This window comes from Engystomops pustulosus, unplaced genomic scaffold (genome assembly GCF_040894005.1).
Source record: "Engystomops pustulosus unplaced genomic scaffold, aEngPut4.maternal MAT_SCAFFOLD_442, whole genome shotgun sequence".
In the NCBI taxonomy this organism is placed as follows: Eukaryota; Metazoa; Chordata; class Amphibia; order Anura; family Leptodactylidae; genus Engystomops; species Engystomops pustulosus.
Window position 1 is genome coordinate 1 of NW_027285321.1, and position 65,770 is coordinate 65,770.

Here is a 65,770-nt window from a genome sequence, read left to right on the forward strand (position 1 = left end):
TATGCGAAACGCCCCTCGCTACGAGCCACGGCTACTGGGGGTGAATGCCGGGTCTGCTCTTCTTTATTCATAGATCATTTATCAGGACTTGTATGTCAGTCTTCTTGTGTGAAGAGGGCACGGGCGGCAGAAGAATGGGGGCCGGTGCGGGATGTGCAGAGCTGGGAGTGCAGAGGAAGCTCAGAGGGAGGAGGGGGATGATCTCCACGAAATCTCTGGCAGGGATCTGAGGAGAGGAACCTGAGCAGACAGGAGATGACCGGGAGAGGAACCTGAACAGACAGGAGATGACCGGGAGAGGAACCTGAGCAGACAGGAAATGACCGGGAGAGGAACCTGAGCAGACAGGAGATGACCTGGAGAGGAACCTGAGCAGACAGGAGATGACCGGGAGAGGAACCTGAGCAGACAGGAGATGACCGGGAGAGGAACCTGAGCAGACAGGAGATGACCGGGAGAGGAACCTGAGCAGACAGGAGATGAGCAGGAGAGGAACCTGAGCAGACAGGAGAGTAACCTGAGTAGACAGGAGATGAGCGGGAGAGGAACCTGAGCAGACAGGAGATGACCTGGAGAGGAACCTGAGCAGACAGGAGATGACCGGGAGAGGAACCTGAGCAGACAGGAGATGAGCGGGAGAGGAACCTGAGCAGACAGGAGATGAGCGGGAGAGGAACCTGAGCAGACAGGAGATGAGCGGGAGAGGAACCTGAGCAGACAGGAGATGAGCAGGAGAGGAACCTGAGCAGACAGGAGATGAGCAGGAGTGGAACCTGAGCAGACAGGAGATGACCGGGAGAGGAACCTGAGCAGACAGGAGATGACCTGGAGAGGAACCTGAGCAGACAGGAGATGACCAGGAGAGGAACCTGAGCAGACAGGAGATGAGCGGGAGAGGAACCTGAGCAGACAGGAGATGACCAGGAGAGGAACCTGAACAGACAGGAGATGACCGGGAGAGGAACCTGAGCAGACAGGAGATGATCAGGAGAGGAACCTGAGCAGACAGGAGATTACCGGGAGAGGAACCTGAACAGACAGGAGATGACCGGGAGAGGAACCTGAGCAGACAGGAGATGATCAGGAGAGGAACCTGAGCAGACAGGAGATGACCTGGAGAGGAACCTGAGCAGTCAGGAGATGACCGGGAGAGGAACCTGAGCAGACAGGAGATGACCGGGAGAGGAACCTGAGCAGACAGGAGATGACCGGGAGAAGAACCTGAGCAGACAGGAGATGACCGGGAGAGGAACCTGAGCAGACAGGAGATGGCCGGGAGAGAAACCTGAGCAGACAGGAGATGGCCGGGAGAGGAACCTGAGCAGACAGGAGATGACCTGGAGAGGAACCTGAGCAGACAGGAGATGACCGGGAGAGGAACCTGAGCAGACAGGAGATGACCGGGAGAGGAACCTGAGCAGACAGGAGATGACCTGGAGAGGAACCTGAGCAGACAGGAAATGACCGGGAGAGGAACCTGAGCAGACAGGAGATGACCGGGAGAGGAACCTGAGCAGACAGGAGATGACCGGGAGAGGAACCTGAGCAGACAGGAGATGACCGGGAGAGGAACCTGAGCAGACAGGAGATGACCTGGAGAGGAACCTGAGCAGACAGGAGATGACCGGGAGAGGAACCTGAGCAGACAGGAGATGACCAGGAGAGGAACCTGAGCAGACAGGAGATGAGCGGGAGAGGAACCTGAGCAGACAGGAGATGACCGGGAGAGGAACCTGAACAGACAGGAGATGACCGGGAGAGGAACCTGAGCAAACAGGAGATGATCAAGAGAGGAACCTGAGCAGACAGGAGATGACCGGGAGAGGAACCTGAACAGACAGGAGATGACCGGGAGAGGAACCTGAGCAGACAGGAGATGATCAGGAGAGGAACCTGAGCAGACAGGAGATGACCTGGAGAGGAACCTGAGCAGACAGGAGATGACCGGGAGAGGAACCTGAGCAGACAGGAGATGACCGGGAGAGGAACCTGAGCAGACAGGAGATGACCGGGAGAAGAACCTGAGCAGACAGGAGATGACCGGGAGAGGAACCTGAGCAGACAGGAGATGGCCGGGAGAGGAACCTGAGCAGACAGGAGAGTAACCTGAGCAGACAGGAGATGACCGGGAGAGGAACCTGAGCAGACAGGAGATGGCCGGGAGAGGAACCTGAGCAGACAGGAGATGACCTGGAGAGGAACCTGAGCAGACAGGAGATGACCGGGAGAGGAACCTGAGCAGACAGGAGATGACCGGGAGAGGAACCTGAGCAGACAGGAGATGACCTGGAGAGGATCCTGAGCAGACAGGAGATGACCAGGAGAGGAACCTGAGCAGACAGGAGATGACCGGGAGAGGAACCTGAGCAGACAGGAGATGACCGGGAGAGGAACCTGAGCAGACAGGAGATGACCGGGAGAGGAACCTGAGCAGACAGGAGATGACCGGGAGAGGAACCTGAGCAGACAGGAGATGACCGGGAGAGGAACCTAAGCAGACAGGAGATGACCGGGAGAGGAACCTGAGCAGACAGGAGATGACCGGGAGAGGAACCTGAGCAGACAGGAGATGACCGGGAGAGGAACCTGAGCAGACAGGAGATGACCGGGAGAGGAACCTGAGCAGACAGGAGATGACCGGGAGAGGAACCTGAGCAGACAGGAGATGACCGGGAGAGGAACCTGAGCAGACAGGAGATGACCGGGAGAGGAACCTGAGCAGACAGGAGATGACCGGGAGAGGAACCTGAGCAGACAGGAGATGACCGGGAGAGGAACCTGAGCAGACAGGAGATGACCAGGAGAGGAACCTGAGCAGACAGGAGATGACCGGGAGAGGAACCTGAGCAGACAGGAGATGACCGGGAGAGGAACCTGAGCAGACAGGAGATGACCGGGAAAGGAACCTGAGCAGACAGGAGATGACCTGGAGAGGAACCTGAGCAGACAGGAGATGACCGGGAGAGGAACCTGAGCAGACAGGAGATGACCGGGAGAGGAACCTGAGCAGACAGGAGATGACCGGGAGAGGAACCTGAGCAGACAGGAGATGACCGGGAGAGGAACCTGAGCAGACAGGAGATGACCGGGAGAGGAACCTGAGCAGACAGGAGATGACCGGGAGAGGAACCTGAGCAGACAGGAGATGACCGGGAGAGGAACCTGAGCAGACAGGAGATGAGCAGGAGAGGAACCTGAGCAGACAGGAGATGACCGGGAGAGGAACCTGAGCAGACAGGAGATGACCGGGAGAGGAACCTGAGCAGACAGGAGATGAGCAGGAGAGGAACCTGAGCAGACAGGAGATGACCGGGAGAGGAACCTGAGCAGACAGGAGATGACCGGGAGAGGAACCTGAGCAGACAGGAGATGACCTGGAGAGGAACCTGAGCAGACAGGAGATGACCAGGGTATGAACCTGAGCAGACAGGAGATGAGCAGGAGAGGAACCTGAGCAGACAGGAGATGACCGGGAGAGGAACCTGAGCAGACAGGAGATGACCTGGAGAGGAACCTGAGCAGACAGGAGATGACCGGGAGAGGAACCTGAGCAGACAGGAGATGACCAGGAGAGGAACCTGAGCAGACAGGAGATGACCGGGAGAGGATCCTGAGCAGACAGGAGATGACCGGGAGAGGAACCTGAGCAGACAGGAGATGAGCAGGAGAGGAAGCTGAGCAGACAGGAGATGAGCAGGAGAGGAACCTGAGCAGACAGGAGATGACCGGAAGAGTAACCTGAGCAGACAGGAGATGACCGGGAGAGGAACCTGAGCAGACAGGAGATGACCGGGAGAGGAACCTGAGCAGACAGGAGATGACCGGGAGAGGAACCTGAGCAGACAGGACATGACCGGGAGAGGAACCTGAGCAGACAGGAGATGACCGGGAGAGGAACCTGAGCAGACAGGAGATGACCGGGAGAGGAACCTGAGCAGACAGGAGAGTAACCTGAGCAGACAGGAGATGACCGGGAGAGAAACCTGAGCAGACAGGAGATGGCCGGGAGAGGAAACTGAGCAGACAGGAGATGACCGGGAGAGGAACCTGAGCAGACAGGAGATGACCGGGAGAGGAACCTGAGCAGAAAGGAGATGACCGGGAGAGGAACCTGAACAGACAGGAGATGACCGGGAGAGGAACCTGAGCAGACAGGAGATGACCGGGAGAGGAACCTGAGCAGACAGGAGATGATCGGGAGAGGAACCTGAGCAGACAGGAGATGACCGGGAGAGGAACCTGAGCAGACAGGAGATGAGCAGGAGAGGAACCTGAGCAGACAGGAGATGACCTGGAGAGGAACCTGAGCAGACAGGAGATGACCAGGAGAAGAACCTGAGCAGACAGGAGATGAGCAGGAGAGGAACCTGAGCAGACAGGAGATTACCTGGAGAGGAACCTGAGCAGACAGGAAAGTAACCTGAGCAGACAGGAGATGACCGGGAGAGGAACCTGAGCAGACAGGAGATGGCCGGGAGAGGAACCTGAGCAGACAGGAGATGACCGGGAGAGGAACCTGAGCAGACAGGAGATGACCGGGAGAGGTACCTGAGCAGACAGGAGATGACCGAGAGAGGAACCTGAGCAGACAGGAGATGACCTGGAGAGGAACCTGAGCAGACAGGAGATGACCAGGAGAGGAACTTGAGCAGACAGGAGATGACCGGGAGAGGAACCTGAGCAGACAGGAGATGACAGGGAGAGGAACCTGAGCAGACAGGAGATGAGCAGGAGAGGAACCTGAGCAGACAGGAGATGACCAGGAGAGGAACCTGAGCAGACAGGAGATGGCCGGGAGAGGAACCTGAGAAGACAGGAGATGACCAGGAGAGGAACCTGAGCAGACAGGAGAGGACCTGGAGAGGAACCTGAGCAGACAGGAGATGGCCGGGAGAGGAACCTGAGAAGACAGGAGATGACCGGGAGAGGAACCTGAGCAGACAGGAGATGACCGGGAGAGGAACCTGAGCAGACAGGAGATGACCGGGAGAAGAACCTGAGCAGACAGGAGATGACAGGGAGAGGAACGTGAGCAGACAGGAGATGATCGGGAGAGGAACCTGAGCAGACAGGAGATGACCGGGAGAGGAACCTGAGCAGACAGGAGATGACCAGGAGAAGAACCTGAGCAGACAGGAGATGACCGGGAGAGGAACCTGAGCAGACAGGAGATGACCAGGGTATGAACCTGAGCAGACAGGAGATGACCTGGAGAGGAACCTGAGCAGACAGGAGATGACCAGGAGAGGAACCTGAGCAGACAGGAGATGACCGGGAGAGGAACCTGAGCAGACAGGAGATGGCCGGGAGAGGAACCTGAGCAGACAGGAGATGACCGGGAGAGGAAACTGAGCAGACAGGAGATGGCCGGGAGAGGAACCTGAGCAGACAGGAGATGACCTGGAGAGGAACCTGAGCAGACAGGAGATGACCGGGAGAGGAACCTGAGCAGACATGAGATGACCAGGAGAGGAACCTGAGCAGACAGGAGATGACCAGGGTATGAACCTGAGCAGACAGGAGATGACCGGGAGAGGAACCTGAGCAGACAGGAGATGACCGGGAGAGGAACCTGAGCAGACAGGAGATGACCGGGAGAGGAACCCGAGCAGACAGGAGATGACGGGGAGAGGAACCTGAGCAGACAGGAGATGACCGGGAGAGGAACCTGAGCAGAAAGGAGATGACCGGGAGAAGAACCTGAGCAGACAGGAGATGACCAGGAGAGGAACCTGAGCAGACAGGAGATGACCAAGAGAGGAACCTGAGCAGACAGGAGATGACCTGGAGAGGAACCTGAGCAGACAGGAGATGACCACGAGAGGAACCTGAGCAGACAGGAGATGAACAAGAGAGGAACCTGAGCAGACAGGAGATGACCTGGAGAGGAACCTGAGCAGACAGGAGATGATCAGATGAGTAACCTGAGCAGACAGGACATGACCGGGAGAGGAACCTGAGCAGACAGGAGATGACCGGGAGAGGAACCTGAGCAGACAGGAGATGACCGGGAGAGGAACCTGAGCAGACAGGAAATGACCAGGAGAGGAACCTGAGCAGACAGGAGATGACCGGGAGAGGAACCTGAGCAGACAGGAGATGATCGGGAGAGGAACCTGAGCAGACAGGAGATGACCGGGAGAGGAACCTGAGCAGACAGGAGATGAGCAGGAGAGGAACCTGAGCAGACAGGAGATGACCAGGAGAGGAACCTGAGCAGACAGGAGATGGCCGGGAGAGGAACCTGAGAAGACAGGAGATGACCAGGAGAGGAACCTGAGCAGACAGGAGATGACCTGGAGAGGAACCTGAGCAGACAGGAGATGGCCGGGAGAGGAACCTGAGAAGACAGGAGATGACCAGGAGAGGAACCTGAGCAGACAGGAGATGACCGGGAGAGGAACCTGAGCAGACAGGAGATGACCGGGAGAAGAACCTGAGCAGACAGGAGATGACAGGGAGAGGAACCTGAGCAGACAGGAGATGATCGGGAGAGGAACCTGAGCAGACAGGAGATGACCGGGAGAGGAACCTGAGCCGACAGGAGATGACCAGGAGAAGAACCTGAGCAGACAGGAGATGACCGGGAGAGGAACCTGAGCAGACAGGAGATGACCAGGGTATGAACCTGAGCAGACAGGAGATGACCGGGAGAGGAACCTGAGCAGACAGGAGATGACCGGGAGAGGAACCTGAGCAGACAGGAGATGGCCGGGAGAGGAACCTGAGCAGACAGGAGATGACCGGGAGAGGAAACTGAGCAGACAGGAGATGGCCGGGAGAGGAACCTGAGCAGACAGGAGATGACCTGGAGAGGAACCTGAGCAGACAGGAGATGACCGGGAGAGGAACCTGAGCAGACATGAGATGACCAGGAGAGGAACCTGAGCAGACAGGAGATGACCAGGGTATGAACCTGAGCAGACAGGAGATGACCGGGAGAGGAACCTGAGCAGACAGGAGATGACCGGGAGAGGAACCTGAGCAGACAGGAGATGACCGGGAGAGGAACCTGAGCAGACAGGAGATGACCGGGAGAGGAACCTGAGCAGACAGGAGATGACCGGGAGAGGAACCTGAGCAGAAAGGAGATGACCGGGAGAAGAACCTGAGCAGACAGGAGATGACCAGGAGAGGAACCTGAGCAGACAGGAAATGACCAAGAGAGGAACCTGAGCAGACAGGAGATGACCTGGAGAGGAACCTGAGCAGACAGGAGATGACCACGAGAGGAACCTGAGCAGACAGGAGATGACCAAGAGAGGAACCTGAGCAGACAGGAGATGACCTGGAGAGGAACCTGAGCAGACAGGAGATGATCAGGAGAGTAACCTGAGCAGACAGGACATGACCGGGAGAGGAACCTGAGCAGACAGGAGATGACCGGGAGAGGAACCTGAGCAGACAGGAGATGACCGGGAGAGGAACCTGAGCAGACAGGAGATGACCAGGAGAGGAACCTGAGCAGACAGGAGATGACCGGGAGAGGAACCTGAGCAGACAGGAGATGATCGGGAGAGGAACCTGAGCAGACAGGAGATGACCGGGAGAGGAACCTGAGCAGACAGGAGATGAGCAGTAGAGGAACCTGAGCAGACAGGAGATGACCGGGAGAGGAACCTGAGCAGACAGGAGATGACCTGGAGAGGAACCTGAGCAGACAGGAGATGACCAGGAGAAGAACCTGAGCAGACAGGAGATGAGCAGGAGAGGAACCTGAGCAGACAGGAGATTACCTGGAGAGGAACCTGAGCAGACAGGAGATGACCGGGAGAGGAACCTGAGCAGACAGAAGATGACCGGGAGAGGAACCTGAGCAGACAGGAGATGACCGGGAGAGGAACCTGAGCAGACAGGAGATGACCGGGAGAGGAACCTGAGCAGACAGGAGATGACCAGGAGAGGAACCTGAGCAGATAGAAGATGACCGGGAGAGGAACCTGAGCAGACAGGAAAGTAACCTGAGCAGACAGGAGATGACCAGGAGAGGAACCTGAGCAGACAGGAGATGGCCGGGAGAGGAACCTGAGCAGACAGGAGATGACCGGGAGAGGAACCTGAGCAGACAGGAGATGACCGGGAGAGGAACCTGAGCAGACAGGAGATGACCGGGAGAGGAACCTGAGCAGACAGGAGATGACCTGGAGAGGAACCTGAGCAGACAGGAGATGACCAGGAGAGGAACTTGAGCAGACAGGAGATGACCGGGAGAGGAACCTGAGCAGACAGGAGATGACCGGGAGAGGAACCTGAGCAGACAGGAGATGAGCAGGAGAGGAACCTGAGCAGACAGGAGATGAGCAGGAGAGGAACCTGAGTAGACAGGAGATGACCGGGAGAGGAACCTGAGCAGACAGGAGATGACCTGGAGAGGAACCTGAGCAGACAGGAGATGGCCGGGAGAGGAACCTGAGAAGACAGGAGATGACAGGGAGAGGAACCTGAGCAGACAGGAGATGACCGGGAGAGGAACCTGAGCAGACAGGAGATGACCGGGAGAAGAACCTGAGCAGACAGGAGATGACCGGGAGAAGAACCTGAGCAGACAGGAGATGACAGGGAGAGGAACCTGAGCAGACAGGAGATGATCGGGAGAGGAACCTGAGCAGACAGGAGATGACCGGCAGAGGAACCTGAGCAGACAGGAGATGACCAGGAGAAGAACCTGAGCAGACAGGAGATGACCGGGAGAGGAACCTGAGCAGACAGGAGATGACCAGGGTATGAACCTGAGCAGACAGGAGATGACCGGGAGAGGAACCTGAGCAGACAGGAGATGACCTGGAGAGGAACCTGAGCAGACAGGAGATGACCAGGAGAGGAACCTGAGCAGACAGGAGATGACCGGGAGAGGAACCTGAGCAGACAGGAGATGACCGGGAGAGGAACCTGAGCAGACAGGAGATGACCGGGAGAGGAACCTGAGCAGACAGGAGATGGCCGGGAGAGGAACCTGAGCAGACAGGAGATGACCGGGAGAGGAACCTGAGCAGACATGAGATGACCAGGAGAGGAACCTGAGCAGACAGGAGATGACCGGGAGAGGAACCTGAGCAGACAGGAGATGACCGGGAGAGGAACCTGAGCAGACAGGAGATGACCGGGAGAGGAACCTGAGCAGACAGGAGATGACCGGGAGAGGAACCTGAGCAGACAGGAGATGACCGGGAGAGGAACCTGAGCAGACAGGAGATGACCGGGAGAAGAACCTGAGCAGACAGGAGATGACCAGGAGAGGAACCTGAGCAGACAGGAGATGACCAAGAGAGGAACCTGAGCAGACAGGAGATGACCTGGAGAGGAACCTGAGCAGACAGGAGATGACCAGGAGAGGAACCTGAGCAGACAGGAGATGACCAAGAGAGGAACCTGAGCAGACAGGAGATGACCTGGAGAGGAACCTGAGCAGACAGGAGATGACCACGAGAGGAACCTGAGCAGACAGGAGATGACCAAGAGAGGAACCTGAGCAGACAGGAGATGACCTGGAGAGGAACCTGAGCAGACAGGAGATGACCACGAGAGGAACCTGAGCAGACAGGAGATGACCAAGAGAGGAACCTGAGCAGACAGGAGATGACCTGGAGAGGAACCTGAGCAGACAGGAGATGATCAGGAGAGTAACCTGAGCAGACAGGAGATGACCGGGAGAGGAACCTGAGCAGACAGGAGATGACCGGGAGAGGAACCTGAGCAGACAGGAGATGACCTGGAGAGGAACCTGAGCAGACAGGAGATGACCGGGAGAGGAACCTGAGCAGACAGGAGATGACCAGGAGAGGAACCTGAGCAGACAGGAGATGACCGGGAGAGGAACCTGAGCAGACAGGAGATGACCAGGAGAGGAACCTGAGCAGACAGGAGATGACCAGGAGAGGAACCTGAGCAGACAGGAGATGACCAGGAGAGGATCCTGAGCAGACAGGAGATGACCAGGGGATGTTTCTGCCTCTACGAGTTTCAGATACGAGGTGTCTGTGAGCCATAGTCTGTGGACAACTGAGAGAATCTTGATTGCTTTAAGTCCCTTCTAATTGGTTCTACTCCCTACTAATTGGTCTTCCACCCTCTTCTCTACTATCTATTCTTAATCCAGACTTGTCTTTCAGTCCAGATGCTACACGGGTGCCTCCAGTCTGTGTCAGTCGCTGGACTGGTTGCTCATCTCCTTCGGAATACAGTTTAAAGTAATCTTCCTTATCAACAAAGCTCTGCACAGTGCTGCACCACCCTAGCTCTCCTCCCTCGGCTCACAATCTAATATTATCTCATATAATTCGAATTTCAGGACTTCTTTCGAGCTGCACCAATTCTCTAGAATGTCCTACCTCAGACTATTAGTATAATACCCAACCTCCAAAGCTTCAAATGTGCCCTAAAAACCCATCTCTTCAGGCAGAAGTATCACATTCTCTAAATGCATGAAACTTTAACTGTCTCCTCCTCCTGTCTATAAAGGTTACTCTGCAGGCCCATCCCTGCTTCTAGTATTCTCTCCACTTTATGGTTCAATTATATAATATCATCACCTGGCAGTGGTTGGTCACTAATGTGCCCAGTATTCACTATGTGTTATTTAATGGTGAACAGTTGCACAGTCCAGGATCATAACTCACCCTCTACTTTACAGTGACAACCCCTCCATTGTATGCTACGAGCAATCATTGCCATTTCACCTGAACATATAGTTTATGTAGAACATATTTTCGTCCCCCACAGGTTCCATAGATACAGAACTCTCATAAGTAGAGGTGATGATCCTTTCCATCAATGATCCACCAGGGATCCGGGAGAAGGACAGAGAGCAGATGGCGGCCAGGATCCTGGAGCTCACCCTGGAGATGATCTCCTTGATAACCGGAGAGGTGAGAGTCTCCCAGGACACGGCTCTTATCTCTAGGAATAACAGCGGGAAATGACTGGAGAGGTGAAGGATTCTTAGGATCTATGTAGTGATCAGTGTCTCCCCATACACAGGATTACACAGTAGTGAAGAAGTCGTCTGGTGAGTGTGTGACCCCCCGTGTGTCAGGAGGATGGACCCAGAGCCCCATCACCGAGCCTCCACCTCATTCACTGATACATGAGCAGAAGATCCTAGAACTTACCTCCAGGATCACTGAGCTGCTGAGCGGAGAGGTGAGCGCTGCCGGGAATGCTGGGACATTGTACAATAACACAAGGGAGGGGTCTGGGTGATGACTGTGTCATTGTGGGTGTCAGGTTCCTATAAGGTGTCAGGACGTCACTGTCTATTTCTCCATGGAGGAGTGGGAGTATATAGAAGGACACAAGGACCAGTACAAGGACATCATGATGGAGGACCACCAGCCCCTCACATCAGCAGGTAAGAGGAGACCTTCCTGATTATAGAGGACAGAGCAGGTGTGAGGTCACCTCCTCCATCATCTCATCATCACATATAGACAATGTATAAGTCACTGTGTATATTTCCTATAGATGGATCCAGTCAGAGAAATCCACCAGAGAGATGTCCCAGTCCTGGAGATTCCCGGGATATTACACAGGAACCAGAGAGATGTCCCAGTCCTGGAGATTCCCGGGATATTACACAGGAACCAGAGAGATGTCGCAGTCCTGAAGATTCCCGAGATATTAAAGAGGAACCAGAGAGATGTCCCAGTCCTGGAGATTCTCAAGATTTTAAAGAGGAACCAGAGCACATCATCGTGATGGATCTTCAGGTAGATGGAACTGAAATTTGTGTCAATTCTCAATAGATTGATGTAATGAAGCTTCTTTTAACCTAATAGCAGTATTGTGGTGCTGATGTGTGATGATGATGTTGGTCGATGTGGTGGGTCATGGCCACCCACAGATTCTGGTTTCATTGAGGATGGCATTTAACCTATTTGGCAGTCAACGTGACAGTTACTATTCAGGTTGGATCATGTGGAGTTGTGAAGTGTAGATCAAAATCGTAGAGTAAATAACAGCAAAATACCAACGAGCAGCTGCTAAGGTATAATAAAAGTAATATAATAATGTTCTTTTCTCTGTGGACATGATCTTTCGACATCTCTAGCGCAGCCTCTTCCAGAATATACTGGGCTAATATGTTAGGTGGTCTTCTCAGTAAGGTCACATGTCGCTCTCTCATCTTACCCTGAATAATCTAAGATTCTCTTTGTTTTTGTGCTTTATGTTGAATATTTGCAGGAAACATCTGATGGTCAAACAAAGCTGATACTAGAAAATCCAGCGTCGGAGTCGGTGGAAGGTAAGGGTCCCCGTCATTTTTAATATTGTAGCTTAAGGTCACATAAAGGGTGACCAATTTCCCTCCTATGCCCCTAGAGGCCACCAAATGGCCACGGTGGTCACAAAACTACTGTTACTCGGGGCCTATGGAAATATGGAGATGGTAATAGTATATAATTACAGAGGAGGAGGGTCAATGATTTTTTTATGTGGAAAGGTGTATACATATGGTATATTTAGGAAGGAGGGGACTTGCTTGTCTGCGAAGCTCTTTCAGCCATCACCATGTATCTCCATGTTCTGAAGTAGCAGGAAACTTATATACTCGAGTATAAGCCAACCCAAGTATAAGCCGAGGTACCTAATTTTACCACCAAAAACTGGGAAAACATATTGGGGCAAATTTACTTACCCGGCCCATTCGCGATCCAGCGGCGCGTTCTCTGCTCTGGATTCGGGTCCGGCCGGGATTCATGAAGGCAGTTCCTCCGCCGTCCACCAGGTGGCGCTGCTGCGCTGAAAATCATCTCCACGCGCCGGAATGCACCACCTCGGACCAGGTGAAGGTAAGCGGTCACCAAGCGACACTTTTTCGGGTTTTAAATGCGGCGGTTTTTCCGAATACGTCGGGTTTTCGTTCGGCCACGCCCCCCGTTTTCCGTCGCGCGCATGCCGGCGCCGATGCGCCACAATCCGATCGCGTGCGACACAATCCCGGGGCAATTCAGGTACAATCGGCGCAAATCGGAAATATTCGGGTAACACGTCGGGAAAACGCGAATCGGGCCCTTAGTAAATGACCCCCATTGACTCAAGTTTAAGCCGAGGGTGGGAAATGCATTGGTCACAGTGTCCCCAGTATATAACCTGCCAGCCCCCTGTATTGTATAGCCTGCCAGCCCCCTGTAGTATATAACCTGCCAGCCCCCTGTATTGTATAGCCTGCCAGCCCCCTGTAGTGTATAGCCTGCCAGCCCCCTGTAGTGTATAGCCTGCCAGCCCCCTGTAGTGTATAGCCTGCCAGCCCCCTGTAGTGTATAGCCTGCCAGCCTCCTGTAGTGTATAGCCTGCCAGCCTCCTGTAGTGTATAGCCTGCCAGCCCCCTGTAGTGTATAGCCTGCCAGCCCCCTGTATTGTATAGCCTGACAGCCCCCTGTATTGTATAGCCTGCCAGCCCCTGTAGTGTATAGCCTGCCAGACCCTTTAGTGTATAGCCTGCCAGCCCCCTGTAGTGTATAGCCTGCCAGCCCCCTGTAGTGTATAGCCAGCCAGCCCCCTGTAGTGTATAGCCAGCCCCCTGTAGTCTATAGCCTGCCAGCCTCCTGTAGTGTATAGCCTGCCAGCCCCCTGTAGTGTATAGCCTGCCAGCCCCCTGTATTGTATAGCCTGCCAGCCCCCTGTATTGTATAGCCTGCCAGCCCCTGTAGTGTATAGCCTGCCAGCCCCCTGTAGTGTATAGCCGGCCAACCCCCTGTAGTGTATAGCCGACTTATACTTGAGTATATACGGTAGTTGGAATCAAATGTTTGCATGTTCTGAATATGGAAAATTATTTACTTTAAAAAAAAGCATTTTATTGTAAATCAGAGAATTCACACATGAGAGAAGCCCTTCACATGTTACAGATATGGACTTTTTTATGTGTTTTAAAGGTCATCAGAGAAGTCACCCGGAGAAGAAGTCATTTTCATGTCCTGAATGTGGGAAATGTTATACCCAAAGATCACATTTCGCAGGTCACATGAGAAGCCACACAGGGGAGAAGCCGTTCGCTTGTCCTGAATGTGGAAAATGTTTTTCACATAAATGCGACGCGCAGAGACATCTGAGAATTCACACGGGGGAGAAGCCATTTATATGTTCAGAATGCGGCAAATGTTTTATGCTGAAAAGTCATCTTGAAAAACATCTAAGAGGCCACACGGGGGAGAAGCCTTTTCCATGTCCTACGTGTCATAAATGTTTTGCTCGGAAATCCATGCTGAATGAGCACCTGAACACTCACATGGAGCAGAAGCCGTTCCCTTGTCCTGAATGTGGGAAACGTTTCACCCAAAGATCACATCTTGCAAGTCACAAGAGAAGCCACACGGGGGAGAAGCCCTTTCCTTGTTCCGAATGTGGCAAATGTTTTTCACATAAGAGTGATGCGCAAAGACATCAGAGAATTCACACGGGGGAGAAGCCGTTCTCGTGCTCGGAATGTGGCAAATGTTTTATGCTTAAAAGTCACCTGGAGAAACATATCAGAAGCCACACGGGGGAGAAGCCATTTCCGTGTCCTGAATGCAGTAAATCCTTTGCACAGAAGTCCATGCTGAATGAGCACCTGAGAACTCACACAGGGGAGAAGCCCTATTCGTGTCCCGAATGTGGGAAACGTTTCACCTATAAGACAAATCTTACGGAACATCTGCGAATTCACACCGGGCTGAGGCCGTTCTCCTGTTCAGAATGTGGGAAAAGCTTTGTGCTTCATGGTCACCTAAAGAGACACCAGAGGTTTCACGCAGGGGAGCGGCCATTTTCGTGCTCGGAATGTGGGATAAGTTTTGTGCTTAAGGGTCACCTCAAATTACATCAGGAGATTCACACGAGGGAGAAGCCATTTTCGGGTCCCGATTCCTGAATGTTGTATATTTGATGAGTAAATCCCTGGTAAGAAGCGCTGGAGAAGGCGCACAAGAGCAGCGCCATAACGGGAGAGGTGCACACGACGCCAAACTCTACGTGGGAAGATCTGCATGGAGAACCACACACAGGATTTTGCCGAATTGTTGCTAATTTTCAGATCCCGATTAAATCTGCTGTGGTTATAACAATGATTGATCTGCTCCGCTTGTCTATGGTCGGGGGGGTCGTTTTGTGGGAGCAGCATGTCCGGACGTCTTTCGAAATTGGAGCTCTTGAGGCAACGTCGGACACATTAGGACTTCAGAGTCTAGAGGAGACATTGTGGTAGAGGAGATGTTGTGGTAGAGGAGACGTTGTGGTAGAGGAGACATTGTGGTAGAGGAGATGTTGTGGTAGAGGAGACGTTGTGGTAGAGGAGACATTGTGGTAGAGGAGACGTTGTGGTGGAGGAGACGTTGTGGTAGAGGAGACGTTGTGGTAGAGGAGACGTTGTGGTAGAGGAGACGTTGTGGTAGAGGAGACGTTGTGGTAGAGGAGACGTTGTGGTAGGAGCTGGACGTGACTTTATCCCTTCTATGTAATTATTTTTGGAATATTAGGGGGATCGCACAATAACCAGTGATTGAGCTTCTCTCAGCGTCATGGTCTCTTCTTCGTTTATCGATGAGGAAAACAAATTTTTTGACTTGATTTAACTGCAGGTGTAGAAATGTAACAGAACGACATGAAGCGAGTTGTTGCATCCAAAGAATCTGACCAATTTTACAGTTCCGCTAAAATTCCTACTCGTCCACAATAATAATCCTAACCTTAATGTCTATATCACCATCATATTCCATAGCGCTTACTAAATCATAGGGGACATATACAAATATAATAAGACAGACAGACTACAGTCACATGGAACAATAGGAGGGAGGGCCCTGATCACAAGAGCTTACAGTCTGAGGATGAGGGGGTGACACAGGAGCTTACAGTCTATGAGGATGAGGGGGTGACACAAGAGCTTACAGTCTATGAGGATGAGGGGGTGACACAAGAGCTTACAGTCTATGAGGATGAGGGGGAGACACAAGAGCTTTCAGTCTATGAGGATGAGGGGAAGACACAAGAGCTTACAGTCTATGAGGATGAGGGGGTGACACAAGAAGTATAAGAGCTTGAATAATAGTCCAGCCATCCTTTATAAGGGAACATAATCAAATAAAATTGCTGCTCTTTGAACAAGTCATCACCCGCCATGTTACATACGAAGTCCGGTGTGTATAGGTCTTCAGAGGAGCCTGGAGCTTGGTATCTGGTGTTTGCTGGAGGAGGACACGGGATGGGTTAGTAAAGGGAGAGCTGAAGTTTCTTGCAGTTAGTGAGTGTGATCATATTTGGTAACTTTGGAGTTTGGGTATTAGTCTGAAGCCGACAGTCGTCCTCTACCATTGGAAACACTGAAATCTTTAGGCTCATCATCTGAACCAAATCCAGGTACAAGCGATACGCTGTGGACTAGCAGGTGAAGGATTCTTGCCAAGGTTCTTACGTAGCTCTCCAGTAAAACACAATGGGGCTCATTTACGAAGGGCCCCGCGGACCAAATTTTCATCAGACATCCCAACGATTATCATTTTGCGCCGCTGGGACAGGGATTTAAAAGGGGTTTTTGGTGCACGCAATTGGATTTTGGTGCAATTGCGCTGGCTTTCATGCAACACAAATCGCGGGGTGAGCCGACGGACAATCCGATGGATTCGGACAAACCGTGGGATTTAACGTGAAGATTGTCTCACAAGCCAAGCACTTACATGTACCGGGAAGAAGAAGGTGAACTCCTGTGGATCTGAGCAGGGAAGCAACACATGCAGGATATCGGGCGCACGATCTTCATGAATTGCGGCAGAGTTCATCCTCGTCGGACAGTCCAGATTGAAGATCGCGCGGGGACCGGATAAGTAAATGTGCCCCAATTTCTTTATTCAGGTATTCATAAATACATTAAATTAAAAGATTTTCCTATGTGTTTCAAGCAAGGGAAGGGAAGACTTCGTTCCATAGATCAGTAGTGGGACAGCTACAAAACACAGAAATGTCCATTAGCAGGAACTGGACCCATCCAGACTTTATCCAATTTTTCGCAGCAGGATGGTAAACTCTATGCCAAAAAAAAGACAGAATTGGGCGCCCTTTGCAATGCTCTCACAGTGTGAACCAACTTTGGTGCGCCTTTAACATGGGGCACAAGAGCCAACTGAGCACTGGAAAGCCCCCTTCAGTGCAGTGACTGTGGGTCAAGGCTCGGGAAAGAGGGAGACCACATGCACAGAGACAGCAGACCTCCAGAGACAGTCCTAACAGCCCAGCAGAAAAAGAGACAGAGTGCATGAAAAAGAGAGTCCTGCCTTGAAGCGGACACAGCAGAGGTAAAGAGACAGTCCTGACACCAAGCAGACAGAGAGACTCAGCGCTCATGGCGGGGAAGAGAGTCTTTCACTGAGGAGACAGAGCAGAGACAGTCCTATCAGCCCAGCAGAGAGAGACTGATGCTTTGCTATAGCATTAGTGTAGTTAGAGGGTGTGTGGGGTGTCCTCATTTGTGGTTGTGTTCCAACCCAGAGTTGCATTATTATCCCGGCCAGTCCTGTGGGTTTTGTGGCTCACGTTCTCTTGTCTTTATAGGGTCACACACGTAGTTCTCCCATGGAGGTTCATGGGGCTGTGAGGAATACGGACGACACAGGGGGCCGTCTTTATTTGGGTGACATGCGGATCGTTTTTGCGGCCATATAGCTCAGAATCTGGTATAATACCGTCGACACATGGCCCACAATAAATGCCAAGAGACCTGTACTTTGCAGGTATCTGAGGAACGAGTGGGCGTGCAGGAGGCCTTAGTGACGGTACGTAATATTCCAGGCTGGGAAAAATTCCATATGCAGTGAAATTGATAGGAAATGGGGGTCATTAGAATTTTGAAGGCTTTTAAATTTGTTTTGTCATTTGTTTTGTTTTTTCTTTTAAAGTTATTTTAGGCCCCCTGGGGTAGCAGAACCTCGCCAAGATGGCAGCTTTGTCAATGCTGACACCAACCGCAGGAGATGGCAGTAAGTGTGATGTTCGGAGAGGGCTCAGCCTGTGAGTCTTTTATATACATTCTTAACAACACCATGAAATACTATGATGTAATGGGTCGTTATGGGCCCAAATTTACATGGATATTACATTTCAGTGTCTCAATAACGTCATGTGGCCTCGAGCATCAATCGCAGATGATAACGATTTCTCTTGCGGTTTATAAGTCACTAAACGTCAGATGAGGCGGCTCCCATTCTTCATGCCCTCAGGTCATTAAGGTGCTGTGGCGCTGATCCAATATGTTTTCAATGAGATTCAGTTCTGGAGAAAGTGCAGGGCCCTCCACGTGAGGTCTCCAGTCTCCAGCTGCTGTTCCCGAATGATGAGAACTCAATGAGATGGAGCATTGTCCTCCATGAAGATGACATCAGGTGCTCTCTGGTCCATACAAGATGGTGACACCTGTGCCTAGTGTTGAGGTCAGGTACCTAGTGCAGCATCCCCCACCGGAGCCTAGTCTTTTCTTGGGGCCTGGAAGAAGCCGGGGCCCAGAATACCACAGTGGTTGCCGATTGCGGCTTAGGGCGCGCTGATGTCACGGTGCTTGGAGGACTGTCCCACAGCCTGGCAGGTCTCCAGCAGGTGGTGTGTGCAGGAAATATGGAGGGAGAGGCTGATGTACTGGATCTCCTTGGGGCAACCACTGATCGCTGTAAAATATATCCCTGGGTAATGGATGGGGAGCCCGTGGTATTGACAGTCGTATCCATGGATCAGACGGAGACAACGTTGTGCAAATCAACTCACAGATCTTTACTGAACAACAGGCAATGGGCCTAAACAGTCAAACAGCAGATTCTGGTACTGGAGTGGTCGTGGAGAGTGGTCCTCAGGAATAGTGCACCAGCCTGGTAGTAGATGCAGGCTGGGATAGCTGAGATGGGGTTGTGTCCAAACTGTAGAAGCTGCAGCTCTGGATGAGAGTCTCCTGGTCCTGGGATTGGTTTCTCTTTCTTCACTCTGCCAGCAGATCTGACCCTTTGCTCTGTGGAAAGACCCGGGGCCTAAGAGACCTGAGCTCCCCCTGTACAGGGGTTTTATACCTCCCCCCCCCCCCCCCCCCGTCAGGTGGTAGCACCTCTCCAATCACACTCCAGTGTACAATACAGCCACATAATTGGATAACATCTTACACCCATTTAACTATTGCCTGTCCAGGCCGAGGCTACAGCTGCAGATACCTGAGATCTCCCTGCATTATCCCTTGGGTGAGTTGGGCAGGATCACCAGATGGATCCTGACAGGTAGAGGGCGCTATTAGCAACTACCCCCTTACCTACACGAGTGTTGCACCAGTAGAAAGTCTATCAAGCAAAACACAACGAATGCTCTGAGGTGACACTTAGTGCCTCTCACAGACCTCATATGACCCCGGAGGTGGGCGCCACCAAATTTTCTACGTTTTGTGAGAGTGAACCACCAGAATAATCATGTGAATCCGGAGTGACTTTTCATCTAATGGAAAACCACCGCGGTCACCTCCTGGCGCAGGGTACACATAGGAAATAGTGGCACCAAATTTGCTACTTTTTAGTTACAAAGTCCCAAATCCACCTGATGCCTCATGTAACACACGTATTACATGTATCTAAGCCACTGTGATACATCTGATGTGCACAGGACACCTAACAAGCTCATACGCTGCTCCGAATAACTGTAGGAAGATCCTGAATAATGTTCTATCAGCCCCGAACACTTCTCCACCGTCTCGTCTATTGCTGCAAAATGACAATAATCACATGACCCCCGACTGCACTGATCACATGACCCCTTCTCACCCCGCCCCCTCCTGCACTGATCACATGACACGTGGCGTCATCACAGGTCCTGCAAAATGTTTCTCCACCGAGCACTGAGAAGCCTCCTATATGGAGGGATTACAACTCCCAGCATGCTCCAGGAGCACAGACACTATATGGAGGGACTACAACTCCCAGCATGCTCCAGGAGCGAACACACTATATGGAGGGACTACAACTCCCAGCATGCACCAGGAGCGCACACACTATATGGAGGGACTACAACTCCCAGCATGCTCCAGGAGCGAACACACTATATGGAGGGACTACAACTCCCAGCATGCTCCAGGAGTGCACACACTATATGGAGGGACTACAACTCCCAGTGTGTGATATCTTTGTAGTGCAGAGGGCGGGGATGGTTACTGCAGATGATCGCTCCTGGCTCTGGAGATAACTGTCCCTGTGGAATCTTATGGCTCAGTTCACACTAGTAATAAAGGAGACAGTAAGCAGCACAAATTAGTTTTTATAATAATTTTACACTTTCAAAATGTAATTTGTAAAACTGCTCTAAATCTCATGATCATCTAAACCTACCACCTCTCTATCTGACCCCCTCACCACCACATCCTCCGCTCCCTCTGTCTGGAGCACCATGGAGCACACGATCTTGTCCTTTCTTGGATTACCAGAAACATGGCTAAGTTCATCTGACACTGCCTCTCCTGCTGCCTGCGACTATGGTGGTCTCTGCTTTACTCGCACTCCCCAGGGCTGCAATAAACCTGGTGGAGGAGTCCCACCTTTACCGTCACACCATCGATATCAATGCTCCCTGTAATCTATAAGTGGCTGTCATCTACCGACCCACAGGTCCTGCTGCTACTTATAAATTCAATAACAGCTTTATTGAAACAAATGTTAACATTGGCTATAAGTACAATATCACATGAAGACACACACATTGATTGAATGGATATTGTATAAAGACGCAACAGCAATCCAGATTACACATCACTCCGGTACCAATGACGTGTATGAGGGGGACATCATAAGGTAGTACCCACCAAATGTTTATCCCGCACTCCACCGAAGTGTGTACAAACACATAAGGGAAACTAACACGTAACCAAACTCATTTGAAAACCCATGTAAAGACATCATACAACCAAGAAACACATTCATACCGACTCACGGGGGACGGGGGTCAAAAGGAAGGGAGGTGGGGGGACCATTGCGTCACATAACAGATTACGGAACACTTATCCAAAGAGCGAACTGTGGGGATTCCCTGAATGAGACCCATGGTAGCCATCGCAACCGAAACTGGTACACTGCATCAGGCCGACAATCATCCGGCGCCACCATCTCCTCCATCCTCAAGATATTTGCCATTTCCACAGCGCCCTAAGGTGGGGTGTAGTCAACTTCCATAATCTGGGAAAGACACGTCTCATTACCATGACGAAATGCCCCAAAAGCCCCAATCTGACTTTCTTATATGAACCAGGGTACATGGAGAGAAGAGCTACAGCCGGACTACAGGGGGTGGAGGAAGATGTCAAGTCTATCATGAAGCAAATCCGTAACTCCAGGGCACGCCCACCAAATGTGGAGCATCGTCCCCTCCTCCACACCACATCTCCAGCACCTATCAGACACTGAGACGGTGTCCTGTATCTTATACCTTATAACTTGTCTCCTGTAACAGACAAGAAATTTAAGACCATAGATCTAGACCGCGCCTCCTCCGAAAATGCCTGCTGCCACTCTCTTTCCCGAGCTCCTGAAATCTAGTTTTGCATCCCCCATGATATTTCTCCATCAGCAGAAATTGAATGTGTGGCAGGAGCAGACGTGACACCACTCTTCAGGTAGTAAGGTTCCTAGTGAGGTCCCCCCTAGGTGCCAGGGACTTGCAGAAATTATTGATTTGATGCAGATAGAACCATATACGGTCCCTGGGCATGTTTTGTGGCAATATGTCACCCACAGACTGTAGGACAACACATGACGAACTTGGATTACTGGGCTGTTAGGAACAGAGGGTCTGTCAAACCTAATGGGAAGTCCGGATTATAGCGAAAGCGCTCCAGGACGAGAAGAAGCCAGTCCACTACGGATCACCCCATCCCATCCTTGCAAAACGAAATCAAATAGAGGAGATAGACGCTGTCGCCCTGAATGTAGACCAGAAGGAATCCCCATAGCTGCTAGAATCAGGAAGAATTGCTGTCTCAATTTCCACCCACAGCCTATGCCGGTCCACATGCAGGAGGTTAAGAATGCAAGAAAGCACCGTGGCAAAATGGTACAGGGCAAATCTGGAAGACCCACTTCCCTCTTAGACTTAGGCCTAGAAGAGTAGTGAAAGACAGCCATAGTCTCAATGTCCCCCAGACGAACCGCATGGCCAAGGAACGTAGTTTACGCGGAAAAGAGTCGGGACCCGCCCACGGAACTGTTTGAAAAACCTACAAAATTTTAGGGAGAATATCCTTTTTCAAGGCATTCATCCTACCCATCCATGAAAGAGGCAGCTTGGCCCACCCCACCCCACCATATCCTTTTCCATTTCATATACCAATTGACTCATGGAACTCGACAGTGAGGCTACCACCCACATTCACATTGAGCTGTTCTGATTTAGATACATTCACACAAAAGTTCGAGACTCCTGAGTACCTGTCAAATTCCTTTAATATTGCTGGGAGGCTAGATTCAGGGTTTGTGACATACAGCAATAGGTCGTCTGCGAAGACTGATATCTTATGTACAGAACCGCCAACGACGATCCCAGTAATTTAGCTGTTGGGTCTGATGGCATTGGCCACCAATTCCATGATATACAACAGTGAAGACGGGGGCAGCTCTGCCGCGTTCCATTCCAAACATTGAAGCATTCCGATAAGATACCATTGAGCCTGATCTGTGCCCTAGGATTGTAATAAAACGCCATGATCTGGGACAGCATGGCAGGGTCTAAACCTATGTTACACAACATGGCTTCCAAAAAGCCCCATCCCACCCTATCGAACGCCTTCTCAGCGTCCACACCCAGAAGGCACATAGAAATTAGTTTCGATCTGGCTCTATGCATCAAAGAGAAAGTCTTGATGGGGTTGTCCTTGGCCTCTCATCCCGGTACAAAACCAACTTGCTCCCTATGGATGAAATTTGGGACAAGGGGTTTCGGAAGCAGGGCCAGCATTTTTGAGTACATTTTGATATTGATGTTGGTAAGTGAGATGGGCCTAAAGTTAGCACAATGCATAGTATTCCTACCCGGCTTGGGTGGAACCACTATATGGACCAGTATAGACTGAGGGTAGAACTTATCGCCCTTAGAGATGGATGGGCAGACATGGGACCCTAATTTTGACATTAAAAAAAAAAAAAAATGGAAAAACCCATTGACTCGAGTATAAGCCGAGGGTGGGAAATGCATTGATCACAGCCCCCCAAGTATATAGCCTGCCAGCCCCCTGTAGTTGCCTGCCAGCCCCTTGGAGTATATAGCCTGCCTGCCTGCCCCCTTGAGTGTATAGCCTGCCAGCCCCTCCCGGGCCATCGCAGGCACCACGAAGAGTGTGACGGACCAGGACCCGCTGTCGGAGCTGCGATGAATGCTGGGGAGCGTCAGAAGGTGAGTTCACTTTTTTTTTCTTGACTCGAGTATAAATATGTGCTGAAAAACTAGGCTTATACTCGAGTATATATGGTGTTTCATGAACAATTCACATAGTAAGGCTAAAAAAAGATGTAGGTCCATCAAGTCCAGCCTATGATTGAGCTGAGATCATTGACAGTAATACAGTAACCCCATAGGAAGCGCAGCAATGCACCTTCATTAGGGGAGAAATTCTCCTTCCCGACTTCAAATATGGAGATCAGAATAATCCCGGGATCAACTTTACTCCCATAAATCCGACTACGATAGACTGATAGACAGACCTGATGTAACCAACATTCTTGGACCTCCTCTCACCTCATTAGAAATGCCGCCATATTTTCTACCTCTTGGGGAAGGGCCTTCCATTGTGTAACCGCTCTAACTGTTAAGAAGCCTTTCCTACAGAGATGTCTCCTCCTGTAATGTCTCTGGTCCAGTGTGATATCTCTGAACTGACACAACATAGACGTCTGCTCTCCTCCTTTCATTCGTGGGCATGATTCGTTTCGAATGTGGACCTGGTTCGATTGTGGGCTAGAAATGGTCTGGTCACATGGGGCATTACTTAAAGGGAACTTGTCACCAGAAGACTGAATTTCACTGGTTACAGGTCCCAATAGGGTTACATTCCAAAACACTTGCTTTCACAACTGAGTTCCCCACCTTTCGTGTAACATCCATGGCTAAAGCTGACCTGGCACAAAGTCCTGGAGTGATGCTGCCATTCAAATCACAACGGTCTCTGGGTTATTGGCATAACACTCAGTCCGGCCCCCGCTCGTTAATATTCAATTACTTCCCCTCCCATATCCTCCATGTGACTAACCCTCCCTTTCTGTCGTCGGCTCATGGCACAGGAAATGTCGGGCCTGCTCGGTGAGCCGTACACCTTAATTGTGAGCCTTGTTGGAAAGCGCAGATATGGTGCGCATGCGCAGTTCGCTGCGATGGTGTATGGCTCACTGCACTACCCCGAGGTTTCCTGTGCAGTGGGCCGACATTAGAAAGGGAGGGTTAGTCACATGGAGGATGTGGGAGGAGATATCCCTCCAAAACTGATGCATTGGCCTGTGGAGCAGGCTGGGGACCCACATGCCTGTGAGAAAATGGGCAAAGGGAGACAGTGACTTCAGCGTGCACTGGATTGGGGGTGGCATTTTTTTGTGGAAAATCAACGGTGACCGGTTCCCATCAAATGGTTTTTCCCGGATTCAAAAAACATGTCTGCTTTACCATGAGTTGTGTATTATATCGCAGTTAAAGGGTTTGCCCATTTTTCAATAAATTTCTTCCCTGTCTCTGCGTGTACATGTCCCTGTGTCTTTGCCTCCTTTGATAGCTTCAGCCTTTCCTTGTTCTCCCCATGCAGCCCTCTGCATATATACACAGCTTCTTCTCTCTCACTGCTCCATCCCGTCCTCATAGCGTCACCCACTGTGTCCGTCTTTTCCCAGTCCGTCCTCACTGACAGAACACAGGAAGAGGGGGAGGCAGCACGATGAGTCATAACTCTCCTGCTACAGCTCCTCCTATACAGCAGAGCTCAGACATTTAAACAAAGAAGCATAGAGAGTCTGCACACAGAAAAAAACGAAGTAGTAGGACTGCGGAATCACAAATATTCGTGTATTATCCACAGGGCAGTAAAGGCACATGGCAACTTATGTAAAAGAGTGGCCAACCTCTTTAAGCTCCATTCATTTCTATATAGCCAATCTGCAGTAATGGCACCCTAACACTAACTATGGTCCAGGGTGGAACTCTTTGGGAAGAAAGCAGCAATGTTTTTCAATTTCTAAAAAAAATGTCTCTAAAATGTATCAATCCCTTCAATTTATGAATAAATTTGATTTATCATTTTCTCGCCCTAATCACAGCTTCTCTGAGCTTTTGTCATGTTGCAAATGTGGAAAATGTTTTTGGTTTTCTGTTTTAAAGGTCAGCTTGAGATCTGTCATAGAATTCACAGAGAGCAAAAGCCATTTTCATGTCCTGAATGTGAGAAACGTTTTACCCAAAAATCAAGCCTTGCAGGTCACACAAGAATTCACACAGGGGAGAAGCCGTTTCCGTGTTCAGACTGTGGGAAATGTTTTTCACACAAAAGTGATGTTCAGAGACATCAGGGAATTCACACCGGGGAGAAGTCATTTGGATGTTCGGAATGTGGGAAAACTTTTTTGGATAAAGTTCAACTTCAGAGACATCAGAGAACACACACGGGAGAGAAGCCATTTTCCTGTTCCGAATGTGGGAAATGTTTTTCACTAAAAGTTCACCTTCAGAGACATCAGAGAACTCACACGGGGGAGAAGCCATTTTCCTGTTCCGAATGTGGAAAATGTTTTACCTTTAAATCCTCTCTGGTCAAACATTCAAGAATTCACCAAAGAGACAATTCACTTTCTTGCCCTGAAATGCTTTATCCAGAGAGTTTACCTGAAGAGACATAAGAACTCAAACACCGAAGAAACCATATTGATGTGAAAACTTAATAAACGACTTACCATACGGTGAAGATGACATTCCCTCCATGTCAGGAGTTTACCGTTACCCAAATAACTCCATAAGTAAATGTTCCATTGTGTAGAACGGTCTATTATCCGTATTCCCTTGAAGTGGAGTGTTTTACGGGGACCAGATGCACGATTCTATTGTGGATGGAGCTGCCCACCTACAGCGTGGCAGAAAAAAGTTGTAAAAATATAAAACTACGAAGAAAACCGGGTTCCTATTTTGTCTAACGTGTAGCCACTTGACCACTTCCCCTCCTGCCTCAATCATATTGAAGATATAGTGGAGGATCCGGGGGGGGGATGCGGATCCAGAGTTGGGTAGTGGCACTTTTGTTGACCTTCTTTTAATAAGTAGGAGATGTAAATGGAGTGTAAGTCTCTACTCAGGACTGACAAAGGATGAGCACCCATTCAGTTATTGAAGTAGTCCCTTCTCAGTGGTGGTCCATGCCACCTACCAGATGACAGAAAGGCAAAACCAGGATTCAAGACTTTTAGGCTTAAGGTCACGAGACTACTAGTGGTGTCCAACGTTCTCTTCTGTTATGTTATGGAGCAGTGATGGTGAAACTTTTAGAGACCGGTGCCCAAACTACAACCACAACCCACTTATTTCTCGCAAAGTGACCCCACAACAATTTAAGTAACTTATTGTTCCCTGCTCTATCACAGCTTTCAATCATTTTAGTGGTCAAAGGCCACAAAAAAAGTACAATGAAGGAGAAATCTGGGTTATCATTGTCACTTCCCCCTAGGGTCATCTGAACAGGTAGAATTGTGGGCCCGAAACGGGCTCCAATGATCCATGTCTATCCACATCTCCTGACTCCTCCCGCAGTTACAGGAAGCCAAGTCACTTCAAAATAGTGCTGAAAACCGTACATCCTGGGCTGTCTGCGACTGTAGGAGGAGGTCCTGTCTGGCCATCTGTGTACTGGGGTGACTGTGTGGGTGCCCACAGAGAGAGCTCATAGTGCACCCCTGCCATAGGTTCACCAGCACTGTTGTAGAGTAATGGACCCCAAAATATGGATGGTAAGACCTTCCATTTACCATTAGTTCAGAAAGATTAGGAATTAGACCTAACAGTAATTCAGTTTCCATTAGTCCACCATGACAGTCCACCTGGAGGATGCCCCTTGTCCTCTGTAGGGATAGGAAGATGAGAGGTTAAAAGCTCGTCCTCCCACCATTGTATCTTGGTGCAGCTGCGCTGCTTCTATGCGAAACAAATTAGGGGGCATGCCATTGGACAATCCGACTGATTCGGACTGATTGTGAGATTTAACTTTCAAATTGTGCCACAAGACATGCACTTACATGCACCAGGAAGAAGAAGGTGAACTGCGGTGAACCTGAGCGGGGAAGCGACACCTGCACAATATCGGGCGCACAATCTTAGTGAATCACGACAGAGTGCATTACCATTGGACAATGCACTTTCGGTGAACTCTGTGGACCGGGTAAGTAAATGTGCCCCAGTGTGTAGGAAGACAAGCCGCCCACGGTCCTGGCTATAGGAAACGAGGTTGGTGTCGGACTAAGTGACATAAATGAGGACAATACAGTTGGTAGCCATTGCCATTAAGCCAACTGATTTCTTGGCCACATCACCTGGTGGTTATAATCTTAGACATATATAGTACATACAGTAAACATTATACATGGCATACCTACCGTCTGACGGTCTTACTGTATTATATGACGTCTAGGTGTCACTGCTTAGACACCTCTGGTCCCCTAAAGACCCACGGTTTACAGAGGCCACACAAGTACAGAGCTCTGATTTGCGGTCAGGATTTGATATACAGACGGTCCGACTCAGCCTTATCCACATAGCTGCAAAGCCTATCAAAAGGTTAGTGCAAACTTACATGTGGTATTGGTTACTAAATTTGTAAACATCTCATTGGCAGTAGGTAGCACATTGGGTAAATAGCTTACGAACGTTACATAACGTTACATGTAGGGTGGCTACTTTCAGTAGCAAATATAGCAATGGAAAAAAGCTAAGGATCTCCTCTTGCTAGGAGAGACATAGTCCTTTGTAGATAGGTAGTCAACTCCACGTTCAGCAGAGAGTGTGCTTTCAAAACACAAGTGGGGAGGAAAGCCCAGGAAAGTTTCTGGATTGAATAAAAGTGGAGCTTCCCGGAGAGTCCCTGGCTCTTTAGCAAGGGTATGTGGGCTAAGCCCAACTTGGAGAAAAATCAAAACAATCAAACAACCTGTTATGGGCTACAGCCTATCAGGGGAATTTGTCTTCTTTGTCTTGATCTTCTATATCAGAATAAATCCCTGGATCCTTGGCAGGACTGCAGCCGGCTGGGAATACCCAGTGGTGAGTTCTTGAATTGCAGGTTCCTTCAAAACATCGCTGGTCTCAGGAGCAAGAACGTTGTCCTATGGGGTGTCTGCAGTATCAGCCGGTTGATCTGCAATGCCCGCAACTATGGACAGGTCCAGAAACAAGAAGATGGGGGCCTGTGGCAGCGCCATAGCCCCCACCGCATCCTCCAGTTCATATGGGGCTGAGACATCACCCCACTCGTAGGCGGCAGTCAGATGGGAGCGTCTTGCTGGGAACCCGGGGGGATTTTTTGTCCACGGGCACATCCTCAGCCATGGAAGATCCTTCCACACGGAAGACCCAGCCACACTAGCCATTGGAGAAGCGGCCAGGGTGTTTCCTTGGACCAGGCCTGGCCCATGGATGGCGATAGGGCCAGTACTCACATTGACTATGGACTCATGTGGGTCACCGCTTGCTGTACTGTGGACTGGGGAGAAGCTTGTAGATTCGACCACATGTCCTCCTCGTAGGGATTCTCATATTTGATCTCCTTCAGATCCAGAATCAGGACAACATGGGTATCCTTCTTGTCGACCACTTCCCTGCTCTCAGATTGTGGAGACCATCCAGACGGTTGGGTCACTTCACAGAGCGGCGGGGAATGAATATCTCCCGCCTGTAGTCCTCGGTTGCAAACCCGATACCCCTCTGCTTGCTAAAGGAGCGTACTTTGCCCATGGTTTGGTTATGTTGTACCCAGGTGCCCTCTTTGGACCAATCTGCCACAAAGTGCCTCCCTCTCTTGTCAACATTGATGGAAGACCACATCCTAGAGATTCCGACATAGAATCTCAACCATACCCGGAGCTGTGGAGGCGTCGGTGCAAGCAGGCGTTTCTCAGTTGCAGCCGCGGGTTCCCCATGGGAGCTAGCAGGTGCCATTGTCGGTAGAGGGGCAGCCGGAGCTGGAGCAGGGGCTGCAGGACTGATGGGTATGTTCCTTGTTGCAGCAGGACCTGGAACCAGTCCAGGAGCAGGGCTGGGGCCTCTTCTCGGGACACAGCCGTCCGGGCCCTCGGCACAATCATGGTAGCCAGGAGGGGCAGTAGGTACCGCCTGGGTACCTACTGCCCCTCCTGGCTAATGCAGACCTGATGTACGTCTGCATGACGGTGGACTGGGTCATGCCTCGGTGTAGCCGATGTGCAGCTGATGGTCGCCAGATGGGGTACGCAAACATGACAATCACTGCCTCTATAGCTTCGAGGAACTCCAGTCCCTCAGCGAGAAGTAGAGGTCTTGTTCTTGCCATGCTGACCATGAATGTCTTCACTCCATACGGTGCACAGGTGCTCTCTCTCTCTATACTGAGGTAGAGCAAGAAGTCCTTTTCACGCCAGAGGGTGGAGCTTAGGTCCTTCCCGGCAGAAGCTGTGGCAGGCGTGAGTTTCATTCCATTCGCGCACGGGTGGAGCTTGCTCTATGCTGACTGTGGGTTCCCACCAGTGGCAGGCTGGAATTACTTGCCACATAGCACAGAGTTTACAAAGGTTAACACTTTCAGTGCTGTAGTGACAGATGTAGTAGGGCCGGCACAGTTCTCTGCAGGAATTAACCTTGTAGGTGCTGAGGCAGTGCTCTACAGCATATGGCAGTGAAATAACACAGTCTTTCTTGTAAAGCACAATCACACTTGGGGCTTAACTCGTATGGCAGCAGGGTTAGGCAGTACAATGTTTATAAAATGATATTCAAATTGCCAGCATAAAACACAGAAGGAAAATATCCTGTTTGTGACGCCACTTTCAACATACCCCAGGCCTAGCTGGTCCACAGGAAGGTTGTTCACAGCCTGGTAGTAACTTCAGACTAGGCTAATAGAGATGGAGCCGAGTCCGGACAGTGGACCTCTGCTCTGGGGCTTAAGTCTCCTGACTTTCCCTAAGGTATCAGGCAGCGGCATACAGTACCTCTTCTTCCTGGTAATGGGTCTGGATGGCAGGAGCTGCACACTGGACCTGCTTCTCTATCTACTGACTAGAATCCCTGGTCAGGTGGTAACACTCTCCAATCAGCTTCCAGCTTGCTTTACAATATCACAAGACAAATCATTGGACAAGAACATTTCAATGTTAACTCTTGCCTTACCGGCCAGTGGCTCCAGCTGCAATTACTAAGTTTACCTAGCAGTAGCTTCTGGATGAGTTGCTCAGGCTGACCAGATAGATCCTGACATGGAGAGGGCGCTATTCGTAACAACCACCTTGCCTATGCATTGGCAGGGGTGTTGCATATATATACTGACACCAGGGCGGACAATGTGTCCTGTATATAACACCTCATACATCTATGTACATGAGAAAATACTAATGTTTTGGCTTTTAGAAGGAAAGGATCAAAAAATGGAAAAGGAAGGAGCACGGAAACAACACAAATAAATGGCGGCGTTGCATGATTTTTAGTTTTGTCTTCAGGGAAAATAATTTAAAAAAAACTGGAAAAAAAGGAACTTGGAGGCTTTAGAGGAGGAGAAGCACAAGACTTCTCCATCATCCTGCAGGAGAGAGCTCAGCTATGCTCCGCCCTCAACACATCACATGACTAGTGACATCATCACAGGTCCTTCATCCAACAATTCTCCTGGACACAGCTACTGCTCCCGCCCCTCAGTGACATCACACTCCAGGGTCACATGACTAGTGGATAGTGAACAGGAGGACCCGCCCCTCAGTGACATCACACTGCCAGGGTCACATGACTAATATATGAGGAAGTGTGTGAGGTAGAGAGTGTCCTGCATTGAGGAGAGAAGAGGTAAGTGACCAGAGGAGGGACTACAACTCCCAGCATGCTCCAGGAGCACACACACTATATGGAGGGACTACAACTCCCAGCATGCTCCAGGAGCACACACACTATATGGAGGTAATACAACTCCCAGCATGCTCCAGGAGCACACACACTATATGGAGGGACTACAACTCCCAGCATGCTCCAGGAGCACACACACTATATGGAGGGACTACAACTCCCAGCATGCTCCAGGAGCACACACACTATATGGAGGGACTACAACTCCCAGCATGGTCCAGGAGCGCACACACTATATGGAGGAACTACAACTCCCAGCATGCTCCAGGAGCACACACACTATATGGAGGGACTACAACTCCCAGCATGCTCCAGGAGCACACACACTATATGGAGGGACTACAACTCCCAGCATGCTCCAGGAGCACACACACTATATGGAGGGACTACAACTCCCAGCATGCTCCAGGAGCACACACACACTATATGGAGGGACTACACCTCCCAGCATGCTCCAGGTCCCTCCATGTGGGGTCCAGTATGTGCTATTAGTGAGGAGCGGCACAGTCCAGCGCCATCACTCCTCCCTCAGTCCAGTGACCTCCCCTCCAGTGTCTGGAGAATCCCCATCTGTCACATCACACATGTCATGGACACAATTGCTTCATATAGAGTTTGCTCTTAGTTCTTCTCATGTTTCCTCAGGTTCTATAGATCCAGGACTCCCAGAGGTTTCTCCTAAAGATGATCCTTTCCATCAATGATCCACCAGGGATCCGGGAGAAGGACAGAGAGCAGATGGCGGCCAGGATCCTGGAGCTCACCCTGGAGATGATCTCCTTGATAACCGGAGAGGTGAGAGTCTCCCAGGACACGGCTCTTATCTCTAGGAATAACAGCGGGAAATGACTGGAGAGGTGAAGGATTCTTAGGATCTATGTAGTGATCAGTGTCTCCCCATACACAGGATTACACAGTAGTGAAGAAGTCGTCTGGTGAGTGTGTGACCCCCCGTGTGTCAGGAGGATGGACCCAGAGCCCCATCACCGAGCCTCCACCTCATTCACTGATACATGAGCAGAAGATCCTAGAACTTACCTCCAGGATCACTGAGCTGCTGAGCAGAGAGGTGAGCGCTGCCGGGAATGCTGGGACATTGTACAATAACACAAGGGAGGGGTCTGGGTGATGACTGTGTCATTGTGGGTGTCAGGTTCCTATAAGGTGTCAGGACGTCACTGTCTATTTCTCCATGGAGGAGTGGGAGTATATAGAAGGACACAAGGACCAGTACAAGGACATCATGATGGAGGACCACCAGCCCCTCACATCACCAGGTAAGAGGAGACCTTCCTGATTATAGGACAGAGCAGGTGTGAGGTCACCTCCTCCATCATCTCATCATCACATATAGACAATGTATCAGTCACTGTGTATATTTCCTATAGATGGATCCAGTCAGAGAAATCCACCAGAGAGATGTCCCAGTCCTGGAGATTCCCGGGATATTACACAGGAACCAGAGAGATGTCCCAGTCCTGGAGATTCCCGGGATATTACACAGGAACCAGAGAGATGTCCCAGTCCTGGAGATTCCCGAGATATTACACAGGATCCAGAGAGATGTCCCAGTCCTGGAGATTCCCAAGATATTACACAGGATCCAGAGAGATGTCCCAGTCCTGGAGATTCCCGGGATATTACACAGGAACCAGAGAGATGTCCCAGTCCTGGAGATTCCCGGGATATTACACAGGAACCAGAGAGATGTCCCAGTCCTGGAGATTCCCGAGATATTAAAGAGGAACCAGAGAGATGTCCCAGTCCTGTAGATTCCAGAGATATTACACAGGAACCAGAGAGATGTCCCAGTCCTGGAGATTCCCGAGATATTAAACAGGAACCAGAGAGATGTCCCAGTCCTGAAGATTCCCGGGATATTAAAGAGGAGCCGGAGGAGAACGTCCCACTGGATCATCAGGTAGATGGAGCTGAGATTCCTGTAGATCCTCGGGCAGCTGTGATTGGTCGGTGGCTGTTATAGATCTTGGATACGTTTAGATTCTGATTTCATAAAACAATTGTGTTCGGTTTTGGCATCTACCATACAAGGTATAATGTAGCACAAGGCCAATCAGCTGATCTTAAGACAAAACTACGTTGGTGTCGCCTCCTCTAGATCTACTGACCGGTTCTGGTCCAGAGTCTTCTAGATAAGATGTGATGAAGTTTTACAAAGCTATAAATGCAAGGAAAACATTTAGCCATTCTTTTCTATAAAGTTATTTCACTCTGTAAAATGAAAGTGTTGAATCTCCAGGACTTTGTTCCTAACGTTGGATTTTTGCAGGAAAGTTCTGGAAGTGAAATGAAGAAGGAGCAGGAGTCTTCTGTCCTGGTGTCAGAGGAAGGTAAGTATCTTCATAAATCTTGTGTGTGACATCTCTGCTGACGTCATCCTCTGCTTACAGAGTACGGCTGAAGCTGTGCAGATTGTGTCATTATGTTTTCTAGTCTGAACACTGGTCTATTCTTTCCCGACAGCCATGATTGCTGTGCACCACACCCTCGTGTCTCCTGCAGACTCTGCTTTGTTTGACTACTAGTTAACCTGCTGTGATTGGCAGAATCTCCCCCATTGCCTTCCTGTCTGTTGTCAGAGTAGTGCTATGTTCTGTCATTCTATATTCTGGTATCTTTGACCCTTTGCTTATATTCTGGCTATCCTTTTACCTTATGATTTTGTACCTTATCGTCTTCTTGGTTGGTTTTGACCCAAATCTGATGACGATTACTCTTGATTTGTCTTGTCTTTGTCACTGTGGTGCAGGAAGGAAATGTTGACTATTTGTTTACCCACCTTTTAGGTAAGGTAGGGCACGTAGGAAGGGACAGCCGGGAAATGGGTTTGACCTCAGGGTCCACTGTCTCTGTCTGTCCTTCCAGTCTGTTCCCAGATCCTGCATTACTTTGTTTAGTGGTGTTATCACATACTGCTATGTCTTATATCTGATTTTAGCTGATAAAAAGCTAAATGTCAAAAAACATCCTATATTCTCACTGTTAAAGGGGTTTTCCCACAAATTTCTTACATATACTCAGGATAACAAAATAAAACATTCTCTTATTCAACAAAAATGCAGCATCATACAGATATAATTCCAATCAGTCCTGCTGTACACAATTTCAGTTTCCCCTAGACACGCCCCTGTAACTTCAGACTTGGGGTCGGGTGGCCACCATCTTGGATTTCTGTGTGACGGGCGTGCTGTGGAGTTCCTGTCTCTCTTTCTGCTCTGAGCCTGTAGCCCCGCCCACTGCACGGAGCTCACACTGATCACTTCCTGCCTGGAGATCACGAGCAGAGAAAAGCTGCAAACTACAAGGAGATAAGAGATCCTGGGGAAGTGGGAGGCAGGCACATGTCAGTGAGATGTAGCAGAGCTCACAGTGTAGCAGTGTAATGTCTATCAGCCTCTGTGTAATAGGCATCATGCATATCTCTATCTGTCTCATCTCTCTATGTGTCAGTGTGTTAGTACAATGTCAGAAGCCATATGAAAGTGTATGTACACCTCTACCGTGATAATCTAACCACATTGTCACCCCACAGCTCTAGATGGATTATAATGTGTCTGCTCAGAGAGTCCCCGCCCACACCCTGGGATATTGCACTGACCAGCCTAGGGAGTGATAGGAGCTAAAACAGCAATAAAACTGAGTAACATTGTAAAGTAAGGGGATAATATGATCTTTATTGTGTTAACATCACTAGGGGATTGAGATGTGAGAATTTTATTTCGTGGGAAACCCCCTTTAACCCCTTAAAAGACAAGTGATTGTACTAGTAAGTCATTGTGCTGTTATGGATGCTTGAAGAGGGCTCATGGGCTGAACTGTCTTCAAATATACTGTGCGATCACTGTACTAAGCAACAAATACCCACCGAAGACTCCAAAGATCGGTGCTGGCAATAATTGCTGGTGTTAACCTCTTACCATTAGTTCCTGTGATGTCATCGGGGGCCACGATCCGTCTCCATGACGGCCTGGAGTTATACGAGACTCTAGGCATTAAAATAACTAAATAAATAAAAAGCCTAAAAGTTCAAATCGCCCTCTTACCCTACAACCAATATAAAAATAAACAAAATCAGAAACCCGTTAGGTATCGCTGAGACCCGGTGGTGCTGATCAACACTTTTTTTTGCCATTTTGCAAGTTCTAACAATTTTTAAATAGAAAATGATCAAAAGGTCTCACAGTTCGAAATTAACAAAAAAAATTTTTGTTGTACACAAGGTTTTAATGTTTAAAAATCTTTTAAAATATAATAAAACCTACTGTATATATACGAGTATAAGTCGAGGTCCCTAGTTTTGCTACAAATAACTGGGAAAACGTATTGACTCGAAGATATAAAATGAATTGGTCACAGCCTCCTCCAGTAATGAAATGCCCCATGCAGCCCCTCGGGATCTAAAAAATAAACTTACATACTCACCTTCTGCCTCTTCCGATGCTCCGTGCGGCTTCTCTTCTTTCTTCTCTCTGCCGTAACAGTGGCTAGAGGCTCGACCGTGCACTCTGCTGGCCGGCGCACACTATTGATGTAATCAATAGAGTGCACAGACGAGCCTCTAGCCACTACGTTACAGCAGAGAGAAGAAAGAAGAGGAGCCGCACGGAGCATCGGGAGAGCCGGAAGGTGAGTATGTAAGTTTATTTTTTTCTACACTCGTGATATTTTTCAGTACATTTTTTCGGGTGTAAACGGTATTATAAATTTGGTCTCCCTGTGATGGTACCGACCCAGAGAATAAAGGGGAGGTTTTATGATGAACAGATGGTGAAAGCGGTACAAATGGAGTCCACAAGAAACTGGCGTGCATGTGTTTTTTGTTTGCTTTTGTTTTTTTTTTCTTCCCTGCTTTCCAGTACTCGTCAGGAAATATTAAATACGCTGGAATTAGGATTTTTTTACACAGATCTTTTAATAAAGATCGCAACATGGAAAAATTATACATTTTAAAGGAGGGCAGCAAAAACTGAAAAAGGTCATCGGCGGGAAGGGGTTAATGACTTAAGCCTATAATTTTACCTCATTTGGCCTTCTTCCTGGGCAATTCTGCCTCCCAAAATATTAAACAAAAAGCGAAAAAATTCTCTCCACCAAATTGTATGGGATCAAAGGAAATAGGCAAAACTCGGAGCCTTAAATGTAGAAGAATAGTTTGTATTCATGGTAAGAAATTTATGATAAAAAAAGTTGTTTCTCCTTTCAGATACAGACAGAGGCTCCCGGGTCCATCACTTTTTATCCCCATATTCTGAAGAAAGAGGTAATCGGCTGCAGATTGGCAAAAAAAAAATGTCATGTTCTGATTATTGGAAAGGTTTGAGTTAGAAATCACTGGTGGAACTTCATAGTATCATCATAATTTATACAGCTGAAAAAGACACTTGTCCATCAAGTTCAACCAAGGAAGGGTAGTGAGAGAATTCACACGGGAGAGAGAATTTTTATGTTCAGAACATCAAAAATGTTTTTTTTGCCTTAAGAAGCCATTTTCGTGTTTTCACTGTGGGAAATGTTTTCTGTTTCAGGTCACCTCCAGGTCCATCAGAGAATTCGCATCGCGGTGAAACTTTTTTCCTGCCCTGAGTGCGGGAAACGTTTTACCAATAAGTCAAGTCTCGCAGTTCACATAAGAAGCCACACGGGGGAGAAGCCATACTCATGTTCAGAGTGTGGGAAATGCTTTGGCTATCAGCAAGGTCTGGCCGGTCATCTTAAAATTCACAAAGGAGAGAAGTCCTTTTCATGTGCAGAATGCGGAAAATGTTTTATAGATAAAGTTCAGCTTCAAAGACATCAGAGAAGTCACACGGGGGAGAAGCCGTTTTCGTGTGATGAATGCGGAAAGTGTTTTGCGCTGAAAGCTCAACTTCAAAGACATCAGAGAATCCACACGGGGGAGAAGCCCTTTTCGTGTACTGAATGTGGGAAATGTTTTTCGTTGAAAGCTATACTAAGTGAACATCAGAGAACTCACACGGGCGAGAAGCCATTTTCGTGTTTGGAATGTGGGAAAAGTTATTCCTCTAAAAGTAACCTTAAGGCACATCAGAGAAGCCACACGGGGGTGAAGCCATATTCATGCTTACAATGTGGAAAGTTCTTCAGCCATAACTCATCTTTTAATAAACATTTAAGGCTTCACTCCAGAAACAAGTTCTGTCCCGAAACATTATAATACATAAAGTGTAATCTCGAGAGGCTTCAGAGAACTCACACAGAGGGGAACCATTTAAGTGTTCTGAGGTTAAACTAGCCATAACGACTAGTCTATGGAGTGAACACGCGGTTATATTATGTGGCTGCTGCAGTCCTCATACAACTTTTTTAAAAGTTTGGAAAATGTGATTTAAAGTGTTTTTTTTATACTTATTATCGTGCTTGAGATACAGCCATATGAAGACAGAGAGCGGGATTGGCTGTAACCACAGACATAAGGAAATCAATCAATCCCCACTGTCCGATTCATGTGATTGTTGCAGCTTCTTGTCCAACTCCCAATGGGGCTCACAATCTAATCAACCTACCAGTATGTTTTGGAGTGTGGGAGAAAACCGGAGGACCCGGAGGAAACCCAGGCAAACACGGAAAGAGCATACAAACTCTTGGCTGATGTTGACCTGGGTAGGACTTGAACCCAGGACCCCAGTGCTGCAAGGCTGTAGTGCTAACCACTGAGCCACCGTGGTGCTGCTGCTTCTTGTTTTATTATAAGATGCCTGGTTTGTTTATATTGTTCACATCAGAATATAATTACTATATATTTTGGACCATAAGATGCACTTTTTAGTAAGAAAAAAGTCAGAAGGATCCAGCACTGCAAGACCCTCCAGACCGCTGTCCTGGAGATCAGGGGGAAGTGCTGACAAAGCATTTCACTATATCCCTCAGAGCAGAACCTTCGCACTGCTCTCCCTCTACTGATGTCAGAGGCATGTGACTGATCACATGGTCTTTCATGTTGCCAACTGGGTAAGAAGAAGTTTGTGTGTGTGTATAGCAGAGCTTAGTGTGTTCATGTGAGTGAATGGATGTAGCAGAGCTGTGTGGGCTCTGCTTGTGTCTGCCCAACAAAATTTTTAATATGTGTAAACTACATTTTTTTTCGGTTTGTTGGATTAATAAATCTGGGGTCTGTTTGATGTGTCTTGTAGTCTGAAAAATATACGATAGGTCTGTTTACAGGAATCAGAATAATCCTGTATAAAATTACCTCCTCTCTCCTCTGCTCCTAATTGGAACATTTGTTGACTCCACAAACAGTGAATGATCAGCGTCGTGATTGCAAAATGAAGAAAAGTTGCGGTCACACGTTGCATTTAACGCATAGCTGAAGAGAGATTTGTCTCTCTCTTCAGCTATGCGTTAAATGCGACGTGTGACCACACTCTTAGTGCAACTTTTCTTCATTTTACACTGACTGATAACGCTCACACTACACACTGTGTATCCGGCCTGCGTCTTATCTGTAGTGTACAATACACAATTCTCATGATAGCAATGATCAACATGCGAGTTACAATCGCACACACATATATAAATACACACAGTTCTTCATTCATGCACAAACAGATTACCAGATGGTAGATGACCATTATGTACAGGGCTGGATTAAGGTTGGTGGGGGGCCCTGGGGCACGCGCCTCGGGAGCCCACCCTATGATCCGGCCTTGATTACCTCCCATCCCCGTGTGGTTGAAGCTTCATTTGTTATACTTTGCATGGCTGCATTCCTGTAAAAAAATAAGTTTATAAGATGTGCTAATTAGCCATTGGAGTGGTAGAGTCTACATTGGGTAGAAAATCCACCCGGTTCCATGTATTGGCATCAGTCGTCCTGTAATGACTACTACAAGGAATCTACCATGAGAAGTAGATCTGATGATAGATTTCTCCTGCCCGGCTCTACCCTCATCTTTAATTTTCTAATCCTAGTCCCTAAACCAGCGTTCTAAAATCTTTAATAAAGTAATATGTAAATTATCTGCAGAGGCTATAGAGGCGGGGAGTACAGGGAGCACTGGGACAGGCGACTCTACACCCCAGTAGCCTTTGCAATCCTCCGAGCACAACGGGGCACATTTACTAACGTCCGCGGACTGCGATTCTGTCAAGTTTTCCGAATATTTCCTTTTTGCGCTGAATTGCCGCGATATTTGGTGCACTCTTTTGGATTGTGGCGCATCGGCGCCTGCTTGCATGCGACACAAATCGGGGGGTGTGCCTGCGGACAACCCGACTGATTTCGACAAATTGCGGAATTTAAAAACGAAATTGTGTCGCAAGATCAGCACTCACATGCACCGGGAAGAAGAAGGTGAACTCCGGCGGACCTGAGCGGGGGAAGCAACACATGAAGGAAATTGGACGCAGGAGCTTAGTGAATCATGCTGGACCCGAATCCTCGTCGGACAACGCATCGCGGGGATCGCGACAGGACTGGGTAAGTAAATCTGCCCCAATGTCTTCTTCCTTGTGGCTGATTGCAAGGTCCCCCCACGCCGGCGGCTTTCTATGCGAAAAGAGGCGCATTTGCACATTGCATTTGCACGGACACACAGTAACTCCACAGAAAGTTACCAACGTGGCAGGACCTTGCTGCATGTGTAATACGCCCAGCCCTGTGGTATTACACATGCAGCCGGCTCTGGGGTATTAACCGTGTGGCGCCTGCCTCTGGAGTATTACACATGTATCACCCGGCTCTGGGGTATTACACGGGCAGTGCCAAGCCCTGGGGTATTACACGTGCAGCGCCCAGCCCCGGAGTATTACACGTGCAGCACCCGGCTCTGGGGTATTACACGTGCAGCGCCCAGCCCCAGAGTATTACACATGCAGCACCCGGCTCTGGGGTATTACACGTGCAGCGCCCGGCTCTGGGGTATTACACGTGCAGCGCCCGGCTCTGGGGTATTACACGTGCAGCGCCCAGCCCCGGAGTATTACACGTGCAGCACCGGCTCTGGGGTATTACACGGGCAGTGCCAAGCCCTGGGGTATTACACGTGCAGCGCCCGGCCCCGGTGTATTACACGTGCAGCGCCCGGCTCTGGGGTATTACACGTGCAACGCCCGGCCCCGGGGTATTACATGTGCAGCGCCCGGCCCCGCGGTATTACGCGTGCAGCGCCCGGCTCTGGGGTATTACACGCGCAGCGCCCGGCTCCGGGGTATTACACGCGCAGCGCCCGGCTCCGGGGTATTACACGCGCAGCGCCCGGCTCCGGGGTATTACACGCGCAGCGCCCGGCTCCGGGGTATTACACGCGCAGCGCCCGGCTCCGGGGTATTACAAGCGCAGCGCCCGGCTCCGGGGTAATACACGCGCAGCGCCCGGCCCCGGGGTATTACACGCGCAGCGCCCGGCTCTGGGGTAACCCCCACTGAAAGGAGAGAACTATAACTCCCAGCATGCAGCTACTATCACTCCTCTCTGGGATATTTGCACTGGTTTGTCTGTTATCCTATTGGAAGACATATTTGCATATTCCCAGAATCCCCAGCGGCCTCCAAAATCTCTGAAAAGGCATTTAGCTTCTCCTTCGGAAGAACAGTGATCACATGACACCTCCTCCTGCCCTGATCACATGATCTCTGACATCATCACAGGTCCTTCATCCACCACTTCCCTGCTAGAAGCATATACACCTAATAGAGGAGTGGCTTTCCTTATCCTATCCTGGAAAACTTTGCATATTTTCCCCGGGTCACATGACTAGTGGCTAGTGAGCATGAAGCCCCGCCCCTTCAGTGACATCACACTCCCAGGGTCACATGACTAGTGGATAGTGAGCAGGAGGCCCCGCCCCCAGTGACATCACACTCCCAGGGTCACATGACTTGTGTCTGGCACTGAGGAGAGAGGTAAGTGAACACAGCAGCCATGAGGAGTCCAGACCACTGCTGATACATGACAAGATCCTACTGGCTTTAGAGGCAGCTGATTGACTATGATCTGGAGGAATCTGTACTAGAAGTGGCTAAATATATCCAACACTGGAGGAGAGGACTAGGATTTGTTTAATCTATGGCTACTGGATCACCAATGAGAGGTCTCTGCGTGATGTCCAGCAGATGTCCAGTGCAGGTTCAAAGAATACACTCACCGGCCACTTTATTAGGTCCACCATGCTAGTAACGGGTTGGACCCCCTTTTGCCTTCAGAACTGCCTCAATTCTTCGTGGCATAGATACAACAAGGTGCTGGAAGCTCCTCAGAGATTTTGCTCCATAGTGACATGATGGCATCACACAGTTGCCGCAGATTTGTCGGCTGCACATCCATGATGCGAATCTCCCGTTCCACCACATCCCAAAGATGCTCTATTGGATTGAGATCTGGTGACTGTGGAGGCCATTTGTGTCCAGTGACCTCATTGTCATGTTCAAGAAACCAGTCTGAGATGATTCCAGCTTTATGACATGGCGCATTATCCTGCTGAAAGTAGCCATCAGATGTTACAGGGGACATTGTGCTCATAAAGGGATGGACATGGGCAGCAACAATACTCAGGTAGGCTGTGGCGTTGTACCAAGGGGCCCAAAGAGTGCCAAGAAAATATTCCCCACACCATGACACCACCACCACCAGCCTGAGCCGCTGATACAAGCCAGTATGGATCCATGCTTTCATGTTGTTGACGCCAAATTCTGACCCTACCATCCGAATGTCGCAGCAGAAATCGAGACTCATCAGACCAGGCAACGTTTTTCCAATCTTCTACTGTCCAATTTCGATGAGCTTGTGCAAATTGTAGCCTCAGTTTCCTGTTCTTAGCTGAAAGGAGTGGCACCCGGTGTGGTCTTCTGCTGCTGTAGCCCATCTGCCTCAAAGTTGGACGTACTGTGCGTTCAGAGATGCTCTTCTGCCTACCTTGGTTGTAACAGGTGGCGATTTGAGTCACTGTTGCCTTTCTATCAGCTCGAACCAGTCTGCCCATTCTCCTCTGACCTCTGGCATCAACATGGCATTTCCGCCCACAGAACTGCCACTCACTGGATGTTTTTTCTTTTTCGGACCATTCTCTGTAAACCCTAGAGATGGTTGTGCGTGAAAATCCCAGTAGATCAGCAGTTTCTGAAATACTCAGACCAGCCCTTCTGGCACCAACAACCATGCCACGTTCAAAGGCCTCAAATCACCTTTCTTCCCCATACTGATGCTCGGTCTGAACTGCAGGAGATTGTCTTGACCATGTCTACATGCCTAAATGCACTGAGTTGCCGCCATGTGATTGGCTGATTAGAAATTAAGTGTTAACGAGCAGTTGGACAGGTGTACCTAATAAAGTGGCCGGTGAGTGTAGATAAAGTGCAGAACACTCCAAAAGAAGAGGTTGATTAAGCTCAGAACAGATCTAAAGTGACGCACAATGTGGTCATTGATTCTAATTTTTCACCTTGTCTGATTCCTGCCCGGTCTGTATTGCTTGAAACGATAATTTGTTTTTTCAAGTTTGTCCATGTAGGGAAAAAAATGGGGATTAGTGCTGAAAACATTTGGAATCCATGAGCCTACACAACTGATATAATTGTTCATTCTTAGATGCTGAGGAATTAAATAAACGGTTTATGGATATACAAGACCGTGATACATGTAAAGTATAAATCTGCAACCGTAGATCAGGAGCTGCCATTTGGAAAAGACAGCTAGTCACCAAGTAAGGCATCAATTTAGTCTATGTTTGACCTCCAGGACCGCACACATTGTACACATGGGGGTATTTATCATTGTATCCACATAATTCCCCCATGGGGCAATATCTGAGCCCACAAAGTCTGGCTCCATGTCAGGTCCAGTATCTGCTATTAGTGAGGAGCGGCACAGTCCAGCGCCATCACTCCTCCCTCAGTCCAGTGACCTCCCCTCCAGTGTCTGGAGAATCCCCATCTGTCACATCACACATGTCATGGACACAATTGCTTCATATAGAGTTTGCTCTTAGTTCTTGTCATGTTTCCTCAGGTTCTATAGATACAGGACTCCCAGAGGTTTCTCCTAAAGATGATCCTTTCCATCAATGATCCACCAGGGATCCGGGAGAAGGACAGAGAGCAGATGGCGGCCAGGATCCTGGAGCTCACCCTGGAGATGATCTCCTTGATAACCGGAGAGGTGAGAGTCTCCCAGGACACGGCTCTTATCTCTAGGAATAACAGCGGGAAATGACTGGAGAGGTGAAGGATTCTTAGGATCTATGTAGTGATCAGTGTCTCCCCATACACAGGATTACACAGTAGTGAAGAAGTCGTCTGGTGAGTGTGTGACCCCCCGTGTGTCAGGAGGATGGACCCAGAGCCCCATCACCGAGCCTCCACCTCATTCACTGATACATGAGCAGAAGATCCTAGAACTTACCTCCAGGATCACTGAGCTGCTGAGCGGAGAGGTGAGCGCTGCCGGAAATGCTGGGACATTGTACAATAACACAAGGGAGGTGTCTGGGTGATGACTGTGTCATTGTGGGTGTCAGGTTCCTATGAGGTGTCAGGACGTCACTGTCTATTTCTCCATGGAGGAGTGGGAGTATATAGAAGGACACAAGGACCAGTACAAGGACATCATGATGGAGGACCACCAGCCCCTCACATCACCAGGTAAGAGGAGACCTTCCTGATTATAGAGGACAGAGCAGGTGTGAGGTCACCTCCTCCATCATCTCATCATCACATATAGACAATGTATCAGTCACTGTGTATATTTCCTATAGATGGATCCAGTCAGAGAAATCCACCAGAGAGATGTCCCCGTCCTGGAGATTCCCGGGATATTACACAGGAACCGGAGAGATGTCCCAGTCCTGGAGATTCCCGAGATATTACACAGGAACCAGAGAGATGTCCCCGTCCTGGAGATTCCCGAGATATCAAAGAGGAACCAGAGAGATGTCCCAGTCCTGGAGATTCCCGAGATATTAAAGAGGAGCCGGAGGAGAACGTCCCACTGGATCATCAGGTAGATGGAGCTGAGGTTCCTGTGAATCCTCTATAGATGGATGTAATGAAGCTACTGACCTTCTCCAGCAGCAGTGGGGTGGAGAGTCTATCAGATGTTCTCCGGTAGATGGATGACCTTATTTCTCTGGGGGTCTCTGATCTTACCTTGTTCTCATTGTTTGATTTTTACAGGAAACTTATGAAAGTGAAGCAATGAATAAGCAGCACAGTCTCACATCAGTGTCAGAGGAAGGTAAGGAGTCTTCTTCGATCTTGTGTCTTGCACAGTTGCCTTTTTCTGGCACTCACATAAACCACATAGTGAAGACTGGACTTTGCTCTCGCCAAAAATGGTGTCTCCGATATCAGTGGCACCTGGACGCTATGTATGGACATTCTTTTGATGCCGATGGTAATTTTACACGTTAAAAATATTGATTTTATTTATGTTTTCTTTTTTAGGTAAAGACAGTAGAAGAGGCTTTCATGAACCCTGGTTTTCTTCTCAGTTTTCTGAAGTAGAAAATAACCCATCAAAGGCTGGAGCAAAAAGAACTGTACATAGAGCCGGCAAAATCTATAAATGCTCTGAATGTCGGGAATTTTTTATTCGTAAATCACATCTCGTTGAACATCAGAGAATTCACGCAGGGGAGTTTTCATGTTCAGATTGTAGTAAATGTTTTACGGATAGAGCAGCTTTGGTTAAACATCAAAGGAATCACACCAGAGAAAAAACATTTTCATGTTCCGAATGTGGAAAATGCTTTATGTTTAAAGCTCATCTAGAGGTCCATCAGAGAATTCACACAGGGGAGAAGCCATATTCATGTCCTGACTGTGGGAAATATTTTACCTATAAGTCAAGTCTTGCAGGTCACATAAGAATTCACACAGGGGAGAAGCCATTTTCATGTTCAGAATGTGGAAAAAGGTTTTCTCATAAAAGTGATGTCCAGAAACATCAGAGAATTCACACAGGAGAGAAGTCCTTCTCATGTTCAGAATGTGGGAAATGTTTTTTGCATAAAGTTCAACTTCAGAGACATCAGAGAACACACACGGGGGAGAAACCATTTTCGTGTTTGGAATGTGGGAAATGCTTTTCATTTAAAGTTCAACTCCAAGTACATCAGAGAACTCACACAGGGGAGAAGCCATTTAAATGTTTAGAATGTGGAAAATTTTACACCCATAAATCAGTTCTGGTTAAACACCAGAGAACTCACACTACAGAAAAGTCATTTGCGTGCCCCGATTGTGCAAAACGTTTTGTTCGTAAAGTTCATTTTGAGAGACATCGGAGAATTCACGCAGAGGAAAAGCCATGTTAGTGTTCAGTTTCTATAAGATTTGTTCTGTTTTAAGCTCAGATTTTTAGGTGGCCTTCTGATGTCTAACATACAGAAAATCTTCACAGAAAGTTGTGTTTGGTTGATTTCAGTGATGTCCATTGATATCTGTCACTGGAATAGAAAACTCTGGAAACTTAAGGAGAAGTTGTCATTGGTGATTACTGCACCCAAACTGATAACATTGTAGATTTTCATTCATGAGCTGTTGGATTTGGATGTAATGGAGCACAGAATTCCTGAATGGAGAACCATCATAGAAAAGAGAATTACGAGGGGTGGTGTAATATGGAACATTCCTACAAGTGGCTGAAGCTTCATAGTAGATAAGATTGGAAAAAGTCAAAGGTCTCATCAAGTCCTACCGATAAGTCCTAGATTGTTGATCCAGAGGAAGGCAGGTAAAACATACAAGGCTTATTCCAATAGGCCTAAATTAGGGGAAAATGCCTTCCCGACCTCAATATGGCAGCAGAATAAGTCAAAGATAAGAATGTGGACAATATTTCCTGGTGTTATAGCCATGAAGATTCCTACTACTCTAATGTCTCGCTCCACAATAAGAAAGTCATTGAGGACAATCAAGTTTTATTAACTTTTTATGAAAGACTTTGCCCAACTCACACGATAATTGTGTGGAACAACGTAGGATTGGAGTGAGGGAGATACATCCGGTAGAGATGTAGTAGGAGATGAGATGGGCTGCACAAGACCTCAACTCATCTAATGTTGCAATCAATCAGATTTGATAGAGATGGTATTGCATATTTTATGACTACATTGCCTCTATTGTTCCTGTGAATTGGATGAATAAAGATACCTAACGATTTTACCAGTGAGTGCCGATCTACTCCTTTCATTTGCTGCCTATATCCAGAGAAGTGGAAGGCTTTCTCTCACGATCGTGCACCTGGTGGAGTGCGAGCCTGATCTTCTTCCGTTTGCTTGGCTGGCTATATACTAGGGGCTTGTTGGTTGAGGGAACGGCCTGGCTATATACTGGGCTGGCACCAACATATTTCCCACCATCGGCTTATACTCAAGGCAATAGGTTTTCACAGGTTATTTTTAGTAAAATTAAGGGCCCTTGGCTTATATTTGGGTCGGGTTATACTGGAGTATATGCGGTATTTCTCACGTTTTGGGTTGCTTTGAAGTGTCATATATGTGAAGGGCTAATTTTTTGTGTTACGGGCACTTACTCATAAACAATTATTCAGCTAATTATTGCAGGAGCTGATCTGATATTCGTGGCCTATTTCAAAAATTAGCCATTGGTTTTGTGATTCAGAGTTTTAGCTATCGTGTCACAGGTCTCCTCACACGTAGGAAAAGACTACACAAGCAGGAGACTGTGACTTGAGGCTCGAGCAGGCGGCTCCCTCACACCATAAAGTCATGTGCATGAGGCCATACAGTCCCTCTCCCCAGCAGTCCCCATCCCTTCACATCTCGTACAGTCCCTCTCCCCAGCAGTCCCCATCCCCTCACATCTCGTGCAGTCCCTCTCCCCAGCAGTCCCCATCCCCTCACATCTTGTACAGTCCTTCTCCCCAGCAGTCCCCATCTCCTCACCTCTCGTACAGTCCCTCTCCCCAGCAGTCCCCATCCCCTCACGTAGTCCCTCTCCCCAGCAGTCCCCATCCCCTCTCGTACAGTCCCTCTCCCCAGCAGTCCACATCCCCTCACCTCTTATACAGTCCCTCTCCCCAGCAGTCCACATCCCCTCACATTTTGTACAGTCCCTCTGTAAGAGATATTTTCCTTTACAGAAACCATTTTGGACTAAGCGGACACCATTTTAGTCTTAGCCGGGGGGTTATGATGACTACGGTCAGCCATGTCATGATTCAGCCATTTTTGTAACCTGCTGGCTTGTTTGCCAGCTTTTCCTTAACACTCATTAGAGATGGTTGTCCTTCATCCTGTTTTCTGTGAAAGACTTTGCCCAACTCACACGATAATTGTGTGGAACAACGTAGTGTCAGTCCTTCTCCCCAGCAGTCCCCATCTCCTCACCTCTCGTACAGTCCCTCTCCCCAGCAGTCCCCATCTCCTCACCTCTCGTACAGTCCCTCTCCCCAGCAGTCCCCATCCCCTCACGTAGTCCCTCTCCCCAGCAGTCCCCATCCCCTCACCTCTCGTACAGTCCCTCTCCCCAGCAGTCCACATCCCCTCACCTCTTGTACAGTCCCTCTCCCCAGCAGTCCACATCCCCTCACATTTTGTACAGTCCCCCTGTAAGAGATATTTTCCTTTACAGAAACCATTTTGGACTAAGCGGACGCCATTTTAGTCTTAACCGGGGGGTTATGATGACCACGGTCAGCCATGTCATGATTCAGCCATTTTTCTAACCTGCTGGCTTGTTTGCCAGCTTTTCCTTGACACTCGTTAGAGACGGTTGTCCTTCATCCTGTTTTCTTCCCCTTATCTTGTTTTGGTTAGGAAGAAGCTTTTGGAGCCATTCTCTGTACATTTTGTAGCTAAGATAATAAAGACATTCTGTTTATCTGAGAACAAGGCCTCGGAGAAAGCAGTGCATAGTTCAACCACCTTTTGGTAGAATGTCTTAGAGAAAGTTCTGGTATATTCATTATGGCCAATAGCATTGCAGTATTTTATCACCTTTTCACGCCCCTATGAAACTGATGTTCTGTGTTTTATATTTGTGGCTGCGCGCTAATTGGATTGGAGTTCTGCATTTTCTAAGCGACTGATGGGTCTTGGTTTCTACTCTCATCCCGGTACTGGGAGCCGTGAAAGGGTTAACTTGAAAAGTCACCTTACACTGATAAGAACTGTTATGAGTCCTAGATAAAAAATCTCTTACACCCTCTCCCCAGCAGTCCACATCCCCTCACACCTCGTGCAGTCCCTCTCCCCTCACATCTCCTGCAGTCTCCTTCCCCAGAAGTCCCCATCCCCTCACACCTCGTACAGTCCCTCTCCCCAGCAGTCCCCATCCCCTCACACCTCGTACAGTCCCTCTCCCCAGCAGTCCACATCCCCTCACACCTCGTGCAGTCCCTCTCCCCTGCAGTCCACACCCTCTCACACCTCGTGCAGTCCCTCTCCCCAGCAGTCCACATCCCCTCACACCTCCTGCAGTCCCTCTCCCCAGCAGTCCCCATCCCCTCACATCTCCTGCAGTCTCCCTCCCCAGAAGTCCCCATCCCCTCACACCTCGTACAGTCCCTCTCCCCAGCAGTCCCCATCCCCTCACATCTCCTGCAGTCTCCCTCCCCAGAAGTCCCCATCCCCTCACATCTCGTACAGTCCCTCTCCCCAGCAGTCCACATCCCCTCACACCTCCTACAGTCCCTCTCCCCAGCAGTCCCCATCCCCTCACATCTCCTGCAGTCTCCCTCCCCAGAAGTCCCCATCCCCTCACACCTCGTACAGTCCCTCTCCCCAGCAGTCCACATCCCCTCACACCTCCTACAGTCCCTCTCCCCAGCAGTCCCCATCCCCTCACATCTCCTGCAGTCTCCCTCCCCAGAAGTCCCCATCCCCTCACACCTCGTACAGTCCCTCTCCCCAGCAGTCCCCATCCCCTCACATCTCCTGCAGTCTCCCTCCCCAGAAGTCCCCATCCCCTCACACCTCGTACAGTCCCTCTCCCCAGCAGTCCACATCCCCTCACACCTCGTGCAGTCCCTCTCCCCAGCAGTCCACATCCCCTCACACCTCGTGCAGTCCCTCTCCCCTGCAGTCCACACCCCCTCACACCTCGTGCAGTCCCTCTCCCCAGCAGTCCACATCCCCTCACACCTCGTGCAGTCCCTCTCCCCAGCAGTCCCCATCCCCTAACACCTCGTACAGTCCCTCTCCCCAGAAGTCCCCATCCCCTCACACCTCGTACAGTCCCTCTCCCCAGCAGTCCCCATCCCCTCACATCTCCTGCAGTCTCCCTCCCCAGAAGTCCCCATCCCCTCACATCTCGTACAGTCCCTCTCCCCAGCAGTCCCCATCCTCTCACATCTCGTACAGTCCCTCTCCCCAGCAGTCACTTCTCTCCTCACTAACATCTAAAACTTCTCTCTCTCTCTTCTGGCGTTTATCCCTCTTCCCTCAAGCTGCTGTCACCCCCATTACTAAAGAAACTTTCCCTGGACCCATCCGGTGCTACTAACTACCGACCAGTTTCTAATCTCCCTTTCATCTCCAAACTCCTGGAACACCTTGTCTCTCTCTCTATAACACTCCGTCTCTCTCTATAACCCGCCGTCTCCCTCTCTATAACCCGCCGTCTCCCTCTCTATAACCCGCCGTCTCCCTCTCTATAACCCGCCGTCTCCCTCTCTATAACCCGCCGTCTCCCTCTCTATAACCCGCCGTCTCCCTCTCTAACCCTCCCTCTCTCTATAACCCTCCCTCTCTCTCTCTATAACCCACCGTCTCTCTCTCTATAACCCTCCGTCTCTCTATAACCCGCCGTCTCTCTCTCTATAACCCTCTGTCTCTCTCTCTATAACCCGCCGTCTCTCTCTCTCTATAACCCGCCGTCTCTCTCTCTCTATAACCCGCCGTCTCTCTCTCTCTATAACCCGCCGTCTCTCTCTCTCTATAACCCTCCGTCTCTCTCTATAACCCTCCGTCTCTCTATAACCCGCCGTCTCTCTCTATAAACCGCCGTCTCTCTCTATAACCCGCCGTCTCTCTCTCTATAACCCGCCGTCTCTCTTTATAACCCGTCTCTCTCTCTCTATAACCCGCCGTCTCCCTCTCTATAACCCGCCGTCTCCCTCTATAACCCGCCGTCTCCCTCTCTATAACCCGCCGTCTCCCTCTCTATAACCCGCCGTCTCCCTCTCTATAACCCGCCGTCTCCCTCTCTATAACCCTCCCTCTCTCTCTATAACCCTCCCTCTCTATAACCCTCCATCTCTCTCTCTATAACACTCCGTCTCTCTCTCTATAACCCGCCGTCTCTCTCTATAACCCGCCGTCTCTCTCTATAACCCGCCGTCTCTCTCTATAACCCGCCGTCTCTCTCTATAACCCGCCGTCTCTCTCTATAACCCGCCGTCTCTCTCTATACGCCGCCGTCTCTCTGGTTTCCGCTCTTTGCTCTTCCTTAAGTCTCCATTGCTCTCCTGACTGCTGCAGCCACAGGTGACTCTCCTCTCCTCATCCTCCAGTGTGTGATGCTGAGGACCTCCAGCTCCTGCAGTCTCCTGGTTTCCTCCTCTCTCTCAGTGTCTCCTCTCGGGGCAGGGTCACATTTGCTGCTGTCAGTGTGAGCCGGCGGAGCCACAGACACTGGAGACATCTCCTCCCTGAGGGGAGGAAACGTCTCACATCATGAGGAGAAGGCGGGAAGTCACTAACACAGAGGAGGCCCCGCCCCCCAGTGACATCACTCTCCCCGAGTCACATGACTAATGGATGAGCAGAAGGACGTGTGTAACATAGAGAGTGTCCTGCACTGAGGAGAGAAGAGGTAAGTGACCAGAGGAGGGACTACAACTCCCAGCATGCTCCAGGAGCACATACACTATATGGAGGGACTACAACTCCCAGCATGCTCCAGGAGCACATACACTATATGGAGGGACTACAACTCCCAGCATGCTCCAGGAGCACACACACTATATGGAGGGACTACAACTCCCAGCATGCTCCAGGAGCACACACACTATATGGAGGGACTACAACTCCCAGCATGCTCCAGGAGCACACACACTATATGGAGGGACTACAACTCCCAGCATGCTCCAGGAGTACACACACTGTATGGAGGGACTACAACTCCCAGCATACTCCAGGAGCGCACACACTATATGGAGGGACTACAACCCCCAGCATGCTCCAGGAGCGCACACACTATATGGAGGGACTACAACCCCCAGCATGCTCCAGGAGCACACACACACTATATGGAGGGACCACAACTCCCAGCATGCTCCAGGAGCACACACACTATATGGAGGGACTACACCTCCCAGCATGCTCCAGGAGCACACACACTATATGGAGGGACTACAACTCCCAGCATGCTCCAGGAGCACACACACTATATGGAGGGACTACAACCCCCAGCATGCTCCAGGAGCACACACACTATATGGAGGGACTACAACCCCCAGCATGCTCCAGGAGCGCACACACTATATGGAGGGACTACAACCCCCAGCATGCTCCAGGAGCACACACACTAAATGGAGGGACTACAACTCCCAGCATGCTCCAGGAGCACACTCGCTATATGGAGGAACTAAAACTCCCAGCATGCTCCAGGAGCTCACACACTATATGGAGGGACTACAACTCCCAGCATGCTCCAGGAGCTCACACACTATATGGAGGGACTACAACTCCCAGCATGCTCCAGGAGAGCACACAAACTATATGGAAGGACTACAACTCCCAGCATGCTCCAGGAGCACACACTATATGGAGGGACTACAACTCCCAGCATGCTCCAGGTCCCTCCATGTGGGGTCCAGTATGTGCTATTAGTGAGGAGCGGCACAGTCCAGCGCCATCACTCCTCCCTCAGTCCAGTGACCTCCCCTCCAGTGTCTGGAGAATCCCCATCTGTCACATCACACATGTCATGGACACAATTGCTTCATATAGAGTTTGCTCTTAGTTCTTCTCATGTTTCCTCAGGTTCTATACATACAGGACTCCCAGAGGTTTCTCCTAAAGATGATCCTTTCCATCAATGATCCACCAGGGATCCGGGAGAAGGACAGAGAGCAGATGGCGGCCAGGATCCTGGAGCTCACCCTGGAGATGATCTCCTTGATAACCGGAGAGGTTAGAGTCTCCCAGGACACGGCTCTTATCTCTAGGAATAACAGCGGGAAATGACTGGAGAGGTGAAGGATTCTTAGGATCTATGTAGTGATCAGTGTCTCCCCATACACAGGATTACACAGTAGTGAAGAAGTCGTCTGGTGAGTGTGTGACCCCCCGTGTGTCAGGAGGATGGACCCAGAGCCCCATCACCGAGCCTCCACCTCATTCACTGATACATGAGCAGAAGATCCTAGAACTTACCTCCAGGATCACTGAGCTGCTGAGCGGAGAGGTGAGCGCTGCCGGGAATGCTGGGACATTGTACAATAACACAAGGGAGGGGTCTGGGTGATGACTGTGTCATTGTGGGTGTCAGGTTCCTATAAGGTGTCAGGACGTCACTGTCTATTTCTCCATGGAGGAGTGGGAGTATATAGAAGGACACAAGGACCAGTACAAGGACATCATGATGGAGGACCACCAGCCCCTCACATCACCAGGTAAGAGGAGACCTTCCTGAGTATAGAGGACAGAGCAGGTGTGAGGTCACCTCCTCCTCCATCATCTCATCATCACATATAGACAATGTATCAGTCACTGTGTATATTTCCTATAGATGGATCCAGTCAGAGAAATCCACCAGAGAGATGTCCCAGTCCTGGAGATTCCCGGGATATTACACAGGAACCAGAGAGATGTCCCAGTCCTGGAGATTCCCCAGATATTACACAGGAACCAGAGAGATGTCCCAGTCCTGGAGATTCCCAAGATATCAAAGAGGAACTGGAGGAGAATGTCCCACTGGATCATCAGGTAGATGGAGCTGAGGTTCCTGTATATCCTCTATAGATGGATGTTATTCATCTTTGTAACTAACCCTCTCCAGGTGCATTAGCCATGAGGCAAGTTGAGTCTCTTACCTCAAGCAGCAGACATTCAACAAGATGTGGATTGCATCTCTTCACACCCAATGTGCGAGATACTGCATTGAGAACCGTTTACGCTAACTTACGTGGAGGATCTACACTCACCGGCCACTTTATTAGGTACATCTGTCCAACTGCTTGTTAACACTTCATGTCTAATCAGCCAATCACATGGCGGCAACTCAGTGCATTTAGGCATGTAGACATGGTCAAGACAATCTCCTGCAGTTCTCCCGAGCATCAGTATGGGGAAGAAAGGTGATTTGATGCCTTTGAACGTGGCATGGTTGTTGGTGCCAGAGGGGCTGGTCTGAGTATTTCAGAAACTGCTGAAACTGAGGCTACAATTTGCACAAGCTCATTGAAATTGGACAGTAGAAGATTGGAAAAACGTTGCCTGGTCTGATGAGTCTCGATTTCTGCTGCGACATTCGGATGGTAGGGTCAGAATTTGGCGTCAACAACATGAAAGCATGGATCCATCTGCCTTGTATCAACGGTTCAGGCTGGTGGTGTCATGGTGTGGGGAATATTTTCTTGGCACTCTTTGGGCCCCTTGGTGCAACGCCACAGAGTACCTGATGGCTACTTTCAGCAGGATAATGCGCCATGTCATAAAGCTGGAATCATCTCAGACTGGTTTCTTGAACATGACAATGAGGTCACTGGACACAAATGGCCTCCACAGTCACCAGATCTCAATCCAATAGAGCATCTTTGGGATGTGGTGGAACGGGAGATTCGCATCATGGATGTGCAGCCGACAAATCTGCGGCAACTGTGTGATGCCATCATGTCAATATGGACCAAAATCCAGCACCTTGTTGAATCTATGCCATGAGGAATTGAGGCAGTTCTGAAGGCAAAAGGGGGTCCAACCCGTTACTAGCATGGTGTACCTGATAAAGTGGCCGGTGAGTGTATATGGTGGTGTTTATTTTCTCTGTGTCGGGTCATAACTAGTGTTGAGTGAACCTGTCCAAACTCGAACAAGCTTTGTTGACCTAAAAATGCCTGCAAAAGGGGTGTAATAAGAAGAAGAGGGCTGCAAAATGTGGGTAATCACAGGGCATTATCCTGCCAAAAATCGGTTAGGAAAGGACTTAAAATAAAATGATCAGTTTAAGTGGTGGGTGGACGTAAAGCCCTCGATGCATGAGAGCGAAGGGCTGCTATAAGGACAGCGAAGGGCTGCTATAAGGACAGCGAAGGGCTGCTATAAGGACAGCGAAGGGCTGCTATAAGGACAGCGAGGGGCTGCTATAAGGACAGCGAGGGGCTGCTATAAGGACAGCGAGGGGCTGCTATAAGGACAGCGAGGGGCTGCTATAAGGACAGCGAGGGGCTGCTATAAGGACAGCGAGGGGCTGCTATAAGGACAGGGAGGGGCTGCTATAAGGATAGTAACGGGCTGCTATAAGGACAGCGAGGGGCAGATATACATTTTAAATGTCCTTATTTCAGGGTATGAAGAACTGCGTGTGTATTCCCATACCTTCTTATAGTGCAGTGACGGTAACGGCGAGGGACTACTCATCCTGTATTACAGCGCAGTGACGAGAACTGCGAATGTGGGAGAGGACATGTTACATCTGTGCCTGATACAACTTTGTAGCCTGTTCTTGTAGGACACAATTGTCCAAAAAGGAGAGACTAGTTGGTAAATTGCTTTGCAAACAGTGGCTCTAGCTCTATCATATTGTCTGCAATTTGCTCAACTTTGCTAAAAATGCAGGCCCTCCCGGCCGCCAGTCATGAAGCAGTCACTAATGTTCTGTAATGTCACATGCCGGATGCACAAGGTCAATTAACTACGGATTTCACAGACATTTCCTGGTAACACGGCTTCAGGACACAGGAAAGGATCAAGAGTTCTCCACACGAACCTCCATCTGCAGTGAAGCAAAGATCTTACAGTGTTTATCCCGCCATTAGCCCTTCTGTGATAAAAGCCTGGTCCTTAATATGATTAACTCGGGTCAGAAGCCAACCCAAGTAGCATATACATAAATATAACCAAGAGCATGGACATGTGGGATAGGGTGTTCTGTGTAGTGTTGAATGCACATGTTATCTATCCCCACACTCCCCGTTAATATACCACTACATCACATGCTCCATGATGACTCTCCTAGCTGGGATTCTGTTGTCCATCCACCTGCCCCTCACCCACAAATGCGGGGCAAGAGGATCCCACTGGCATTTTCTTAAGCAATATGGAGAAGACCAAACACAGGTCATTTGCCAGATTGCTTCCAGTTCCTCAAGCGGGAAAAAAGTGTGAAGAATTTGAGCACCAGATGTAAGAGCAGGTACCTGGAAACAAAACCTGCAGGTTTTCAAATACCAAAAAACGTGGAAACACCTGTGGCTCCTTCTGATACTTTGTTTGTCTCGCCCTTTACACCACCCCCAGAGTGACAAAGCCACCTGCCTTTGTGAAAGGGGAGGATGTGACATCACTGCCACCACCAGTAGGACCAACATCACCAAGCCTCTCCACACCATCCTAGAGAATGGTTCAGCCTTCCATCCCCCAAACAAAGAAAGTGTAAGTTTGGCCCAACTCGCTCACTATCCCTGGTCCTGGAATTGTTGGTCTTTGAAAAGTTTCCATTATGACTGGTGGAGACAAGGAGTGTTAAGAATATTATGGCAGTGGTTGTCTCACAATACATAATTTCCAGCCGCCACCACACTTCTCGGGAGGTCAACCCTGTCACGCACCAACAGGTTGTGGAAAGAAAGTGTGGCTTGTACAATGCTATCGTCAGCGCTGCCATCCCCAACCTTTGCCTGCTGCATTAAACACTTGAGGCCATGATGGAGGATATAATGGCGGTAGAGGATGAAGAGGTGTCCACATGTGGCTCGCAGGGTGGGTTGCTTGAGCAGTAGCAGCCAGTTACTCCACTGTCCAGTCATGAGGAAGTTTTGGAGGAGGAGGAGTTTTCCTCACAGCAGGTTGGCACCCAATGCAGTTGACAAGTGTCACTGGAGCGTGGTTGGTGGCATATGGAGAAGGAGACACGACCCTCTGAGGACAGCTTGCCCTGACCTCTGGGCAGTGTGGCTCCCATAAGCCATGACATGCTCCAGTGCACAACAACTTGCTAGTTGATATATAGTCAACAATGCCGATTACTGTGTGGCCACCCAGATGGTTCCCCACTATAAGGATATTATAACATCTTTGTTTCCACCAGTAGGCTGTGATAGAAAATAAGAGAATACAAGGGCACTCTGGTGGGGGCACTTCTGGCCGAGCTCCCATCCATCATTGAGGACTCAGAGTTAGAACAGGACGAGGAGGGAGTGAAGTGGGTTAAGAAGAATCTAATGGAACTTAAGTTGCTGCCTAAACTTTGTGTGACCTCTCCATTCAGACGGCACTATTGTGGCCTATAAGAATACACTGCAAACCCTGGCACCTGCTAACAGCTGAGGAAGTTGTATCAGGCACAATGTAACACGTCCTCTCCCTGCAGCACCACGGCCATGTCCCTGTCTCATATTTCCTTTCTTCTTTTCAGCACACCTACCGTTCTTCACACTAGCACTGTAAGTCGGTATGAGGGCAGTTACTGTACTATAGTGTGGTCCACCCATGCATCATATTCACAGACATACAGCATATACATATCACCTATACACACATAGGCATATTTACATCCAATACCCCAGATGCCAGGGGCCCCCTGACACTGTAGACCCCATAGCAGCTGCTATAGCTGCTACCCCTCTTGTTACGCCCCTGCCTTCCCACCCACGTCGCCTGACCAATTTGATTCATCCTTATTTATGGATCGCAGTCAAATTAAAATGGCATATATTTGATGAAAAATTTCAATTTTTACTTTGTACCTTTCATTTTGTATTAATTTTGGACCAGTACCTTCAGGGTAAAAGACTCACTACAACCCTAGATAAATTCTTTGAGATGGAAGGTTTCCAAAATGGTGTCATCAGCCGCCAAAAACCCAATAGCACCAATTGCCCTCTGCACATCGCTGTGTGCTGAAACAGCAGTTGACATCAATATGTGAAGTATTGACGTATTCAGGAGAGACAGCCCAAAAATTTGGGGTGTATGTTAACCACTAATACCCACTTAATGAGGATATTTTTATAAAAAAATTGAAATGTTAACATTTCCACCCCATTTTTATTTTATTCCTAAGATACAATTAAGGGGTTAACATGCTTCCCAAATGTTGTCTGGAATAGTTTGAGCCGTTACATTCATAAAATGGTGTTACTTGTGGGGTCTATACTACATAAGCCTTTATAGGGCACTGCCAAACTAAATGAAACTAAACTGAGAAGTTTCTATAAAAACTATAAAACTTCTAACATCTATAAAAAAAATAACCAAACATTTAATAAAAATTATCGAAAGAAAAAGAAGACAAGTGTCAAAAGTTTTCTTTCTCCATAAACTCAAAAAAATTTTTTACTTTACTAAATTTACTAAATTGTTTAATTTTTACCCCAAAAAAACATAAGCAATCAGCAAAATTCTACAATGGGTCACGAGAAACAATCTCAAAACAAAACTTAGATCTGTTAAAAAATTACCACAGGAAGAGACCTGTGAAATGAACGTACAAACTGGCCGCGTCCTAAACGGGTTAACCCCTTTTTCATTTTGTTTTTCCATTTTTCACTCCCGGCCTTCAAAAATCTTTAACTTTTTTATTTTTTTAATGTAAAGAACAGTGTGATGGCTTGTTTTATGCATAACAAATTGCACTGCATAGTGACGGTATTTAACCGTTACTAGTTCACTGGCTCCGTAGCCCTCCCTGGTCCTGTATAATTACTATTTGGTCAAATCAAATATCTCATGTACACAAGAGCTTCAAATACAGTTTTCCCTTTAGTCTTAATCATTTTTCTTCACTTTCAATAGGAGTCCAAAAAATTTCTCTTAAAGACAATGATCCTTTCCATCAATGATCCACCAGGGATCCGGGAGAAGGACAGAGAGCAGATGGCGGCCAGGATCCTGGAGCTCACCCTGGAGATGATCTCCTTGATAACCGGAGAGGTGAGAGTCTCCCAGGACACGGCTCTTATCTCTAGGAATAACAGCGGGAAATGACTGGAGAGGTGAAGGATTCTTAGGATCTATGTAGTGATCAGTGTCTCCCCATACACAGGATTACACAGTAGTGAAGAAGTCGTCTGGTGAGTGTGTGACCCCCCGTGTGTCAGGAGGATGGACCCAGAGCCCCATCACCGAGCCTCCACCTCATTCACTGATACATGAGCAGAAGATCCTAGAACTTACCTCCAGGATCACTGAGCTGCTGAGCGGAGAGGTGAGCGCTGCCGGGAATGCTGGGACATTGTACAATAACACAAGGGAGGGGTCTGGGTGATGACTGTGTCATTGTGGGTGTCAGGTTCCTATAAGGTGTCAGGACGTCACTGTCTATTTCTCCATGGAGGAGTGGGAGTATATGGAAGGACACAAGGACCAGTACAAGGACATCATGATGGAGGACCACCAGCCCCTCACATCACCAGGTAAGAGGAGACCTTCCTGATTATAGAGGACAGAGCAGGTGTGTATAACTGATGATGAGATGTTTGCACTGTTCTGAGGTGGTAGTGACGAAGTGATGGGTCGTTCACAAAGAGCCTGATTTACTTCTTTCTTAAACTGTTTAACAAGACAAAATCACTGGCTTCAGCATATAACAAAAAACTCAGCCTATTGCAGATTCTTGGTTGTCACACCAGCTCTTTATGCAGTATATCAGACTGCAAAAAACACCCCCCCCCCCAGCTCATCTGAGCTTCCTGGCTTTATCTGTTTGCCAAAACCTGGCCTGGGTAAGTGGGAGTAGTTCCCCCACCCTGCTCTTTGACTACTCCAATAAAAGATGGCCTGGATCAACTGCAAGAAGCTTTACTAGCACCTCACTCACACATATCTGCCTTCCTGACTTTCTCCTGCCTCTGTTCTCTATGTAACCTGTCAGCCATTACTCTTCTATCTGACTGCATCTTACTCCCTTTCTCCTGTCTTCTGGCTTCATCTGCTCCTCCAGACCACAAGCTAATGCACCCACTTAGGAAACTCAGACACCGAGACATCCACAACCCCTTGAGACTCTCTCTCTGCTTTATCTGACTACGACAACACCACTAATATAACTCACCTCATCCGTCTTCTCTCTGCCATATCTGACTACGACACCACTAATATATCTCACCTCATCCATCTTCTCTCTGCCATATCTGACTACGACACCACTAATATAACTCACCTCACCCATCTTCTCTCTGCCATATCTGACTACGACAACACCACTAATATATCTCACCTCATCCATCTTCTCTCTGTCATATCTGACTACGACAACACCACTAATATATCTCACCTCATCCATCTTCTCTCTGCCATATCTGACTACGACAACACCACTAATATATCTCACCTCATCCATCTTCTCTCTGCCATATCTGACTACGACACCACTAATATATCAACTCTAATATATCACCTCATCCATCTTCTCTCTCGAACCTATATCACCTCATCCATTCTCCTCTGTCATATCTGACTACGACACCCACTAATATATATCACCTCATCCATCTTCTCTCTGCCATATCTGACTACGACACCACTAATATATATCACCTCCCACATCTTCTCTCTGTCATATCTGACTACGAACACCACTAATATATCTCACCTCATCCATCTCTCTGCCATATCTGTAACCCACTAATATATCTCACTCATCCTCTTCTCTCTGCAGATCTGACTACGACAACACCTATATATCTCACTCTCATCCATCTTCTCTCTGTCATATCTGACTATCGACAACACCACTTCTCTCTTGTCATACTATACAAATAAACCGCACCTCTAGAACCTCTCATTACCGACCCGGAGTCTACAAAATGACAAGTCCCTGCCCTCATCATCTCTAGTGCAGCTTTTTGTCTATGATATCCTAGGTCTCCTTTTACTGTCCCCCCCCACCACACACACAACCCCAATGCTGTAGCATTCAAAGCGCCCCCTTATAGTATGGTGTCTCTCGAATTCTAGTGACAAGACAGTGATCTTCTTAACAATTACTCCAGCTGATGAATTTACCCTTAGATGTCTTCAGCTCCATGTAACACATCTCCACACTGCGCCCCTAAATATTTCAAGCTTACAGTTTAAAGAAAATCTACCACCATAATCAAAAATTGTAAACCAAGCACACTTACCTGTCTCTGGGAGAATCCTTTTTTTTAGCTTCATATTCCCTTTTTTATGGAAAAAAGGCTTTAAAAATTATGCAAATTAGCCTATTAAGCTTGGAGCCCCTCAGACATCTTTGCATAATTTTTAAAGCCTTTTTTTTCATAAAAGCAAGGGCATAGGGAGACCAAAGAAGAGTGAATCCTGCCAGAGGGGGCGCACACCAGCATGTCAGTGGGCTTGGCTTTATTTTCTAGTTTTAAATGCAATATTTGGTTGCTGGGGTGATATTTATTGCTTTACTGTGGTCATTGGTGCATTTAGGGTGCTGGTTAGCGATGCTGCCCCTCAAAGTTGAGCAGTATGACAGTGCGACCCTTAGGCCAATAAATGTTGTTCACCCCCTCACCTAAATCCTAAGATCCGGAATAGAAGAGACATTTAAAGGGAATTTCACCATTTTTATAATTTATTTTATGTTTATGGAGTCAGAGTGGGCCCATTTTACAACACTAATTCTGACTCCACCAATATGTCTCCAATATTGATTTCTTGACTGTATTTTTCCAGGAGATGAAAGTACAAGAGGTTCCCATGGACGTCCCCCCTCATCTCCTTGTGGTGAAGTAGAAGATAATCAGTCACATCTTTCCACAGAGGAGGGAAATCATGGAGATAAGAGGAAGTTTTTAGGTCCAAAATGTGAGAAGCCTCTTGGTCAAGAAGCAAATCTCATTCATCTTCAAAGTCACAAAGAAGAAAAGAAAAATTTTACCCAGAAATCAAATCTGGATCAATATGTAAAAATCCACCAAGGAGAGAAGGCATTCTTATGTAATGAATGTGGGAAATGTTTTAGTCAGAAATCAAATCTTGTTCAACATCGGAGAATTCACACAAAGGAGAAGCCATTTTCATGTCCCGAATGTGGGAAATGTTTTACTCAGAAATCTAATCTTGTTAAACATCAGAGAATTCACACAGAGGAGAAGCCATTCTTATGTAATGAATGTGGGCAATGTTTCAGTCGGAAATCACATCTTATTCAACATCAGAGAAGTCACACAGGGGAGAAGCCATTTTCATGTCCAGAATGTGGGAATTGTTTTCGTAAGAAATCACAGCTTGTTGTACATCAGAGAATTCACACAGGGGAGAAGCCATTTTCATGTCCAGAATGTGGGAAATGTTTTAGTAAGAAATCAAATCTTGTTGTACATCAGAGAATTCACACAGGGGAGAAGCCATTTTTATGTAATGAATGTGGGAAATGTTTCGGTGATAATTCAGATCTGGTTAAACATCAGAGAATTCACACAGGAGAGAAGCTGTATTCATGTAATAGATGTGGAAAATGTTTCAGCCATTTTTCAGGACTGTTAAAACACCAGAGCTCTCACACCGGGGAAAAGCCCTTGTCATGTCCAGATTGTGGAAAATGTTTCAAATACAAATCTGATATTATTAGACACCTGAGAAGCCACACAGGAGAGAAGCCATTTTCATGTCCTGAATGTGGAAAATGTTTCAGCGATATGTCATGCCTTGTAAAACACCAGAAAATTCACACTGGAGAAAAACCATTTCCATGTCCAGAATGTGGAAAATGCTTCAGCGACAAACCACATCTTGTTAGACATCAGAAACTTCACACCGGAGAGAAACCATTTTCATGTCTAGAATGTGGAAAAGGTTTTAGCGACAAACCACAACTAGTTATACACGAGAGAATTCACACAGGAGAGAAGCCATTTTCATGTTCTGAATGTGGGAAATGTTTTAGGTACAAAGCAGGCCTTGTTGAACACCAGATAACTCACACAGGGGAGAAGCCATTTTCATGTTCTGAATGTGGAAAATCTTTTACTCATAAATCACATTTTGTTCAGCATGAGAGAATTCACACAGTGGAGAAGCCATTTTCGTGCGATGAATGTGGGAAATGTTTCAATGATAAATCAAATTTTGTTGTACACCAGAGAATTCACACGGGGGAGAAGCCATTTTCGTGTCTAGAATGTGGGAAACATTTCATCCGTAAATCACAACTTGATGTGCATCTGAGAAGTCACACAGGGGAGAAGCCATTTTCGTGTCTGGAATGTGGAAAATCTTTTAGCGGAAAAGCATATTTTGTCGAACACCAGAGAACTCACACAGGAGAGAAGCCATATTTATGTCCAGAATGTGGGAAATGTTTTACTGGGAAAAATTATCTTCTTAGACATCTGAAAACTCACACAAAGGTCAAGACCTCTTCATGTAATGAATGCGGGCAAAGTTTTACTGGGAAAGCAGATCTTCTAAAACATTACATAACTCACATAAGAGAGAGGCCACATTTATGTACTGAATGTGGGAGATGTTTTAAAGTGAAATCAGATCTTGTTAGACATCAGAGAATTCACACAGGGGAAAAACCGTTCTCATGTCCTGAATGTGGGAAATCTTTCACAGTGGAATCAAATCTTGTCAGACATCTGAGAACTCACACGGGGGAGAAGCCATGTTAATGTTCATAGTGTAAGAAATGTGACCAGTTCAGTTAGCTATTGTTGGATTTTCTTGTTTGAGGTGCGTCCTTGATGCTGATGTCTGTAGGATATGTTATATTTTTCATATATATTTATTTAGAAGTTCAGATACATGGGTAGGTATTCAGGTCAATCATCAGCAATGAACATGTGGATAATTTACCTCTGTATATGTACCAACGATAATCAATTTCTTAGGGGATTTCAGCTTTTACATTTTATATATCACCTTGTCCTTGTCAGCAGTTCATTCCCCTGTGAAGCTCTGACGACGTATAACGATAAATTTAAAGATGTATCAGTTTATTTAAAAGGTTCATCCAAATAAACACCAATCAATGTGTAATATCCCAGGCATGTCCTTCCCTGTAATGGTCAGTGTTAACAGGTCCTTGCCGTGCTCCAAATGTTTTTATTTTTCCAAGACAACTGTTTACCGGGCTACATTTGCCATCGGATAAGAAGAGCCTCTCGCCTCAGGCGGCAGATTGTAGAGCTTTGAAGGTGGTGGCGGATTCCCCTACCAGAAGTATAAAACTTATCTACTTATATCATGCCTAGTGTTGTTTTGTGCCCAACCTATTCTTTAAAACATTAAAGTTATAACTGAAATGCATGCGCCCCCAATATTGTCGTGCTTCAGGAGGTGTGTCTGCCGACAGATGATTTTGAGAGGATGATCTCGGGGATACACAGGACTTATATAATGTTAATGGCTCAAATGGAAATTCGGCTCCGGCCTTTAGACTTCTGGAGTTAGGTGTCCTTATAACAACATCAACCTATTTCATTTTAGGGGGGGATCGGTATATAGTCCATGTCGTTAGAGGTTGTTACATGTTAATCTTCGCTATCAGACCCTTGCTGGCCCGGTGACCGGATTTGGTCTGCTTTCCTGGAGACTATTTCACCTGGTAGACAGAGATTTCTCCCGTTTCTCTTAGACTGGTGATCATTTTTCTACCTACGTGTAGTAACCTTTATTGTCTAGAATCGAAGAGTGCCCACTATGTAGCTAAGTATGCCATGTGTCACCGCAGGAGATGGTACAAGCCAACACCTGGGACCAGTATCTAAGTGGCACCTGGTCTTCACCAGAGCCCACTGCAAAGCGGGATGGTCTTACCCAACGGGTCGTTCCACAGGTGCGACTACCCCGCGGTGGCAGCCGAGGTTGAGGTACCTTAGGAGGTGACAGTCTCGTGATCAGGCAAGTAGGTAGTCAGGGCAGGCAGCAGAGATGCTTGGTCCATGTCCAATCCGGGGTCAGCAATGGGAGGTCAGAACAGAAGGGAACGGGAACACACAGGAGCACGGAAACAGGAACAGAATGCTGGAACTCAGAAACACAGAGGGGCTTTCACTTCACAGGAAATAGCTGAAGATCCGTCGGGGAATGATGGGGGCCGCCGGTCTTTATGGGAACCCGGAAATGGGCCCGTTAAATTATCGAATGACAGCAACGAAAAAGTAGAGTGAACACTTATTATTTAAAGGTTTCCATCCATACTTAAGTGATTACAGGAGTCAAATAGCTCCAGTCTAAGAAGTGTGATTTTAATAATACAAAACACGTAAAAAGGGTAATAGCATATATGGGTCCATGTATGTTTTTCAGTGCCCATTAATTATCACATAAGAAAGTTTGCGACATAGAGAGAGAGGCACAGAAGAATGAAGGCCCTACCCAGATAAAAAGCTGCTGAAAAGGTGAGGGGGGAGACAATACGCGGGGGGGAGGGGGGCAAATGTATCAATAAAAAATTCATAATATATGTAGGACATATAAATATATACACAATATAGGGCAGTGGTGGTAAATCTATGGCACGGGTGCCAGAGGCGGCACTTCAAGCACTTTCTGTGGGCACCCGGGCCATCACACCAGACAGGACTCTGTAGGAAGAGGGGAATGTGTAGTCAGTGCCAAATTATCTTTGGAGGACCTCCTGCTGGCCCAATGATTCTCTGTGTACAGAGGGACACTGGAAAGAAGCTACAACGATGCACATTTTCCATCTTTTTTTTCTACTATGTTGGTGTCCTCAGGAGGCCATTATGATTGAACGTTGTTGAAGAACAGGAAGCAATAAGTTACTGCTTTATTTTTGGTTGGCACCTCGCGATAAATGAGGGGGCTTTGGGGTTGCAGTTTGGGCACTCGGTCCCTAAAAGGTGTGCCATCACTGATATAGGGGATAAATCTTAGTAGACAGCAGACTTAATCGCAAATTTGAGACATAAAATGTAGAGTATCCAAGCAACAAGGTAGTAACAATTAGAAATGAGTATAAGCAAGAAGCCACATAGAACTATTAGGCCATTAAGGATAAAACAGAATGCATCTATATACACATAATTAGGCACCAAACAGTACGACCACAGTTCTATAAAAAAAAAAGATCCAAATTCGAGCGGCGTCTTGAAGGAGGCTCTCTTGGTGAAAATATTGAAGGCAGTATCCTCATGTTGAAGGCAGTATCACTCGGTATTGCAACCGATGAGGTCTTTATAATCCAGTTTAGGTCCATAACTGAGGGGACAGGTGCTATCGATGCACAGGTTAACCAGGTCTCATCATGTGCTATCCATGCACAGGTAAGTCAATCATATGCAGTAAAATAAGATAACTAAAAAGTGACTGTACCTGAGCAACAGCTAGAGTACTGGCTGAGACCACGTGATGTGAAGTAGAGGCAAAAGAAAAGACCAATGAAAACCAAAGTGCAATAATAAGGGGATCAATACTCACCAATACAGAAGGGTCCCTAGGAAAAAATTATATGTGAAGTGAACGAAAATGAGCAAAACAGACGAGGTGAGTGATGTGCAATAAAAATGATGCGTGGAAGAGAGAGTGCCCAACCAAAAATGTTACCAAGCCTCTTCATCCCGAAAACAAATAAACACAAAAACGCTTCACAAGGTAGCACAACGGAAAACGCATGTTCAAGAAATCCC

The 65,770-nt window shown here is 48.4% G+C and overlaps 3 protein-coding genes across 4 annotated transcripts; all 3 read left to right on the forward strand.

The window, feature by feature from the left end:
• Window positions 1-10,723: 10,723 nt before the first annotated feature.
• LOC140111388 (uncharacterized) lies at window positions 10,724-38,245 on the forward strand. The gene is made up of 15 exons (XM_072132368.1): window positions 10,724-10,865; window positions 10,978-11,139; window positions 11,224-11,347; window positions 11,461-11,705; window positions 12,181-12,241; window positions 13,875-14,846; window positions 25,333-25,827; window positions 28,760-28,992; window positions 31,732-31,869; window positions 31,982-32,143; window positions 32,228-32,351; window positions 32,463-32,995; window positions 33,365-33,425; window positions 36,299-36,355; window positions 36,621-38,245. The coding sequence occupies exons 1-15, from the start codon at window positions 10,755-10,757 to the stop codon at window positions 37,268-37,270; spliced, it is 4,128 nt and encodes a 1,375-aa protein (XP_071988469.1). The 5' UTR covers window positions 10,724-10,754; the 3' UTR covers window positions 37,271-38,245.
• Window positions 38,246-42,917: 4,672 nt separating this feature from the next.
• LOC140111390 (uncharacterized) lies at window positions 42,918-46,203 on the forward strand. Of its 2 annotated transcripts, XM_072132370.1 has the most exons (6): window positions 42,918-43,210; window positions 43,323-43,484; window positions 43,569-43,692; window positions 43,806-44,050; window positions 44,224-44,284; window positions 44,494-46,198. In XM_072132370.1, exons 1-6 carry the CDS (start codon window positions 43,100-43,102, stop codon window positions 45,363-45,365), a joined length of 1,575 nt encoding a protein of 524 aa, XP_071988471.1. In that variant the 5' UTR covers window positions 42,918-43,099; the 3' UTR covers window positions 45,366-46,198. The 2 variants fall into 2 exon arrangements, with proteins under 2 accessions (XP_071988471.1, XP_071988472.1); XM_072132371.1 differs by lacking the exon at window positions 42,918-43,210 and having other exon boundaries at window positions 43,345-43,484; window positions 43,580-43,692; window positions 44,494-46,203.
• Window positions 46,204-50,721: 4,518 nt separating this feature from the next.
• LOC140111389 (uncharacterized) lies at window positions 50,722-63,400 on the forward strand. Its single transcript, XM_072132369.1, has 9 exons — window positions 50,722-50,829; window positions 52,002-52,151; window positions 52,264-52,425; window positions 52,510-52,633; window positions 52,750-52,946; window positions 57,972-58,109; window positions 58,222-58,383; window positions 58,468-58,591; window positions 60,846-63,400. The coding sequence occupies exons 2-9, from the start codon at window positions 52,041-52,043 to the stop codon at window positions 62,786-62,788; spliced, it is 2,961 nt and encodes a 986-aa protein (XP_071988470.1). The 5' UTR covers window positions 50,722-50,829; window positions 52,002-52,040; the 3' UTR covers window positions 62,789-63,400.
• The last annotated feature ends 2,370 nt before the right edge of the window (window positions 63,401-65,770 follow it).

What these genes read in the sequence shown, in the direction of transcription:
- LOC140111388 (XM_072132368.1), top strand. Translation starts at nt 10,755, where the DNA reads ATGATCCTTTCCATCAATGATCCACCAGGGATCCGGGAGAAGGACAGA. An exon ending in AGCGTCGGAGTCGGTGGAAG is followed by an intron (nt 12,242 to 13,874) that starts GTAAGGGTCCCC and finishes TGTGTTTTAAAG; the next exon opens with GTCATCAGAGAAGTCACCCG. An exon ending in TGTCCTGGTGTCAGAGGAAG is followed by an intron (nt 33,426 to 36,298) that starts GTAAGTATCTTC and finishes TTCTCCTTTCAG; the next exon opens with ATACAGACAGAGGCTCCCGG.
- LOC140111390 (XM_072132370.1), top strand. Translation starts at nt 43,100, where the DNA reads ATGATCCTTTCCATCAATGATCCACCAGGGATCCGGGAGAAGGACAGA. An exon ending in CCAGCCCCTCACATCACCAG is followed by an intron (nt 43,693 to 43,805) that starts GTAAGAGGAGAC and finishes TATTTCCTATAG; the next exon opens with ATGGATCCAGTCAGAGAAAT. An exon ending in CACATCAGTGTCAGAGGAAG is followed by an intron (nt 44,285 to 44,493) that starts GTAAGGAGTCTT and finishes TTTCTTTTTTAG; the next exon opens with GTAAAGACAGTAGAAGAGGC.
- LOC140111389 (XM_072132369.1), top strand. Translation starts at nt 52,041, where the DNA reads ATGATCCTTTCCATCAATGATCCACCAGGGATCCGGGAGAAGGACAGA. An exon ending in TCTCCTTGATAACCGGAGAG is followed by an intron (nt 52,152 to 52,263) that starts GTTAGAGTCTCC and finishes CCCCATACACAG; the next exon opens with GATTACACAGTAGTGAAGAA. An exon ending in CCAGCCCCTCACATCACCAG is followed by an intron (nt 58,592 to 60,845) that starts GTAAGAGGAGAC and finishes GTATTTTTCCAG; the next exon opens with GAGATGAAAGTACAAGAGGT.